The following is a 64,670-nucleotide window of genomic DNA, read 5'->3' on the forward strand; positions in this document are numbered from 1 at the left end:
CATATGTCAGAACAATGGCCGTGGACTGGGCAAAGCTTAGACATATGGGAATTGCTTCAATACAATTGGACACATGTCAACGAAAGGAAAAGCCAGGGGTGGAGACTGACAAACAGCCCTGAGGGCCAGTTCTGTATTGAAGGCAAGGGGACCGTGAAGGTAGGGATTAGCCCCTGTCAGAATATATTGGATGCAACCACGCGAGTATGGTGGCCTGAGAATATTGCTTGGTACATTGCACACCGAGGTCATCAAAATTGCATTCGGTTACGTTCTGATTCGTCCTCTTACGAGCTAAGTGCTGACCCTTCCGCTGGCATGAAAAGAGTGTGGAGCGGTGGTTGTCAGGGGAATCAATGCTGGAATAATCTGTCCAGACTCTGCCACGGGGCCACCAATCCGAATACTGGAATTGCAGTGGTCCTGGTCCTTATGAGGGCGTCCCTGGGGTAAAGGAGTTGTGGGATGACGTTGTGAGGCAGGGAGGGCCTGCTCCAGATGGCCTATTTTGGATATGCGGTAATCAGGCATATTCCAAACTGCCCATGGGATGGGCTGGGGTATGCTTCCTGGGTCTAATACGACCTGCGTTCTTCCTATTACCCCGGGAGGAAGGCGATGATTTGGGAGTTAAACTCTTTGACTCCCTGCGTAGGTCGCCAAGGGATATCCAAGTCGGTGATTGGGGGGATGAGTGGCCACCGGCCCGTATTATTGAATACTACGGGCCTGCTACATGGGCACAGGACGGATCATGGGGATACCGTACTCCTATCTATATGTTAAATTGAATTATCAGGATCCAAGCAGTCGTAGAGGTCATTACTAATCAGACCGCCCTGGCCCTAGAGTTGCTGGCTAAGCAGCAGAATCAGATGAGGGCTGCTATATACCAAAACTGGCTTGCCTTGGATTATCTGTTGGCCTCGGAAGGGGGCGTGTGCGGGAAGTTTAACCTGACTAACTGCTGTCTGAAAATTGACGATAATGGTAAAGCGGTTTTGAAGATTTCCGATAAAATTCGGAAACTGACCCATGTGCCGGTTCAATCCTGGCGTCCTCTTGGTAGCATCGGATGGCGGGATGGTCTCTTAGGTGGTAGTTGGTGGCGCACGGTGTTACTGGTGGCTGGGGGGGGCGTAATGCTTTTACTCATCTTACCCTGCCTGACCCCCTGTGTTCAATCTTTACTCCAGAAAAATATTTCCCAACTCCAGGCAGTGGCGATACCCCAACATGGAACGCAGGAACTTAAGGTGCTGTTGCTGCGAAAGACCAAGGATTTCCCGGGCCCTTGATGGGAAGAGGCTTATCTTTGTCATGCACATAAAAAAAAAAGGGTGGAATTGTGAGAGACGATTTCGGTACAAACAATTGAGATGTGCATGACCCCAGAGTCTAAGGGGAATAGAGCCATAGGGGTAGGGTATTTTATTACATGCTTCTCTGTAATAAAAGACGAGACATCTGCTGCTACGGGTTGATAAGACCACTCACATTGACAGAGTAGAAAAACAAGTCCTTGATTGATAAGACCACTCACACAGAATAGAAAAACAAGTCCTTGATTTATAGGACCACTAACTCTGACAGAGAAGAATAAGTCCTTGACTGATAAGACTACAGGGTAAAAAAAAAACAACTCGGGAGACATCTGCTATAGACTTTAAGATAAGGATATAGAATGGAAAATTACTGAACGGTTTAGAATGTGAACCTCGTGACTCTTTAGAGCCACAGAGGGCAGGGACTTGTCCTGTATTTAATCAGAAACATTGTTAGCCTCGGGGCGCCTTTTTCTCAGAAGGGTGCCCAACTCTGCAGACTTGCTAATAAACTTTGTTTTCCTGAATTTGTCTAGAGCGATTATTGAGAAGCGATTTTCGTTTCTAACACTGGTCAAAGAGTCATGGGTTACCTCATATTACAACAGGATCTGGACCAATGGGCTGAGAAGTGGCACATGGAGTTTAATTCAGATAAGTGCGAGGTGCTGCATTTTGGGAAAGCAAATCCTAGCAGGACTTATACACTTAATGGTAAGGTCCTAGGGAGTGTTGCTGAACAAAGAGACCTTGGAGTGCAGGTTCATAACTCCTTGAAAGTGAAGTCGCAGATAGATAGGATAGTGAAGAAGGTGTTTGGTATGCTTTCCTTTATTGGTCAGAGCATTGAGTACAGGAGTTGGGAGGTCATGTGGCTGTACAGGACATTGGTTTGGCCACTTTTGAAATATTGCAGGCAATTCTAATCTCCTTCCTTTTGGAAAGATGTGAAACTTGAAAGGGTTCAGAAAAGATTTACAAGGATGTTGCCAGGGTTGGAGGATTTGAGCTATAGGGAGAGGCTGAACAGGCTGGGGCTGTTTTCCCTGGAGTGTCGGAGGCTGAGGGGTGACCTTATAGAGGTTTACAAAATTATGAAGGGCATGGATAGGATAAATAGACAAAGTCTTTTCCCTGGGGTGGGGGAGTCCAGAACTAGAGGGCACAGGTTTAGGGTGAGAGGGGAAAGATATAAAAGAGACCTAAGGGGCAACTTTTTCACACAGGAGGTGGTACATGTATGGAATGAGTTGCCAGAGGAAGTGGCGGAGGCTGGTACATTGCAACATTTAAGAAGCATTTGGATGGGTATATGAATAGGAAGGGTTTGGAGGGATATGGGCTGGGTGCTGGCAGGTGGGACTAGATTGGGTTGGGATATCTGGTCAACATGGACGAGTTGGACAGAAGGGTCTGTTTCCATGCTGTACATCTCTATGACTCTATGACCCTATGACTCTAGATGTACAGCACAGAAACAGACCTTTTGGTCCAACTCATCCATGCCAATCAGATATCCAAAATTAACCTCATCCCACTTGATGGTACTTGGCCCATATCCCTCTAAATCTTTTCTATTCATCTACCCATCCAGATGCTTTTAAATGCTGTAATTGTACCAGCCTCCACCACTTCCTCAGGCAGCTCATTCCCTACATGCACCACCCGACACATGCAAAGTTGTCCCTTAGGTCCTTTTTGTATCTTTCCTCTCTCACCCAAAACCTATGCCCTCTAGTTCTGGACTCCTCCATCAAAGGGAAAGGACCCTGTCTACTTACCCTATCCATGCCCCTCATGATTTTATAAATCTCTTTAAGGTCACCCCTCAAATCCAAATTGACAAATGTGTTACTTACTTATTTAAGATCATTCTTAGTTGTCAAAGTGCAAAGGTTGTCCTATTTTGTTTCTCTGTAGAATGGATCAAATCCATGGGTTTGTTTAATAACATAGGGATAATATTATGAGTTGATGGTGCCTACAGGGACCTTTGCCAGTTGGTAGTGCACATGGGAAAATTGGACACATGTTATCCGTAAATTTACCATTTGATTGTGTTTCCATCCAGAAGTCTCGCTTCATCTAACTAGTGCACTTCTGAAATTTTAAATTAGAGAAGAGTTAAATGCATTGGGAGTTGACTGTCCAAGTTACTCCTGTGTGGAAAATTTCAAGACCCATGAGTGAATCAGTGTCTCTGTCTCTGCAATACAATCAGTGAGGTGGGCCTCATGCTGCAGCCAGAGGTTTCAGTGATCAAGAACCACTGTCAATGTAAGTTATTGCATATTATTGCAAATTTTAATGATTCATCTCATTGCATGTATTATGTAGTTTTTTAATGGAGGTAATGAGGAAAGATCAGTTATAATCATTTCACAAGGATGAGTCTCAGCTGTCATAAAACCTGTGATCTAATACCCAAGAGCAGGAATGACAGGATTATATAATTAATTTCAAAGGGGTTCCACCTGAGCAACAGCTCATTTCCATGCTTAGATAACTTGTCTTCAAAGGCCATTTAGAATGATTTTAGCTTCAAGTAACAAAAGTGAATGTTAATTCATGTGTAAGAGATTCAAATAATAATCGTTAAATTACAACTCCTACCTTTGAGCCTCTCTCAATAGGAGTACAGCTGGGGGAAACTGGGTATAAAGGCAATTATCAATGGTGAGATAATTGTGCTGATTTTCACAGCTGACTATTCAACCTTTGTTGCTGTTGAGTACAAGTTCATTTGTAGAAACAAATCTGGCAATTTCAGATCCTCTTAATTTTAAGATAGCATATAATGCAAGATATCGCAATGATTTTTTTTTGTAGGAACCACCTAGTAGAATTTATGGTTTCGAAATCAAGTGGTCTCAATAATAGTCAATCAGTAAAGCTGAAAATGTCCTATGTAAACAGACTGCCACAAGCAAAAACATCTTCAAGAACAGAATAGATTTTATAGCTCAAAACTTGGTCAATATGCAGCATGAGCTCATCTCTTGCCTCATGAATTAACTGAATGAATTATGTTATTCAGTTTTCAATTGTACAAATGCCTGGATTGGACACTGGTCCATTTAAGGGTGTTTCCACTTCCTTTCATTTAAGAACAGTACAATTCACAGACCGATAGGTAACACAGATACCTGCTGTTGTCACTGTATTAGAGGTAGTCTAATCCATTGGGACATCTCTTTGTTTTCTATCTTTCTTTTTCAAATCTCCACAGATATATGCAAAGTTGTTCCTGTGAAACTTCATACAGTTGTTTACTTGGCTATTGCGTGCTTTAAAAAGTAAACATTGAGAAATAATGTATTAAAGTTAATGAATTGGAAGTAATCAAGCTGCCCCTTTAATCATCAGTATTTCCCAGATGTTACATGTCTTCTAACATGTCAGGTTGTTCGTGATTTAATGATGATTATTATCTTCAGAAGTTATCTTTTCAATATTTTTTTAAATGATTTATGTTTTTGAATGTATTTTTTAAGCCCTGCTCCACACTATAGATGAAGCAAACCAGATTGTGAAACCTATGAAAAGGTTTCTTTTATCACTTTCCTCAGTTAAAGTTAACTGTACTGCCACATCCACCCACCCACCCACCACCTCATACGTTTTGTGACTTTAGATAAGTAATAAAAAATAATTTATCAGCCAAAGTGTGATATTGTGCAGAGCTGGAGACAGCAGAGCTGATACTGTGTAGTAGATGTTTCCCTTGATGAGCCAAAGATTTATTTCATTGGTGCTTACGGAAAGACAATTGAGGTGCCTTTTCATGTTTAATATCGAAGATGTGACCAATTCATATAAAATTATGAAGCTGAATATTACTAAACATTAGCCCAAGTGTTATTTTTGTGGGTGTCTTGAAAGTTCTCCCTGTGAGCTCTATTGCTTTCTTATACTATCTTCCTAAACTATTCTCATGACCTACATACACTGACCCTTTGATGTCCTGCTCATTGATTTTTCTCTCTCTCACTCCAGGTAGAAGTACTTGTCACTGCCAGGACCTCCCAGATTCCTGATGCTAGTGCTATCTTTAAAGCACAGCTATGCATCTGTTCAAGTACTTATATTCCATCGCTGCCCTGCACGGTTCATTTTAATTGCTCCACACATTTCAGATGGATGGTAATTGACACCCTGCTCTGTCGACAGGGCCTGTTGGTTGAGGGGAGTGTTGTGCAGTCACTGTCTGTAGAACATGCTCTGTGATGCTGATGATTAATGGAGGTCTGGAGGTGCAGCTACAAGATGGAATTGCCAGGTAACCGCTCTGACCTTCATGTCGGGAATTGTCACCATTTAGTTTCTCTTCAGTGAGTGGGAAAATGGGAAATTGCGTATCAGTGAGGTGAGATGATATATTAATGAGGATATTAATGCATGATAGTATATGCCACTGTTTGCAAATAGGGCTATGGCTAAAGGGGCTAAAGAGGAACTGAGGCCATTGAAGGTGTAGGGTAAGGAAAGGCCACAGGCAGAGAATTGCGAGGTGTGGCTGTTGGATGGGACAGGGAGAGGCCATGGGTGTAAGGGGGAGGCAAGGCCAGAGATGGGAAGTGGAAAAAACTGAGACCACAGGGAAGGGTCAAGCACAGGCTGGCAGGGGTCCACAATACTTTCTACTATTTCTGAGCAAAATAAAAATAGACTGTGGGATCCTGTATGACCCAGAGAAGGATTGTTATGGCAACATTAATGACAGGTAAGTTATTTTCAGGCTCTCAGCCTTGTTTCTATTGGATAAGGGGCTTTATGATTCTGATTCATATGTTTTATAATTCAGTAACTATTCATCTACACATACTGAACAGATCTTTCTCTAGTTTCATGAATTTTTACCTACAGCTTATGTTTGAAACATGCTATTGTTACCCACACATATTATTTAAGTATCATAATTAATAGCCTTGTATTAATCAGTATGAGAAGACATAGAGAGCAGAATTTTAAGTAGTCAAGAGGGCTCTTATTCTCCAGCTGCTGTCAGTAACATGATATCCAAGGTTCAGGAGTCAGGCCAGAGGTGAGCGATGGAATTGACAGGAAGGACACAAGGGTGGCTCTCAGTAACCATCCTCCTCCCCAAATCCACATCCCTTGATCAGGAACTGGGTACCTGACAAAGAGGGACACAGTCCTGTGGCCCCAGGAACTGGGAAGCAATCCCACCAACCCTGTGAACCTCTGTCAGCTAGATAAATATCAGTGACTGCAGGATGAGGCCCCTTGTAAGACTTTGCAAAGGCTTGGAACAGTGTTGGGGTGGCTGGGCTATCTAAGAGTCTGTCTTTCCTGGGCTTAATCATGACATGCAGATGCCAGTGTTGGACTGGAGTAGTTAAATTTTTGACAAAAGTCACATAACATGAGGTTATAGTCCAACAGATTTGTTTGAAATCATAAGCTTTTGGAGCGCTGCTCCTTCATCAGGTTAGCCTGACAAAGGAGTGGCACTCCAAATGTTTGCGACTTCGAATAGACCTGTTGGACTGTAACCTGCTGTCACGGGTTTAATCCTGACCAAGGCAGAAGGTGACAGGATTCCTCCAGTAACTTTCCGCTCAATTAAGTCTGTCCAGCCACCAAACCCACTTCTGCAGAGGGCACTAAATTCCAACTAGTTAGTGAATTTACAAGACAACTTATTGTAAGCTATCAAGAACAACTTGTAAAGGGTTATATTTTTTTCAGTGACAGGCTAACATTTCAAATGCCTAAAATACAACTACTAACATCGTCAATACATTTGAAACTGGAAATCAAAGACATTTTTATCAAAATGACAACCATCCTGTAACCTGACTTCCCAGGCTCATTGTTGTTTCAAATTTCTTGGAGTGTGATGTTGCAACAGTGCCTCCTGGGGTCCAAGTTGTTGTAATCTGCATACCTCTTTGAACTATCTTTGTCTTTCTGGCTTTGAAGTTCAGTGCAACTACACATTTAAGATTGCAGAAAATCTGCAAATATTCGAGTGTTATTTTTAATGGCACCCCTGAAGCTTATACTTCTCTAAAGAGGTTAGAGAAATAGGCAGCCAGCTTGCTTGACCTTGACTGACCTTTTGTAAAGGCCATTGGTTTGCACTCACTAAACTGCACACACCTTTCCCCAGCCACTGGGGGGGGGGGGGGCGGGGGTGTACATTGCCAGATTGAAGGAAAGCTTTGCGCTTCAGCTTCAAGAGAAAACCCACATCTATGATGAACTTTACATTTCAGTGGGTAGAACCTTTGGAATTTTGCAAGTGTCTCATGGCTGAAAAAGCAACAGGGTGCCCACGCTGATCCTGAGAAGGGAGGCCCATTGTTTCTTCTGACCATCAGGCATTTAACAGGACAATGCGGAGGGTGGTGGAGGGGGTTCCTTCATCCAGAATCAGGAAGCTGACAGGAGCTGCTTGCCAAACAGAGGCCAGCAAATCCGATGATCGGCTATGCCACAGGAAAGACCATGGCTGCCTATGGGGTTGCAATCCTGGAGGATCCAGGCCAAAGGTAGGTGAATTATGAAGGGGAAGGTGTGTAGTGAGTTTTAAGAGTAAGGCCAGTGCTGGCTCTCAGGAACCAACCTCTGCCAATGACATGGCCTTGGTTAGATACTGAGTGCCTTTGATTGAGCTCCCGCCTTCAAGAAGCATCCCCTTCAATACAAGCAAATGAGCAACGCACACACTTTATTCATTCGGAAAGGATGCTGGTTAGCAGGCTCTACCCATCTCCTCTGGAGTGCTTCAATTCTGGGGATTGAAACCATCCTGCAATGTAAACATGTATATTCCGTTACACTTAGACTCTTAGTACTTTCAGAACTGGTTGTGCCATAGTAATGTGGGTCGGTGTTAATAACACAGTACTACAACATTGTGAGACAAACAGTGCTGCTGTGGCTGATGGCTGGATTTCTTAAAACCCTGTGTCATATTGTGTGTTCCTTCTGACAGTTCAAACAAAATATCTAAACACTTCCATTCATTCAAAATGTTTTTGTGAACTTGTGTTTTGGCCACAGGGGTGAAAGATTAAACAGTCTGTGCTCAGTCAACCTACTTTGTAAATATTTATTATTCTTCTACACACGAGCCTGAGCAAAATTCACATTGATTTGACAGTGACAGATACATACATCAGCACCATATGTATTTAACAATTACATACATGTGTACATATGTCACTTATTTTTCATAAATCGACCAAACTTGCCCTGGTTAGTAAAGGACAAAAACAATTAACAGTCCAATAAATATTGCTGTTTTTCAGATGGTTTGTGTTTTCCTCTTGTGTTGACTCTTCCCCAACATGATGCACCATTATCCGATGATTGAGTCTGGAAGACAAACTGTTGAGGAAGACACAGATGTGGAGGTGATTTGCTTCTCCCTCCCACAGGTAAATACTATGCCTTATCATTACTTTGCCCTGGGGCAGTGCTGAGCTGAGGAATTTTATACTTGTGGAATTCACACATAAACTTACATCCATGCAATTTGCAAGAAAGCAAATTGTGCTTCATCACTGTGCATTGTCACTGTTTAATCCATACAAACAAAAGAGTTAGTACAAGGTTTTTTTTATAATATCAATCCAGTCAAACTCTGAGACCTTTGTTTGTTTCTATGAACTATAATCGTATGGGCGGCACAGTGGCTAGCACTGTTGTCTCACAGTACCAGGAACCCGGGTTCAATTCCAGCCTCGGGCGACTGTCTGTGTGGAGTTTGCACGTTCTTCCTGTGTCTGCATGGATTTCCTCCGGGTGCTCCGGTTTCCTCCCACAATCCAAAGATGTGCAGATTAGGTGAATTGGCAATGCTAAATTGCTCATAGTGTTAAGGGATGTGTAGGTTAGGTGCGTTAGTCAGGGGTAAATATAGGGTAATAAGGTAGGGGAATGGGTGTGGGCGGATTACTCTTCGGAGGGTCAGTGTGGACTTGTTGGGCCGAAGGGCCTGTTTTCACACTGTAGGGATTCAGATTCTAATTCTAATAATCATTGACTGTTCCAATTCAATGTTACAATAGGAATTCATTGTTAATTTCTGACATTTCTATCATTACTAGATTAGCTCTTAACTTAGTGTGGGATTTGAACAGTGGATTATTGGAATGGAATCTCAGACTGAAATCACCATAGCATATTGTCAGATCCATAATAGGTCAGACATGCCATAGCTTTGAGTATTTATAATCCATATAACCTATACATGGTGATCTGTGATGACATTTTTTCTTATCAACAGTTCACTTTTTAAACATTTTAAGATATTTCCATTGAACCGAAGCAATACCAATTGAACAGATTGTTTGAATGTTGAGCCTAGCTGACCATATATCTTTAAGTAGCACTTATTATTATATTAGAATTAATTGAATGAGTAATATTCATACAATATTCTTTTATTCACTGACTCCTGAATTCACTGAATTACACGGCAGAAGGAAGCCATTCTACCCATCATGTCTGCATCCAATCTTCATTGTACATTATGATGTAGTGCCATTTGCCTGCCTTTTCCTCAGACTCTCTACATCATTTGAATCAGACCAATCATTCAATACCCTCTTGAATCTCAACTGAACCTACCTCTGCCATTCTTCCAGGCAGCACAATCCAGATGCACACCACTCACTGCAGTAAAGAACTCCTCATACGTCACACTTGCTAAATTTGCACATCACTTTAAATCTGTGCCCTCTTGTTCTTGATCCTTTTGCAATCAGGTATCCACTCTATCTAGACCTCTCATGATTTTTGCAGACTTAAATAAGATCTCCTGTCAGCCTACTTCTCTCCAAGTAAAAGTTTGAACCTATCCAAGCTATCCTCATCCATGATGTTTTCATGGAACCATATTTGTAAAATGCCTTCAAACAGTCTCCAATGCAGTCACATTCTTCCAAAAGTATGGATTCTGAACTGGACACAATACACAATACTGAGGTATAAAGCATCTTATATAAGTTCAGCATAATCTCCTGGTCTGGAACTTTGTCAACCTATTAATCAAACCTAATAATGCCTGCTTTATTAACTACTCTCTCCACTTGCCCTTTCAGTGATCTGCACATGTGTACATTCAGGTCCCACAGCTCCTACCCTTAAGTATTGTACATCCTATTTATTTAATATTGTCTGTCCATGCTTTTTATTAACCAAAATTCTCCTCATATCTCTGCATTGAACTTAATTTGCCACTGACCTGCCCACTCCACCAACTTGTCATTGAGGTTCCACATTGTTTTCAATTCTTCCAAGTTTTCTATCATCATCAAATTCTGAAATGGTCCCCTGCACTCCAGCGTCTAAATGATTAATATATAAATTAAGTATAGCCACCATCGTAGTCCCAGAAAACCATGGGGCTGCTCAGAGAGGGATAACTGGTGGTGTTTTAATCCGAAGGTGGGACTTTCATGGTGTCCTCAGCTAGTATAGAAATTGAACCCAAGCTGTTTAGCATTACTCTGCATTGGCAATTTAGCTAACTGATCCCAGGAAAAACAAGGGTCCCAATACCAAGCTCTAGTGAACTCCACTACAAAAGTTTCTCTGTCAGCCTTTTCTGTTATGTCTTCAAAAACTCTAGCAAGTTAGTCAAACCCTATTTTGTTTTTAGAAACTCATGCTGGCTCTTCCAATTAATCCACGTTCTTCACATGTGAGTTTTTTTAAAATTCATTCATGGAATGAGGCCTCCACTGGCTAGCTAGGCTAGTCTTTATTGCTCCAACCCTTAATTATCTAGAGGGCAGTCAAGAGTCAATCACATTGCTGTTTGTCTGGAATCACATGTCAGCTGGAACAGGTAAGGATGACAGTTTCCTTCCCTAAAGGGAATGGGTGAACCAGATGGGCTGTTCCCAACAATTGGCAATGGATTTGTAGTCATCATTAGCCTCTTAATTCCATATTTTCATTGAATTCAAATACAACCAACTGCCATGGCAGGATTAAAACCAGGATCCTTAGAACAATACCTGAGTTTCTGTATTAACAGTCCAGCAACAATACTACCAGACCATCACCTTTCCAACCCCATTAGTGACTATTAATGCTATCTTAAATAATTGCTTCTAGAAGCTTCTCGTTCACTGAAGTTAAGCTGATTGGACGGTCATTACTGGGCTTATCCTTAAAACCTATTTGAACAAGGACATAATGATTGGCAAATCGCAACCATCTGGCACCTTCACTGACCCTACAGGAGATTGAAAGATTAAGGCCAGTGACCCTACAATTTCCACTTTCACTTTCTTCATTACCCTTGGCTGCATCTCATCTGGTCTCAGTGTTGTCATCTTTAAGTGTCAATAGCCTATCCAATACTTCTTCCTCATAATTTTGAAATCCTCTAGTGACAGAGGACAAATCCTCCACTATTACTATCCCTTGGATAAAGTTAAAAATTCCAAGACACCAGGTTACAGTCCAACAGGTTTATTTGGTTCTGTTGGACCATAACCCATTGTTGTATAATTTTTAACTTTGTTCGCCCAAGTCCAACACCAGCACCTCCACATCATGACAATCCCTTGGGGAGCAACTACCTCCTTGATAAAGAAAGATGGAAAATATTCATTTAACTCCTAAATCGTACCTCTTGCCTCCATGTGTAAATCCCCTTTCTGGTCCCTAATTGTCTTTTATCACCCTTTTACTTTTGATGTCTTTGACTTTGTGATTTCCCTTTATGTTGAATGCCAGTATTTTCTTTCTTTTTTTTGGTTACCTGAACTTCCTGTATTCCTTTTTGTTCCTCAATTTAATTTTCTACACCAGTCGGTAAGCAGACCTTTTTTAAAAATGTTAATTTCTATCTTCTTTTTCATCCCAAGAGCTCTGGATTAGTTTTCCCTCCCTTTCCCTTTTAAGGGATTGTACCCAAAATATATCTGCTTAAGAAGGTGGCCCATTGTTTGGCTATAATTTCTTCCATCAAACTTTTGTTCGAGTTGATCTAGCCAGCTCCATTCATATTTCACTGAGGATGCTCTCCCTCCAGTGGTTTATTCTTACTCTGGATTGCCTAATATCTTTTCCTATCATCATCCTATGACAAAATGAACACAGCCTCCTAAATGTTCCCCCACTGATTCTTAATCTACTTGGCTCACTTCTTTTCCAAGAACCTGTCCAACAGCACATCTTTTTAAGTTGAACTGAACATAAGAAATTGAGGTTTGAAGAAAAAGAAGAAAGCATATGTCAGGCGTGGACAGCAGGGATCAAGTGAATCTCTAGAATAGTATAAAGGCGGTTGGACTATACTTAAGAGGGAAATCAGGAGGGCAAAACTTTGGCAAATGGCTTAAGGAGAATCCAAAGGGACTCTACAAATACATTGAGGACAAAAGGGTAACCAGGGAGAGAATAGGGCCCCTCAAAGTTCAGCAAGGCCACCTATGTGTGGAACCGTAGAACATGGGGGAGATACTAAATGAGTATTTTGCAACAGTATTTACTGTGGAGAAGAAAATGGAAGATAGAGAACTTGGGGAAATAAATAGTGATATCTTAAAAATGTTCATATTTTAGAGGTGGTGGTGCTGGATGTTTTAAAATGCATAAAGGTGGATAAATCCCTAGGACCTGATCAGGTTACCTGAGAACTCTATGGGAAGCTAGGGAAGTGATTTCTGGGTCCCTTGCAGAGTTATTTGTATCATCGATAGCCCCAAGTGTAGAGGTTGGCTAACATGGTCCCACTAATTAAGGTAAGGAAAAGCCAGGGAACTACAGACAAGAGAGCCCAACATGAGTAGTGGGCAAATTGTTGGAGGGAATCCAGAGGGACAGGATTTATGTGTATTTGGAAAGGCAAGGACTGTTTAAGAATAGTAAACATGGCTTTGTGCATGGGAAATATTGTCTCACTAATGTTATTGAGTTTTTTGAAGAAGTAACGAAGAGGATTGATGAAGGCACAGCGGTGATCTATAAGAACTTCATTAAAGCACTCAACAAGATTCCACATGGTGGACTGATTAACAAGGTGAGAGGGGAAGGAACTAAGAGGGACCTAAAGGGCACCTTTTTGACACTGTGTGTTGTGTGTATGGACAGAGCTGCCAGGGGAAGTGGTGGAGGTTGGTACAATTACAACTTTAAAAGGCATCTGGATGGGTATATGAACAAGAATTGATTTGGCGATGCCGGTGTTGGACTGGGGTATACAAAGTTAAAAAGCACACAACACCAGGTTATAGTCCAACAGGTTTATTTGGAAGTACGAGCTTTGGGAGCGATGCTCCTTCATCAGGGGGTTGTGACAATTACCTGATGAAGGAGCGGCGCCCTGAAAGCTAGTGCTTCCAATTAAACCTGTTGGACTATAACCTGGTGTTGTGTGATTTTTAACTATGAATAAAAAGGGTTTAGAGGGATATGAGCTAAATGCTGACAATTGGACTAGATTAATTTTAGATTTTGGTTGCATGGACAAGTTGGACAGAAGGGTATGTTTACATGATGTACATCTCTATGACTCTATATAACTGCTGTGGGACGATTTTCGAAATGCTGTCTATGAACTTCTGCCACTCCCTGCCCTTAATGTTACCACTGTCCTAGTCTACATTCTGATAGTCAAAATCCCCAATTATAACAATTCTACAGTGTTAGCATCACTCTGAAATTTCCCAATAGATTCCTCCTTCTGTATCCTTGTTGATAGTTGGTGGTCTATAGAATTTTTGTTCCTTAGCTCGAGTCAAATTGATTCTGTCTTTGAACCCTCTGGGAATCCTCTTTCTTTAGCTAGCATTGCAATTCTCTGCTTAACCAAAACTCCCATACTACCACTACCCTCCAACAAGCCCAAACCCCCAACCCACCCCAACTTTTCCATGTTGTTCTACATTTACTAAACACTTGTATCCAGAAATATTTAACACCAAGTTCTGACCTTCCTTGAGCCAAATGTGTGTTCTCACTGCATCAACATATTTCACAAGTCAGTCCCCAAACTTATTTACTAGATTCTGTGCATTCTCATACATGCACATAGCTCTGATTTTAATTTCATTACGTTCTCCCTTACGCTAACTTCACCTATTCACCTTTCTATTCTCTATACTATTGTTATGTCTCTTCCATTATTTAGGGTACCTTGTCAAATTTCTCCCTTGATTCTCACACCCTGCCAGGTTAATTTAAAGTCTTCCCAACAGCAGTAATAAAATGTCCTGCAAGTAACTCTGTCCAAGATCTGATCAGAAGCAAACACATCTGGTTTATAAGGTGCCATCTTCCCATTCATCGTTTGTTTCCATACTCGTGCTTGTAGTACTAGGAGTAATATTAAAATTACTATATTTGAGTTCTTGCTCGCTAAATTTCTACCTAGCTCCCTAAATTTTGATTACAGATCCACATCTCCCTTCCTACTAAAATCATTGGTACCTATGTGGACTACTACTAGATTTAGATTTATTGCTTCATGTATGTAAAATATACAGTAAAAAATGTTTTCTCTCATGTTATACGCAAAGTATCGCCACATACTGGCTCTTCATCCATCCTCCGAAGAATGCACTATCACTACTCTTGACATTGTTGATACTGGTTCCACACAGGGGACATATTATGTTGGAGTCAAGTCTGTGGCCACAGAAGTGCCTAACAAATGAATCACCTACCTTTATTGCCTCCTTTCTTCTTCCTGTCCCCCTGCACAGCCAAACCATTTGTGGAACCACAAACTTGGCCCTGTCTGCACTCCCCTGAGGAATCAGTGCTCTCACAACAGAAAGCAGGTTTGGAAGCAGAACCCTAGGGTACTCCAACATCACCTAACGCCTCCTCTTGGAATGTCTGGCAATCATCAATCGCTTTGCTGCCTCCAGGGCATTAAGCTGTTGTGTAACCACCTCTCTGAAAGTGCTATTACATAACACTCAGACTCATAGATGTGTTATATTAATTCCAGCTGCTATTCAAGCTCCGAAACCCAGAGCTCATGTTTCTGCACTAGTATAGTCCATGACTTCCCACAAATTGCTGGCTATATATTCCACTTGACCAAGCTGAGTGGCCATGTCTTAAAATTATTTCCTTTCCACTAAATTAATTCTATTTTGAATTACTTAATTGATAACATTGGATTCCTCATTCCTGGTGTTTCTTTCTTAAATCCAAATAGAGCTACTTATTTAGAAATAATAAGCTTTCCTTTTAAACGACAATTTAAAGACAGTCCGTAACAGCAGTTTCTCATCAACCAATTATTTTACAGATTTTCTGTGATGTTGCAATTATTTTACTTTCCACTCTCCTTACAAACACAGCGTTGGCCAAATCCAAATAGCAGAATCGTTTGCCTCCCAACTTCCAGGTAACCGATGCCAGCCTGTAGACTTGCCCACAATTTCTAGCCTTCTACTCTGAGCTCCTTCCTCGCGTGTCCAATGCATTCTCTCTGTAACTGTTTTCTCTCAAATGGTACTGACTGGTACAAAATTACTGGCAGCTCCTCATTCAGAACAGGTTCTGATCTTGAGTCAATTTTCAAATTGATTTGTACACATGTTGGAACACAATGCAGGACAACATAAAGGAGTAGTTCGTAAATACAGGAAGTGTTTGTAAATAGAGTCATAGAGATGTACAGCATGGAAACACCCTTCGGTCCAACCTGTCCATGCCGACCAGATATCCCAACCCAATCTAGTCCCACCTGCCAGCACCCGGCCCATACCCTTCCAAACCCTTCCTATTCGTATACCCATCCAAATGCCTCTTAAATGTTGCAATTGTACCAGCCTCCACCATACCCTCTGGCAGCTCATTCCATACATGTGTGAAAACGTTGCCCCTTAGGTCTCTTTTATATCTTTCCCCTCTCACCCTAAACCTATGCCCTCTAGTTCTGGACTCCCCGACTCCAGGGAAAAGACTCTGTATATTTATCCTGTCCATGCCCCTCATAATTTTGTAAACCTCTATAAGGTCACCCCTCAGCTTCTGACGCTCCAGGGAAAACAGCCCCAGCCTGTTCAGCCTCTCCCTAAAGCTCAAATCCTCCAACCCTGGCAAGCCCCTTGTAAATTTTTTCAGAACCCTTTCAAGTTTCACAACATCTTTCCAATAGGAAGGAGACCAGAATTGCACACAATATTCCAACAGTGGCCTAACCAATGTCCTGTACAGCCGCAACATGGCCTCCCACTCCTATACTCAATGCTCTGACCAATAAAGGAAAGCATACCAAATGCCACCTTCACTATCCTATCTACCTGCGACTCCATTTTCAAGGAGCTATGAACCTGCACTCCAAGGTCTCTTTGTTCAGTAACACTCCCTAGGACCTTACCATTAAGTGTATAAGTCCTGCTCAGATTTGCTTTCTGTAAATCCAGCACCTCGCATTTATCTAAATTAAACTCCATCTGCCACTTCTCAGCCCATTGGCCCATCTGATCCAGGCCCTGTTGTAATCTGAGGTAACCCTCTTCGCTGTCCACTACACCTCCAATTTTGGTGTCATCTGCAAACTTACTAACTATACCTCTTATGCTCGCATCCAAATCATTTATATAAATGAGGACCCATCACCGATCCTTGTGGCACTCCATTGGTCTTTAAAATTACACCCATGTATGAAATAGTTTATGTAAGTATGAGCATTTGTAAATTGGATGTTTATAAATTGGGGACCCATGTAAAACAGGAAAGGTAGCGAACAAGAGAAATTAGGATTGTATTAGATTCATCGAGGGAGAATAGAAGTTTGGACAAAAAAACCCACCAGATCTGAAGATTGGGAGCAGTTCAGATTTCAGGAAATAAAGCCAAAGGGGTTGATGAATTGATTAGATTAGATTACTTACAGATTACTTAGTGTGGAAACAGGCCCTTCGGCCTAACAAGTCCACACCGACCCGCCGAAGCGCAACCCATCCAGACCCATTCCCCTACATTTTACCTCTTCACCTAACACTATGGGCAATTTAGCATGGCCAATTCACCTAACCTGCACATTTTGCCAATTCACCTAACCTGCACATTTTTGGATTGTGGGAGGAAACCGGAGCACCCGGAGGAAACTCCCGCAGACACTGAGAGAATGTGCAAACTCCACACAGTCAGTCGCCAGAGGCGGGAATTGAACCTGGGTCTCTGGCGCTGTGAGGCAGCAGTGCTAACCACTGTGCCACCGTGCCGCCCACTAATTGCTGGTCATCTCTCACAATTCGACACACACTGGAGCAGTTCCTGTGGACTGGAGAGTTGGTAATGTAACCCTACTATTTAAAAACAAGAGCTAGAGAGAAAACAGGAATTATACAGTGGTTAGCCTGACATCAGTAGTGTGGAAAATATTGGAGTTGATTATAAAGACTTGGAAAATAGCGAGAAGATGGGACAGAGTCAACATGGATTTACAAAAGAAATCATGCATGACAAATCTACTGGAATTTAATCAATAATAGGGAGTTAATGGGTATGGCTTACTTGGACTTTTGCAAAGCTTTTGATAAGGTCCCATATAAGAGATTAGCATGTAAAATTAAAGCAGATGGAATTAGGAGTAATGTACTACTGGACAGAAAACTGGATGACAGAAAGGAAACAAAGAGTAGGAATAAACAGGCAGTGATTAGTGAGGTATTGCAGGGATGTGTGCTTGGACCCCAGTTTTTCACCATATATATTAATTATTTAGATGAGGGAACTAAGTATGATATCTGCAAGTTTGCAAACACCAGAAAGCTTGGTGAGGAGAATGCATAGATGCTTCTGTATGATTTGGACAACTTGAGTGAGTAGGCAAATGCATGGCAGATGATGCACAATGTGAATAAATGTGAGGTTATCAATTTTGGTAGCAATAACAGAAAGGCGGATTTTTATCTGAATGACAATTGATTTGGAAAAGGGGAGATACAACAATACCTTCTCATCTGAGCAAGGATGTTCTAGCTATGAGGGGAGTACAATAACTGTTTGCCAGACTGTTTCCTGTGGCAGATCTGACATATGAAGAGAAATTGGATTGGTTAGTACTATATTCACTGGAGTTTAGAAGGGATGAGGGGGGAAGCACGGGACAGAATATCTTAGAAACTTAGAAAGCTCTAACAGGATAAAACAGACTAAATGCAGGAAGGATGTTCCACATAACTAAGGTGACCAGAATTAGGGGTCATAATTGAAGGATATGTGGTAGGTTATTTAGGACTGAAATGAGGAGAACCCCAGAGAGTGGCCTACTGCTGCTCCTATTTTCTATGTGTCTCCTTTTGACTGCTCATCAAGTAGCAATTGAATGAAGCTCTGCTTAAGACCAATACAGCAACCACTTTACATAAACAGCACCTAAATCAGACTCTTAATTGTTCTAAATAAATTATCAATTTCTGGATTACCTGTTGTTTCTATCAAATAAATATTTTGCCCCAGAGATCTAAACAAATATATATTATCATTCAAAAATTATGAAAGTAATCATTTGGTAAATACCTCGAACTGAACAATCAGAACTTAAAAACTACCTGATACTTCACATTTATTTCAAACTAACAGTAATCATGTAAATGAAAGTAAGACAGTGAAGATAAGTGTGATGTTCTAGAGCTGGCCTGTTACTATTTACAGTAATCATTATGTTGGTTGACACAGTATGTCTAAATGGAGTACTTTGATGAATAAAATCAGGATCAGGACTTTTGTGGTGCATCCCTACCTTTGTGCTGGAAGATCTAGACTCAGTCCCACTTAGCCAAGAGATGTGTCATAACATATTTGAGTTTGATAATTAAAAATGAGAACAAAATCAGGACTTCCTCTCGTTTGCACCCTGTAAACTGAATTCTTTGCTTCAAAATTCATGACTCTGCAAATCTGACATCAGAGAAAATGTCGCAAATCTTTGCATTTTTGTTCCAGGGAAGAAAATGCAAGCAGGAAGTAAGTGTGCAAACCCCAGCAAGGGTTTGGTAAAAGTGTAAAGACTGCTACTCAAGCTGCTGGGTGCTGAGGGGGCTGGTTAAGAGACTCAGTACTTTGGGAATTCATCGTTGTTATAATGAAAACAATATGATTAAACTAAACCCACTACTCTTTACCCCTCACACCTCATCTCTACAAGTTCCATCCCTCATCCATCCCAACTTAAACCACTTCATGCTCCTCTATTCATTCACCATGGTCCCTCATTACAACTATGTCCTCCATTCATTTATGATGACTCTTCGCTCCTCACTAATCCATACCCCCAGTTCATGGCCTTTATAGTTCCTGTGCCAACATAGTGTCAACACAGGTGAACCTCTGATCTCTCATCCCTTTACCTTTATGCCCTGCACACCAACTCATGCAGCCATTGAGAGATGAAATCAGTTCTAAATGTCAAGTGCAGATTTTATTATATTTTTAAAAAGCTTATTTAGATATCGAATCCCTACAGTGTAGAAACAGGCCCTTCGACCCAACAAGTCCACACCGACCCTCCAAAGAGTAACAGGCCCAGACCCATTCCCCTTCCCAGTTATTCTATATCTACCCCGACTAATGTTCCTAACCTACACACCTCTGAACACTACGGGCAATTTAACATGGCCAATTCAACTAAACAGCACATCTTTGGATTGTGGGATGAAACTGAAGCACATGGGGGAAACCCACGCAGACACTGGGAGAATGTCTATCTGGGTGGAGTTTGCACAGTCGCCTGAGGCTAGAATCAAACCTGGGTCCCTGGTGCTGTGAGGCAGCAGTGCTAACCACTGAGTCACTGTACCACCTCATGTTATCATGTTATTGATAACATTCAAATTCATTCAAGCATTTGTCACGAATAAAAACAAATATCTCTGTAAAATACCTATTCACGCATAATAACCATTTTTTTCAAAAATCATTAACGAGCCAGGGAACCTAAATGCATATTTATATTTATTCTTGGCCACTACAAATACTTACCTGACTTCTCCGAGAGGTACCATACCTCAACCCAAAGGGATATCATACTACTTCAAGTAAGTCTGGCATCTTAAGACATTCGAGGAGAAAGTGAGGTCTGCAGATGCTGGAGATCAGAGTTGAAAATGTGTTGCTGGAAAAGCGCAGCAGGCTGTAAGACATTCCCTCAATTATCTAAAGCCTACGCATCATGTTTTAGAACAGTAACAACATTTGCTTGTGTTTGAAGGCAGAAGTACTTTGTGTGTCCGTGATTCACCAAAGTACATTCTGTCCCAATCCCCAAGAAGAAGGTGGATGCCAAATCTGCAGCAGAACAGTATCACCATCCATATCTACAAACTCTACCATCTTCAACAATAATGACAGACAGATGCCACATGTTCCCTTTAAGTGGTACACTATCCTGACTTGGAACATTTCATCTAATCTTGGCATTAGAATATTCTGTGTTGAAAAATGTGGTGCTGGAAAAACACAGCAGGCCAGGCAGCATCTGAGGAACAGGAGAATCGACGTTTCGGGCATAAGCCCTTCTTCAGGAATCTGAGATAAGGTGGGGGGAGGGGAAATGAGGAAGCTGGAGAAATCTACATTCATCCCTTGTGGTTAGAGGGCTCCTAGGCGGAAGATGAGGCACTCTTCCTCCAGGCATCATGTGGTCAGGGTCTGGCGATGAAGGAGGCCAAGGACCTGCATGTCCTTGGCAGAGTGGGAGGGGGAGTTAAAGTGTTAGAGTATTCTGAACAAGGCCTGCATTTGTTGTCCATCCTAATTGGTCTTGAAGAGATGGAGGGCAGCCACTGTTTTGAACCACTTCAGTCCATTTAATATTTAGTGTTTGTGTTTTAGGAATAGAATTACAGGCGTTTGATCTAGCCAAAGTAAAGTGAAGGAATGAGAATATACTTCCAAGAGTGTTGACTTGGAGGGGAACATGCTGGTGGTGCTGTTCCACATGTTTGATGACCTGCCCTTCTAAATAACAAAGGGAGGAATTTGGGAGAACTGCTTTGTTCTGAATGGTGTTGAGCTTCTTGAGAGCTAATGCAACTGCACTAATCTAGTCAAGTGGAGAATTTTCTGTCTCGTGTCTTTGTGTTTTTCAAATGGTGCACAGGCTTTACTGAGTCAAGGATGAGTTACTTATTGCAGAGACCTGCTGTTGCAGCCACAGTATTTATATGGCTAGTTTATGCCAGTAGCAGTGGAAGACTCTCCCTCTTTATGGGCATTAGATAGGCATATGGAGGATAGTGGGCTAGTGTAGGTTAGGTGGGCTTGGATCAGCGCAACATCGAGGGCCAAAGGGCCTGTACTGCGCTGTATTTTTCTATGTTTAGTTAAGTTTCTGATTAATGGTAACCACCATGATATTGATGGGGGAATTCTGTGATAGTAATGCCTTTGAATGTAAGGGAAAGGTCTTATCATAGGACAACTGTGGGCGGCACGGTGGCACAGTGGTTAGCACTGCTGCCTCACAGCGCCAGAGACCCGGGTTCAATTCCCGCCTCAGGCGACTGACTGTGTGGAGTTTGCACGTTCTCCCCGTGTCTGTGTGGGTTTCCTCCGGGTGCTCCGGTTTCCTCCCACAGTCCAAAGATGTGCAGGTTAGGTGAATTGGCCATGCTAAATTGCCCGTAGTGTTAGGTAAGGGGTAAATGTGGGGGTATGGGTGGGTTGCGCTTCGGCGGGGCGGTGTGGACTTGTTGGGCCGAAGGGCCTGTTTCCAAACTGTATGTAATCTAATATAATCTAATATAACTCTTTCATTGCAGGAAGGAACTATTTAACCTTTGCCTCTCTAAACTTCTACAGTGCCTACATCTCATTATCTAATAATGTGCACCTCTCCAATTTCCAATATTATACAGCTATCAAATCTCCAACAATATGCACCTCTCCAGTTGTCTGTATTGCTCTGCATGTTCAATGTCTGTAATTTTCTCTCATTTTGGGAGTGTGGAGATGTCTCCAATCTCACATACAGTCAGTTCTTCTTTATTGCAATGGTTGCATTCGTGTGCAATCCTACGTTTTAGAAAAATCATGCATTAGAAACAGCACTTAAAGTATTGTTGTTACAGTCAAAAGATGTTTAAAAGTTTGCACTTTAGAAACAACGTCCCCAATTCGTCAATCGTGTTACAGTGAAATGCATGTTGTAGCAGAACGATCTGTAATGTCCATCTCCTCGATCTCCTGCAACATGTGGCTCTATTATCCCACAGTATTCAATTACCTAAAAAAGCAGCTCCAATCTCCCACAAATGTATATCCTTCACATGTTCACCTATGTATCTCTTCAATCTCTCGCAAAGTATAGCTCTAATCTTCACATCATTTCCAATAAAACCCAGATTGCTTGAATTTCCCTGAGACACAGTCATCTGAATTTCTTCCCTAACCTCAGGCATTACATAAAGGGTTTGGAGCTTCAACACCTAAAAGCAGGGATTTTTTTGCGGCCAGTTAATGCACAGTTGTGAGAAGATAAAATCACTTCATCCTGAAAGATAATTATCTGAATTAAAAGAAATCTAGATAGCTCTTTTATGTCCCAAGTCCTTCTGCTCCACTGTTGTTTGCAATTCCAATATCTTTCTTCATGTTGTGCTTTACAGAAGCGTTATCTGTGACTGCTACTTAGCTTTATATTTAATGGTCTTGTTATAAAGCTAAGTTCAAAAATGACCATGAATATTATTCATTATCCAGGTGTAAAACCCTGGATTATCAAATGGTGTAACAATCACAAGTACAGGTTCACTTTCATTTCAACCTCAGCCCCAGTCAAACACTCCTCTCTCCTCTGTCTGTTTCTGCAGGCCATGTAGTATTGGTGGCTGGCTTCACATAAAAGCATTTTCCACTTTTATTAAGATGCCAGATTAGTGCATTCATGAAACTTTGTTTAACAGATTATTTTTCAAACAAATGAATCCTGGAAAATGTATAATTCAATTGCAAAAATGTTTAAACTATACACAAATATTTTGATTATAATACAGCAAAGGATTAGTGCACCTATAATAAGACTCTGTAAATTTTAAAGGTCTATATTCCACATGCATGCATGGTTTGATTGGGTACAGTCAGTACATTGCTTGTTATCAACAGTTCAAACGATATGCTGTTTGATACCATTTGCCAGTTTTTGGGATACTTAGCCTACTTTAGCATCACTGTGGCACTGAAACCAGTCAGTGTTTGCAAAACTAACAGTGTCCAATATTAAATGTAATTGGGAAACAGTTTCTTAATAACCCTGAGAGTGCAAAGAATTATGCTGACAATTAATTTAGGATTATCAGTCTGGTTTGCAATGTGGTGCACCTGCATGTACTGAAAGCTACATATATTAATACACGGGGCTCTGTTCTTAACAGATAGAAAAAATACCTGCAGACACTACACCTGTTACAACACATAAAAAAGTTGACAGACATATTAAGGTTCATTCCTCTGGGCAATGCCTTAACTAATCAATCAGAGTCAACCTGCCTTCGTTTAAAATTTAAAGAAACCATGGCAGTTAATTGTCAGGTCATCATTAACTGGTGCATTCTACAAAACAATTCCTCTGTCAATCAGAGTCCAAATGACAACCAATCAGTACTCTCCTATCTCAGTTAAAATGCCATTTTGTTTTACATTGGTATTTATCATGAGTTGTCCTGATGTGTGTAAGATGAAAACCTTTGACAAAATCTCTTTTCTCAGCAATATCAAGTTCTGTACGAGCAAACGTCAACATATTAACGTGTGCCTTTACTTCCCTTTGTGCTTTTCAGTTCGTAAACATCTCACTTTTGAAAAAGGTAATGAGCCGTAGAATATATTACACACCAAGTAAAACAACTATCACTGTTTATAACAACTTTCTACTGCAGAACAGACCTTCCAGCCAAAGCACAATTGCCAAATTACACAGTTCACAAGCCAGAGTTAATATAAGACACAAAACTTCCTACAACCTGTCAGTGCGAGTGTAACTCTTACATACTTTTAGATTTTGCTTTCATGAAGATATGCAATCTAAAAACTCATGACATAAGCACTGACAGAAACCATAGACCATAAGCATAACAAGACTGGAGGGAACAAGACTGACAAATATGATCCCTAGTGTAACCTTTTGAATCACAAGCAGATATACACCAAGGGGTAAAGAGCTGAAGTACAGCAGTCCCAATAGCCAGACTAGAATCCTGCCTATTGCACGACAAAGAAGGGGAGTGCAATTCCAAATTGCCCACTGCTGAGACATTGAGGCTATTGAACCAAAATTGGAGTCGTAGAATTCCGTCACTGATGCTGAGCTCTGAGATTGTGGGGATTCCCTTTGAACCTCCATGATGGTTATAACCAGACAGTTTGAGGATCGGGAAGGGCTTCCAAAGGAAGATAACCTTTTTGGAGTCAGCAGAAGCTCAGATGGGCTATCCATGGCAAACTTTCTATTCTTCTCCTTGCATACAAGGACAGCAAGAATATTATTATCATCTGGGAGTCCACCAACTTCATCGACTAATACACTGGTCTCATACCTGCAGAAGGGACAGCTAATTATACTTTGTGAGGAGTCTCCAAGGTCTACAATTTTGTGCAGGCATCTGGCACACACCCTGTGAAAGCATTCCAACAACTTGGGTCTCCTGTTCTTCAAATTGTAAGGGTTGTAACAGATTTTGCATTCCAACTCCTCAGAAGAAAACCACTGTTTCTCAATAGAATTCTCTATAGTCTGGCAATTCATAATGAACTGTTCAACCACAACAGCAACAGTTTATTTTAGAAGGTCATTTGTGATATCCAGTTTAACATCAGTAAATCCAGACCGGAAGCAGCATTGCACATGGATAACCCTTCGCCTGTCCTTGTGATTGTGGTCCCAGGCACGTAAACTATCAGACAATCTGCAGAGAGAGAAAGAAGGCACACATTGTTCATTGTGTTGAAGCTTTAAACTCTGCTCAGAAGAACAAAGATTTTAATTGTTATTATGTTGTAAGTGAATGGTTCTCAATAGGACTGTGATGTTAACCAATGAGTAGCGAGCCATTTATATGCTTTATAGGGTTTGTTCAGCAAATCTGCTGGTAAAGACCTTCAACACAAACACCAGTTGATGAATCAGTACTCAAGGACCAGGATTGCAAAATGAACTTTATTCTTTGACCAATGCAATTCAAACTGACTAGTCGATCTATATTTGTGAATGTATTCATTGTTTAAATAAGATAGAAGTTCATGTAAATGCCTTGAAGTTTAGTTAAGAAGGCAATTTACATTGTCAGAAAAACAGAAACTAAAGGGCAAATTTTTAAAACGTGAATAATAAATTTAAAACCGCTATCAGCAAGAACTGTTCCTGAAATACTGATCTATACTTAGAACAATTTGCACCCTGGTAGAGGTAGAAATATTTGAGACATTTAGAATGCAAGTAGATATATTAATATAGGGATGACCAAACTTTGTGAATCCGAATCTCAGAAATATGGAAGCCATTACTATAGTTTAACTCTGTTTCCATTGATAATAGTTAATACTGATGCCTCACAGCACGAGGGATTTGGGTTCAATCCCGGATTTGGGTTCAATCCCAGATTCGGGTTCAATCCCAGATTCGGGTTCAATCCCAGATTCGGGTGACTGTCTGTGTGGAATTTGTACATTCTCTTTGTGTCTGGGTGGGTTTCCTCTGGGTGCTCCAGTTTGCTTCCACAGTCCAATGATGTACACTTTATGTAGATTGGCCATACTAAATTGCCCATAGTGTCCAGGGATGTGCAACCTCGGTGTATTAGCCATGGGTAATTCAGGGTTACAGAGATAAGTGTGGGGGTTTGGGGGTTGGGAGGGGGGCAGGCAGGGTGACTGAGTCTGGGTGGGATCTCTTTGGCGGGTTGGTGTGAACTCCATAGGCTGAATGACCTGCTTCCATACTGAAGGGATTCTGTGATTCACTTGAATAATTCTAGTTGCCTCAATACATCTGCAGGGGGCGGTACAGGGTCACATCTCGGCTTAATTGCTGATCCTACCAAATATTGAGACTTCGGTTGTATTGACTGGCAATGGATTGTTTCCATATCATTCAGCAGTCCCCCATTAAAAGATGTAGGCAGGTTTTAAGAAGTTGTCTAGCTGAAGAATTCTCCCAAACCAAACAGTGGAACATTTGGAAAGGCGAGTCAAAGATTGATCAAAAAGGTGAGTTTTAAACCAGTCTAATAGTGAGGAAGCTGAAGAGGCAGAAACCTTACCGGGAGGTGGGGGGGCAGGAGGAGTTGCACAGTGTCAGGCCAAGTCCAAAACTAATATGGCACAGTCACATGGTGAGTTAAAAAAAGGTTTTGCCACAAGCAGTACACCATGACGAGTGTCCCCTTCTCTCTGAGGCACTGTCAGAAGACGGAGAATATTGGCAATGTTACAGAGTCTGTGCTAAATAACAATGTTTTCATTTTTCAAAACTATGTTTTCATCTACTTTTTCTACATGTGTTGTTATTTGGACATTCTATTGTATATTGAGGGTGACCAACCTAAGGCCCACAGACCACATTCAGCCCATTTCATACGTCCCCACATCTGCTTTAATTTATAGCTCAGTCACAGATTTTGCAAAGAGCTGTTCCTGTTGCAGACTCCGCAGTGAGCCAGTCAGCAAAAAATGTGGTGGGGGGGGGGGGGTCAATCTAAAATTGGAGAGATAGCAGTAAGCAGTCTGAGGCCTGCAGCCATAGTGGTATGTCTGCGGCCTGCTTCTGCTTTCGGTACAGGTCTCCAGCATCAGCAATATTTCACAGGAGGAAAAGAGCAGAATCTGGAGCTAGGGAGGTACCCTTTCACCGCAATCAGCCTCATTCCTAGGGACCTTCTCGCAGCAGTCATTAAGGCAGAAGTAATACTGAATGCATTTTCTGTCGGGCAACCTTGCTCCTATTGTATAAAGGAAAGTTCTCAGTCACATACTGGTAGAGCTGGCCTTTTTGTTAGAGGCACCCTGGATGGCTGTGACAATCAGAGCCAAGCAGGAGTGTAGAATCCAGGCCAGCTTGATCAGGTCATCTTGGCTAGTAATAGATAGCCAACCGAGGTCACCACCTCCAAAAGCCAAAGAAAGAGACAGGCAACAACTGTTCCTGGCTCCCATGGGGAAGTGGCTGGAAGGAGCCTGAGCTCTGGCTGTGCAGCTAAGACACCAAGAAGCCACAAGCTCCAACCTTGTTGAACGACTGGTTGGGATTGGCAGCTCGCAGGTTACTCCCCCAGTAGGTAACCTGCATGGTGGGACATGTTGAAATTCCTGCAGTGGACTACCACCTCCAAGCGCTGCAGCACTGCCTTGAGTTGCCATGCATTTTCAGATTTCTGAAGCCGTTTTGCTGTTCATGGTCATTTATTCTGAGTATCTTTGTGATCAGTGAAGTTTAGAGCGCAAAGCCCCTTGGATAATATTCTTGCAATTAAAGCAGGTAGAATAAAACACATTAAAATTGAAAAGAAAGAGGGAGTGACGGAGAAAGAAAAGAAGAAATAAAAGATGTGGGTGAGGAAGACAGAGAAAGCCCAGGCTGAAAGTCAGCAAATTTTAAACTCCAGCTTTCATGAATATTCTGCTGAGACCATAGAAATTAGGAAAAGGAGGAGGCCATTCAGCCCCTCAAGTTGCTCTGCCATTCAGTATGATAATGATTGACTTTCTATCACAATGTCACATTCCTGCTCTCTCCCGAAAGCCCTTGCCCAGTTTAGAGTGTGCCTTGCCAGAGGTGATGCGAGGTCAGTGTTAGCTAAATTTCTTAGGTCAGCTTCAGCTGCCACCCCCTTCCCCGATAATTGTGAATTGGGGCTGATTCTTTTTTTCTTTCAACCTTTGCCTGACCAAACGTGTGAAAAATGACTATTATTAAGCTTTGAGGCTTGGCACTTTTTAATTGTCATTTATATTCATTAATCATTTCAAGTAGCAATTTATTGTTTTTGGATATTTTTGATGAATTTCATGTTTACTGTTGTGGCTCTCTGAGAACGATAAAAACTGAAATATGATCTGTCCATATGGATAGACTGGTCACCACTGCCCTAGCTAAAAATGGCCTCTTCACTGTGACCCATAATAAGGCATTATATCAGGTTTCGGAGATGGCACTTTAATTTATAGTATACAGTTTAAGATAAATGGTGTAAAACTTACCTCCCAATGCAGAGCCTCCCTCGATAGGTCAGACAATTGAAAACAAGAGTCAACACGCCTGGTTTTTTTTTTGCACGTCACATTAAATAAAGCATGAGCCAGGAATGAAGACTCATAATTTATAATTCACAATTTGTATGGAAAATATTTAACATAATTTTGCATAGAGAAGAACTGGTAAATTAACAGATTGAATGACAAATCTATTATTAGAATTTCCACCTCATAAAAAGCTGTCTGGGAAGAAGAGGTTAAAAAGAAATCTATTCAACAATATATCACATCTCTCAGAACACCTCAAGACACTTTACGTCCAATTAATGGTTTCCTCCCACAGTCCAAAGATGTGCAGGTCAGGTGAATTGGCCATGCTAAATTGCCCGTAGTGTTAGGTGCATTAGTCAGGGGGAAATGGGTCTGGGTGGGTTTCTCTTTTTGGGCAGCACAGTGGCACAGTGGTTAGCACTGCTGCCTCACAGCGCCAGAGACCCGGGTTCAATTCCCGCCTCAGGCGACTGACTGTGTGGAATTTGTACATTCTCCCCGTGTCTGCGTGGGTTTCCTCCCACAGTTCAAAAAAAACGTGCAGGTTAGGTAAATTGGCCATGCTAAATTGCCCGTAGTGTTAGGTGAAGGGGTAAATGTAGGGATTGGATCTGGGTGGGTTGAGCTTCGGCGGGTCGGTGTGGGCCGAAGGGCCTGTTTCCACACTGTAAGTAATCTAATCTAATTACTTTGAAGTTCAATCAATGCTGTTTTGTAGATGAATGCACCAGCAATTTATTCATCATGAGATCTCATAAATATTAATGAGCTGATTGAGTTGTTCATCTGATTGTTTGCATTGGTCTAATGAAATTATTCATTTGTCTGAGAGTCTGAGTTGTTTCAAATGTAGCATGATAATGTTGATGGAGGACAGGTGCTCGCTAGGAAAGAATTAAAGAAAAAAATTGATGTGCTCGTGATTGTGTTAGACCACATATTGGAGCCCGCAGAGAGTTGGGTTCCTATTGAGTCAGAAGTTGAGAAGTTTATTGACAATTAATTATATATACCAATATGAAATCCAAGACTTACATCAGTTCTGATATATGTGATAGTTCAGTTCTCATGCAATCTTGTGTCCTAAGAAAAATGGTGCAATAGCTGTACCTTTTAAACTAATGGGGCTGGAACCCAAACTAAAGCCAATAAGGAAAGTTCGCATTCTACAAGAAACAGTGTAAATTATTCAATCCCATTAATGCCAATTTGCGATGAAGAAACATGCATTATAGTGGAACCAATAGGTCCCATCTGAGTTATGTATTTACTTATATTAGTATTACATTACTTACATAGTTAATACTTATGCTAGCAGATTAACAGATAAATTGGCTGGCTGCTTGCTAACAGATCAACTGACTGAACAGAGATGGGGATCACTTATATGACAGCATCACATGTTATGATATCATCTAGTTGTCTTAAAAATATAGTGCACTTTTGAAATAAAAACATAAAATGCTGGAGATCTCTTGCATCTGCAGTACATTGATTTTATTTTAATGCTTCTGTGACACCTGTGCAACAATACAGTATCCCCTATTTTACTCTTTAACAAATGCAGAACCTGTTCTGATAAATATAGATAAGGATGAACATCAGCGTATTATCTTTATACATTAAGACGTCAGTTTGATAGACATATAAAACAACTAGATCTAGTCCATAGACTATCATGGTTATAGTATGCATAGCCGTATTCTGTGGTGTGCAATTCATTGGTGTGGACAGATGTGCTTAACACATTACGAATGTATGTTTGTTGCCAGAGAGATACCTTCTGTGTCAGAATCATCATCTTGTTTGTTTGTTTGTTTGTTTATCATGTACAAGTCAGATGTCTTGTCTGTTTCATTGTAGGATTAGAGCATTATTTGTGCTCGTGTCATACAACTGAGCTGGATACAACAGCTCAGATTTTCCAATGAAGCATAGATGAGAGTTATGCATGGGGACCCTGCAGAATCCCCAGTGTAGCAGACAGTTGGGAAATGCCTGGGAAATTCTCTACACTTGAACCCTCTGAAAGTATCCAGTGAAAAATTCAGAGGCCTCTGCTGCAGTTAAGTAAATGGTTACCCAGGGAAAGTTAGATGATTAAAAATCTAAGTAACTATAAAACTGCCTCTCAATTTACCCTGCCAACGATTGGGAGGATGTGATTGCATTGGATAGGGTGTACAGGAGATTCACTGGGATCTTGTCTGGGATGGAAAGTTTCAATTACGAGGAGAGGCTGGACAGGCTGGGGCTGTTTTCCATGGAGCATTGGAGGCTGAGGGGTGACCTTATAGAGGTTTATAAAATCATGAGGGGCATAGATAGGATGAATAGCCAAGGTCTTTTCCCTGGGGTACTGGAGTCCAAAACAAAAGGGCATAGGTTTAAGGTGAGGGGGGGGAAAAGATTTCAAAAGGTACCCAAAGGGCAACTTTTTCACGCAGAGGGTGGTATGTGTATAGAATGAGCTGCCAGAGGAAGTGGTGGAGGCTGGTACAATTGCAATATTTAAAAGGCATCTGGATGGATACATGAAAAGGAAGGGTTTAGAGGGATATGGGCCAAATGCTGGCAAATGGGACTAGATTAACTTAGGATATCTGGTTGGCATGAATGATTGGACCACAAGAGTATGTTTCCATGCTGTCCAGCTCTATGACTCTATAAGTGGGAAAGGACAACCATACAATATTAACACTGAGAACAATCTCTGAAGGTTACGACAGACTGGTTAGTTCCTCCCAGGACCAATTGTTCCTATCTTGATGGGTGGTGCTTATTGTGTTATATCAGTTAACCCTTTCAGGTACTGTCTAATGCAACGTCCTATTTCTCCAAACTTTTTTATTCTTTCTCTTTCACATGTGCTGCCAGACATGTTGAGTATGTCCAGCAACAACAGTATTTTGCTTTTGTAAAACATATGCCAGGTTTAAATTTAAAGTTATTATCAACAATATTCATTGCTTGTGCTGTAATGCATTTAATGAATCCATCTGAAGGAATGATTGATACAATTATTCAAATAAAACCTGTTAATAGAGTTTAAGATTGGTTTTGCTGGCAATGAATTAGAAGAATTATGTATAAAACATTGTAAAACCACAGTTTAAATGCTGTGAGGAAGACAAGTTGGCAAAACTGTTTGTAACAAGAACCTTTAGTATAAGACATGGGATGTTTTACCTTCAACTAAAGAAATGGGTCTGCCCCTGGTCTGAAAGACGACATCACCATCAATACAATACTCCATCAGTATGACATTGAAAACCAGTTTGAATGACATGCTCATGTCTTGTAGTGCAGCTAACTCTTTGACTCAGATGAGAATTGAACCGACCTAGTATTGGCTCGTTTGAATTGAATTATTTTAAAAAGTCTGTTCACAAGTGGCTGAGATTTTTACATGCAATTTGCATTTCACAACTCTATCAATTTTCCCACAATTATGGAAAACCAGGAACACTGATAAAAAATTAAAGAGGCTAATGAAGGGCGGCACAGTAGTTAGCACTGCTTCCTCACAGTGCCAGGGACACAGGTTCACTTCCAGTCTCAGGTGACTGTCATGTGGACATTTCATGTTTAGATTAGATTAGATTAGATTAGATTACAGTGTGGAAACAGGCCCTTCGGCCCAACAAGTCCACACCGACCCGCCGAAGCGAAACCCACCCATACCCCTACATTTACCCCTTACCTAACACTACAGGCAATTTAGTATGGCCAATTCACCTGACCCTGCACATCTTTGGATGGTGGGAGGAAACCGGAGCACCCGGAGGAAACCCACGCAGACACGGGGAGAACGTGCAAACTCCACACAGTCAGTCGCCTGAGGCGGGAATTGAACCCGGGTCTCTGGCGCTGTAAGGCAGCAGTGCTAACCACTGTGCCACCGTGCCGCCACCGTGCCTTCCCATTGGCTGCATGGACTTCCACCAGGTGCTGTGGTTTTTCTCCCACAGTCCAGATGTGCAGGTTAAGTGGATTAGCTAGGCTAAATTGTCTGTAGTGTCTAGATATGTGTAGGCTAGGTGGGTTAGCCATGGGAAATGTGGAGTTATGGGAACAGGGTGGATGTCTGGGTTTGGGTGGGATGTTCTGTAGAGGGTTGATGCAGATCGATGGGTCAAATGACCTCTATCTGTGTTGTAGGAATCCTATAAAGGAACATGAAACAATCACTTCAATTATTAACTCTTTAAGAGCAATTGAAATTGATACATACTGACTGGATAACCAGCTATCTTGTGTTTTCTGGGATCGTCCACTAATTCTACGTTTGCCCCACATCCCAATTCTTAGCTCCCAGGATAGCATTTGTCTGCTATTTCTCAAACAATGACTGGAAGTATGCTGGAAAGTCTCATCTTGCCAATGTCCATGTTAGACTAAGCTAATACTTATCATTGTCATGAATGCACTGTGGGACTTACTCAGCCATGAGGGGGAGAGCAACATGGACTGGCTTGTGCAAGAGAGCAAAATTTAAGAAACAGTTTGAAACACGAAACGGAGAAAACTTTCAGCTCGTAATAATAATGGAACTTATTTTTTCTGTCAGTTCTTGACTACTTGTTCCTCAGTCCTGACATTGCTTAGTCTTCCAACCTTCACTACTGTCTGCTCCACCACCATAAACCACACCATTACCCAAACCCAGGCCTGAGGAGCTTGAGTGGAAGAGGTGCATTGGGAGTTGTGGTTGAAAATGATGGGGAGTCCATGCACTGACAGCTCAATTATGGCTGAGCAGGCCCAAGCCCCAAATACAGTCCCCAAATTCACTCACTCCAAACCCCAGATCATGCCTTCCATCCCCACTCTGACACTTCTTCTGCTCAGTGTCTCCTGACAACATATCTCCATCCTATTCCAAGCCTTAGCCCCCAATCTGAGCCATAGTCTCCTTTACCTTACTCAGGAGTGACAGGTGTCTGACTACTTCTCTTGTGACTTGCTATCCTCTAGGATATGGGCAAAGAAGCTCAGACACGCTTGGATTTGCCTTCACACTCCCAGATTATCACAGCACCTTTGTCATGTCACCACCAGCTCCTTAAAGATATAAGCTCACTCCTTGCAATCAGTCTTGGTGTTATTGCATGGCATGATTATTTCCTATAATCACAATGCTCATGGTATTAAAACAATCACTGATCACAGACATATTCGGAAACCTTCCTAAAAAATCATGACCCTCTTTTTTTTTCCTCAGTTGCAACAGCCATCTCTCATAAAAGAACGAAGGAGGTCAACCTTAGTTGTTTACCATACCACACTGTTCAAAGATGGCTGTGTGTCCAGACTGCTAGATGGATGTCTGGATGTCCATTTGGATCTGCTGAGGTTGTTACAAGTCCAGTTTTGATTCCTGTGCAAAAGGTAGGATTGGATTTCCAATATGTGTCAACCTTCTCAGTTGATAATACCGATGCCTATTTTGGGATTGATCACTCTGCATATACTTTCTGGAAAGAACCCTAAGCTTTTCAGAGTTTGATTTGGAGGTGCTGGTGTTGGACTGGGGTGTAAAAAGTTAAAAAAAATCACACAACATCAGGTTATAGTCCAATGTAGACAACCACCTGATGAAGGAGCAGCGCTCCGAAAGCTAGTGCTTCTAATTAAACTTGTTGGACTATAACCTGGTTTTTTAACTTTCAAAGCTGGTTGTTTAACTCACATTGTCAATAATCAATTCAAAGCAGGTCTATGTCAGTTAGATAGAGATACATAAGCTAGGGTAATGATAATGGTCACTCTCCTTCATTGGCAGTAGAACATTACACCTTCAAATAGTTTATAGTTTGTTGGTCTGGAATGGCTTGAGCAATGAAGTAGATTGTTACACGTTGGTTATCATTGAGAAAAGCTGTAAATTGGTTTTTGAAAGAATGGCCTCCTTGTTCTCATGGTTTGAATAGCATGGATTGTTTATGCATTTTCAGAAGTTCATTATTATAAACAAAAGAGCACCACAAGGGTGCCATGTCAATCCACCTAATGTTCTGTACCAACTTCTTCCCAGTGTTTGAAGAAGTCAACCTAAAGATTCAATCCACACAAGCATCCCCACCTGAGCTATATGATCTAATTCAGTGCTTACATAGTCTATTCTGCAAAAGATGAATAAATAATTTCTTTTGGATACCAAACACTGGTTCAGCTTCCTAATCAGCAAAGAGAAGAAATAACAAGCAACTTCATTTGCATCTCAGCAACAACTTTGTATTTTGAGCAGTGGCTTGGCCTGACAAGTAACGATCTGCTGTTTTCTCTGGAATGTCTAAATTTGAAGATGTTCAAGTGTGACTCCATAGCTAAGTCACAGAAAGATTCCAGCTTCCAAGCACACTGCCAGTTGATGTTCTAATATGATGAATATTGTATTCTCAAATTACTGATAAAAGACATTGATCAGGAGAAATTATTTCGAAAAAGGCAAAGTCTTCCCAGGCTCTGAACAACATGGGCCATGGCAAAAAAAAAATTGGGGAAATCAAGCAAAGCTTTTCTCAAAAGAAAGAGCAACATCTCATTTTCTAACTAAAGTCTGGACATCAAAACACGATTCTCGCTGGTGAACAATGAGAATCTGAACAATTGATTTGGAGGCCTAGGGGTAATTTTGACACCGAGCCATCATTCAATAAAAATGAAAATCCAGAGATTTGTATTACTGGTAGCTGAATAAATACTGTCAATTTTATATTAACAACAAAAGTCAATAACAGACCCACAAGTGTAACATTAACAACATTGGCAAAACACTGAACTAACACTAAATTGTAGTTGTAACTTCAGTTAAACACAGACTTCAGTCTTGCCAGTAATACAAAGTAAGGACATATCTGTTGTACAGGTGAAGTATGAGATAAAGAAAGGTCTTGTACTTTATCCCACCTTTTATGACCTCAGGACATTCTAAAGTGCCACATTTAAATATGTTACCACCATAGTGCCAAAAATGTGCCTACTAATTTATCCACATACTTCCACACCCAGCAATGAAATAAATGATCATATCTCCAGAAGAACTCCTCTACTAATTTTCACATAGTATAATGGTATATTTTAAATCCATCTGGGAAGATCTTTTGTTTATTATTTCATCTCAAATCCAATGCTAACAAATCAATGCTCTTTCAGCACAATTTCAGAATGAAGGGCCAATCATGACTGAGAGGGGGCGAAATTTCTTCACACAAAGGATTGTGAATCTTGGGAATTCTTTACTCCAAAAATCATTCATCATCGTTGAACATAGTTAAGGCTGAGACAGGCAGATTTTTGGTTTTTCCAGGCATCAAGAGTTTTGAGGTAAGGCAGGACAATGGAGTTGAAGCCTGAGATCAGCCATGATCATTGGACCGTATGGTTTTCTCCCTTTCCCTATACATTTTATGTCTTGACTACTGCACTGAACTCTAAGACCAGGTCTTGTGTTCAATTCTCTGACATGGGGCTTGGATCCACAACCTTCTATTTTCTTGGCAAGAGCATAAGCAACGGTTGTCATCAACTGATTGCTTTTGACCCTCAGTTAATATGATTAATATGGATTTCATATATCTACTGTATCCAAGGAGTAAATACGCAGCAAAACCAATGAAATGCATTAAATTCAAAAGTCCTCAGGGTGTGCTTGATTGTCGGTTCATTTAGGTGACAGTATCTTTTTGATGAGTGATTGCATCAATACAAAAAGCAAAAGACTGCAGAAACTGGTATTCTAAAATTTAATAAAATGTAAATTGTTAGTTTCCCAAGGTACAAAAACAGACACATGACATGACTCTTATTACCCTCTTCCTTTAGAACATGCAAAAAAAAAAGCATAAAAGGGTTACTTAAAGCTCAAAACAACATACAATGCCATTCATTAGAAAATACTGAAAATATTCCAACAGCATGTGAATGGTGAGAAACAAAGACAAAAGGATGACCTTTCACTTGAAATATCTTTCTGATGGATTCCCTACTCTTTTGGGCAGACGTGTCTCCAGCACTTGGGGTCATCTCGACACTCTGTGCCTTCAACAGTCCTTAACAGATTACCTTATTGTGACATACACAGGCTACAAGAATTTCAGACATCATTGATGGGCTATACTAAAGTATTCGAGGAGAAAGTGAAGTCTGCAGATGCTGGAGATCAAAGTTGAAACTTTATTGCTGGAACAGCACAGCAGGTCAGGCAGCATCCAGGGAACAGGAGATTCGACGTTTCGGGCACAGGCCCTTCTTCAGTTTATACTAAAGTATTACCTCAAACATTATTGCTGAAGTGGTCTGGCTGTGGCATTCTGCAAAGCTCAGTGACCTTTCTTTAGAGAAATGCTATGTTGGTGTACTGGCTTCATTTGATAGTTCTAGGTACGGATGCCTGACCTTGTGTACTAAGCTGATGTTGGAAAGATAAAAACCTGCATAACATGCCTTGTGTGATCCTCTTCCTTTAGAGCATGCAACAAGATATACACAAAGGGATACCACAGCTGCTCCCATAGTAGCATCCAGTGCAGTTCACCATGAAAACAGGCACCTTTGAGGCAAACAATGAGGCAAACTTCAAGGAAAAACTGCCAGAACAGATCCAAAAACTGGCAAAAAAAATGAAGAAAAACGTTTTAAGTTCTAAAGTGCATTTCCAATGAGTGTGATGCAGGCAGGTTCATTTGCAGTGTTCAAAAAAAATGAAAAATTAACTGAAGAGAAGAACATTGCTGAGTAGTGGGCTTTTCTGACTGGCTGTTACAACGAGCTCAGCATGGACGCACTGGGTTCTGGGCTGGAACCTTCCTATGATTCTATTCTACATAAATATCATCACAGCAATAGCATATCAAAGGAACAAATATTTTTAAAGTTACACAAGTCTAAACAATACATATTTAACAGTAATAGTGAAAATGAAAGAAAGAGACATCTATATAATGAATTGTTTTAAAGAGATGCTGATTTTCTGAAATGTTTAGACATTTTGAGCATATGGGGGGGGGACCTTTAATAGTAGAACAAAGAACTAAGAAAATTTACAGACCAGGAACAGGCCCTTCGGCCCTCCAAGTCTGAGCCGATCCAAATCTACTGTCTAAACCTGCCGCCGAATTCTTAAGCATCTGTATCCCTCAGCTCCCCACCTACTCATGCATCTGTCCAGATGCATCTTAAGTGAATATATCGTGCCTGCCTCTACTACCTCTGCTGGCAACGCGTTCCAGGCACCCGCCACCCTCTGTGTAAAGTACTTGCCGCGTGTATCCCCCTTAAACTTTTCACCTCTCACCTTGAAAGCGTGACCTCTCGTTATTGAATCCTTCACCCTGGGAAAAAGCTTGTCTCTATCCACCCTGTCTATACCCTTCATGATTTTGTAAACCTCAATCAAGTCCCCCCCCCATCTCCTTTTTTCTAATGAAAACAAACCTAACCCACTCAACCTCTCTTCATAGCTAGCACTTTCCATACCAGGCAACATCCTCGTAAACCTTCTCTGCACCCTCTCCAAAGCGTCCACATCCTTTTAGTAATGTGACAACCAGAACTGTACACAGTATTCTAAATGTGGCCGAACCAATGTCTTGTACAATTTTAACATAACCTGCCAGCTCTGATACTTAATACCCCGTCATATGAAGGAAAGCCTTCTTGACCACTCTATCCACCCGTGCAGCCACCTTCAGGGTACAATGGACCTGTACTCCCAGATCTCTCTGCTCATCAACTTTTCCCAAGGCTCTTCTGTTCACTGTATAAGTCGCTCTAGAATTAGACTTCCCAAAATGCATCAACTCACATCTGCCTGGATTGAACTCCATCTGCCACTTCTCCGCAACTCTCCAGTCTATCTGTATTCTCCTGTATTCTTTGATAGTCCCTTATCCTTTCTGCTACTCTGCCAATGTATGACTGGGCATTCATGATTTTGTACAAAACAAACTGGGGGAGGCTAGATTAGTAATTCATAGATTCAAGTAATTTTCTGGAGACACTGGTTCAAATTGAATTTGAATTCAATAATAAAAATCTGGAATTCAGGGTCTAATGATGGTCATTGTCAATTGTCACAAAAAAATCCATCTGGTTCATTAACGTCCTTTCGGAAAAGAAACTGCTGTCCTTATCTGGTCTGCCAGACCAACAGCAATGTGATTGACTCTTAACTACTCTCTGAAATGGCCTATTCAGTTTTACCAACAGTGAGAAAGTCTAAAAAAAAAAATGAAATTGAACAGATGACCTGGCATTAACTAAGGTGCCAGAATTGACAATAGCAAATACAGCGCTGTTGACCCAGGTGAATTTCTGTGGTGCATCTTGTAGATAGTACACACTGCTGCTACTGAGTGTTGGCGGGAGAGGGACTGAATGTTTGTGGATGTAGTGCCAATTAAGCAGGCTGCTTTGTCCTGGATGGTAGGAGAAAGTGAGGACTGCAGATGCTGGAGATCAGAGCTGAAAAATGTGTTGCTGGAAAAGCGCAGCAGGTCAGGCAGCATCCAGGGAACAGGAGAACCGACGTTTCGGACATAAGCCCTTCTATGCCCGAAATATCGATTCTGCTGCTCCTTGTCCTGGATGGTTCAAACCACCTTGAGTACTGTTGGAGCTGCATTCATTCAAACGCTACAGAAATTCACCAAAGCTCTGTAGACAACGCTTTCCAAACCCACACCACCAAAGTCTAGAAAGACAAGGACAGCAGATACATGGGAATACTATCACCTGAAGGTTCCCCTCCAAGCCAATCACCATCCAGACAAGGAAATATATTGCTGTTCCTCCAGAGTTGCTGGGTCAAAATCCTGGAACTCCCTCTTCAATGATATTGTGAATGTAGTTATAACAAATGAACTGCAGTCGTTCAAGATCACTGCCTTTTCAAGGCCAACTAGGAATGGACAATAGTATTCACCCTATGAATTAATTTAATTTTGAAATTCTAAGCGTAACAGGTATTTCTTTGTTCAGATCTAAACATGCTTTCTTTTTTACAATGCTATTCCAACAGGCATTCGCACATGATTGTTGTACAGTAGGGATCTCCTCTAACAAAATTCTTTGGGAAGAGACGTTTCCAACAGCATTGCCTGAATCAAAGTTAGATTATTTCTCTATCTTCGCAGATGGGTGATTATGAACACGTGAGGTGGTGGAGCATCCCTTGGGCAGCTTGATCACCTGGCATTTCTCCATAGATTGTTCTCTTCCATTCCAGCCAATAAAACCATTAGGTGTCAAGAGTCATGATGGGGAAAAAAAGTAGTAATGAAGAGCAGCTAGTACAAGGAATGGTGAAATCCTGAGTCTCAGCAAAAGGAATACCAATAGAGACACAGAAAGAGCCAAGAAAGACTTTAACATGCTGAATATAAAAGGAAAATGCAGTGTAGATGCTAGATATCTGCAATAAAAGCTGAAAGTGCTAGATTAACTCAACAAGTTTGAGACCATTTACAAAAGAGAAAAAACTGAGTTAATGTTTCGAGTAGACTGCTGGAGAACAGTTGTATTCAATTTGAAGAGTTGGGTAGAATTTCTTACATCCAAAAGAGGTGAAGTTGAAAGTGCAAAGACCATTTAATTAGGCAGGGAGGAGGCATACGCAATTTCCAGTGTCTTCCCAGCTCCATTGGGTTGGAGTTAAGTATTATTGGGAAGGTCTATGGTCATGTAAGGGCCTCAGCCAACCACTACTGGGGTTAACACATCTGCAGGTGGGCCTGCAAACGAGCCACTTTCCCTTGCAGAGAAAATAGAGGGCAGGCAGCCTGGTGAATGACTGAAGGTCACTCACTGTCAACCCCTGCTCTTACTTCCAAACCACCTGCTCGTCTCCTGTGCAACCCCCGTTGTCTTCTAAATGGTGCTGCTGGCTTCGGATTTGCTCACAGCTCTGTTGGGAAGGATGTCTGCCCCATTTCCCCACTCAGGGACCTTATTTGCTGGATTAAAGCCCTCCTTTTAACCTTTTACCTGCCTGATGGCAAAAAGGTAGAATGGGCCTTCTTCCTCAGTCAGTGCCAGTGCCTTGTCACCCTTTCAGGCAGTTAATGAGACCACTGGCCAAAAATGGAGATTCCACCTATTAATTCTGCTTCTCTCTATAGATGCTCCAGACCTACAAAGTTTTTGTTTAATGTTTCACGGCCAACGGCTAAATGTTGCATCCCTATTAACGCTGAATGCTATTCCGGGTTGCAGGTAAGAAGTCCATTTCACTGGAAAGTTATGAGTCATGAACTTTCCTGATCCAGACCCAACTGGAAGTTTGAGTGGGACTAAAAGTAAGTAAGTTAACAGACCAGATTTCTATCAAATTTAGCACCCTTTTACAACCTCGACCTGCTCCATTTTCATCCAAAAACAGAAACAAAACCACCCCAATTAAATGTCTTGGGGAAAACTACATAACATAATTCCATAAATTCTGACTATTTGTATTTGTGAACTTTGTTCTTCTTCCACAGATTTGAATAACAGCAGTGCCAACTCCTCTGGCAAAGGACAGGAAGCTAATTTCCAGGAGCTTGATTATATTTGATGGGCACAACTTACTGCGAAAGGTATTAACTTTAGACCATAAATTGTAAATCCAATGTTCATACTGTGAATTTACTATTTAAAATCCATTAGGTCAATCAAGCTGCAGAAATATCCAAAACAAAAACAAAAGTTGCTGGGAAAACTCAGCAGGTCTGGCAGCATCTCTGGAGAGAAATCAGAGTTAGCGACCCTTTCTCAGAACTCCGATTTTGTTTTTGATTAAAGAGCATCTACAGTTCTTTTAGTTTTTACTCAGAAATATCAGGTCTGTCAAGGTGGATAGGTGCTTTGAAAGGGTTAATACCAGGATGTGCCATAAGCCCCATCTACTATGATGATGTCATATAAACCTGTGGGCTGAACAATTTAGGATCACAAAGGAAAACTAATGTCGGGTCCTCCTGCTTAGGGCAAAGGTTTATAAGGGTCTGAGCGACGTGGGCTTTGGGAAGATGTCTGACCAAATTGGGTGACAAATGTGGTGAAGCCCATCTTGATGTCATGAGCAACTCGTTTCATCTTTTGTGCTATTCACAAGCAACAAGACAAGGTTCTCACAAGGCAGCAGTGAGTTGCCATTTGATGGGAATTACTCTGGTAAACTCCTCGGCTTGTCTGATTATTATTCAGCCACCCATCTTACCAAACCAGTTAAATAGTCATAATTTCGGGAAAACTTGACAAAAGAACCAGAGTGACCAACTGGTAGATCCAGCTCACTGCTTACTGCAAATGACCTCCATGCTGGAAATCAGACCACACCATCTCAGTGCACATTCCTTGGGTGCCAACATGTTTCCGGATATTGGTATTTGATACGTGGCAGCTTCCAAAAACCCCCAATGCTCTTCTCCAGTTCAAAACAGACAGTTCTGGACTTCATTGCTGTACTGCAGGCTGTACTGAAAACTATTATTGTCATACTGCAGCAAGGAAACTGTGCGCTCAGGGACACTTCTAACAGCATGCACACACTCTGAGCCAACCAAATGCTCACCACATCCCCGCCTTGCATTGTCTTGCCTTATCTTTTTGTGCATTGCCCCCTCAGCCAGACAACTGGGCTCACATTGCTGTTGTCTTGCTGTATCACTGAGCACAGACACAAAGCCAGGAAGCTGGTCATGCTTGTCATCAGGTCTCAGTCAATTCAAAGGGGTTCAAACATTCACTCGGGGTTTCCCAGTACAGAATGTCAAAGGCAACCTCCAATACCAGTCCAGGCCCTGCTCAGGACAGTCAGAATCAGGATCCACATCACATTAAGGGGTAAGAAGCCAGAAGACAGGCAGCACATCACCTGTCTTGACTCTTTCTGCTCTATCATGGACTTTTTTCCTCCAGGAATGGGGGACAGGTAGGTGTTATAATGGATGAAAGTGAGTAGCACAACTATGTCTGTTGGTGCCAATGGAGAGGTGTCCTGAGTGAGTTAGCGATACATAGAGCATGCAGGATTAATGCTGTCAGAGATTGTGGTGAGTGAGGGAAGATGTTGCAGGTGTCAGTGAGATTGGTAGAGCATGAGCATTGGTGAGAGGTGGGTCCAATAGTAGTGATACTGAGTGTGAGGTTTTGGGGAGAAGATGGTGACATTTACCCTAGCAGAGTAGAGAATGGTATTGGCCTTCTCCCTACACTGCTGGGTATTCCTCCAGAAGGCTGAGACTGCTTTAATCTTGGACCAGGCTCGCCATCTTTTGGTATCGTGGTCTCCACTGCTGGTCATGGAGGAGAAATACCTGCATCAGTACCATTCCTTCCAGCACAACCTCCATGACCTTGCTCTTAAAGCAGTGGACCAATTTCCCACTATCTGCCATATTCAGGGCAAATGTTAACTAACATGCATGGCAGTTCCAGATAGTGCTTGTATAGAAGCAGAGAGATCACTTAAAAATTGTGCAACTGCAAGGGATGTCAATCAATTTCAGGATACACGCTGAGTGGTGAGCTGCTCTGAAAATGGCGTGAGTAAAGATGGATTGAAAATCCATGAGAGACACTATAGGGACATGATAAGTAATTAATGAGATGAGTTTGGAGAGATACAGCGAGACAGTCGTTAGGCCTCACAGTGACAGACCCTGCAAAGACTTGACCAAGATGATGCAAATTTCAGCCTATCATCTCAACAACAATGTCTATCATATCAATGTAACCTGTAGTTTTAAATTTTTTAATTCACTTGTGGGATGTGAGCATCGCTGGGTGGCCAGGATTTATTGGCAAGTGAGGGGTATTCCATCACACTCCCGACTTGTGCCTTATAGGCTCTGGGGAGTTAGGAGGGGAGTTATTTGCTGCAGTATTCCTAGCTTCTGCTCAGCTAGCCACTATGGTGAGTCCAACTGAGTTTCTGGTCAATTGTAACCTCCACGACAGTGGTGGGTTCAGTTAAGGCAGCATTCAATAGTTAGATTGTTTCTTACTTGAGGTGGGATTGCCTGGTATTTGTGGTGCAAATGTTCCTTGCCAGTTGGAAGGCCAAACCTGGATATTGTCCAGATCTTGTTGCAATTGAACATAGAATGCTTCAGCATCTGAGGAATCGCACATTGTGAACCTTTCAGCGAATATTCCAACTTCTGACCTTATGATGGAGGCAAAGTCATTGAGGAAGCAGCTGAAGATGGTTGGACCTATGACCCTGAGGAACTCTGCAGAGATGTCCTGGAGCTGAAATGATTGACTTCCAACAACCAGAACCATTTTCCTATATGCTAGGTATGACTCCAAACAGCTTGCCTGGAGAAAGTGAGGAATGCAAATGCTGAAGAGTCAGAGTCAAAAAGGGTGGTGCTGGAAAAGCACAGCAGATCAGGCGCATCCAAGGAACAGGAGAGTCAATGTTTCAATTCCTGATGAAGGGTTTATGCCCAAAACATCGACTCTCCTGCTTCTTGGATGCTGCGTGACCTGCTGTACTTTTCCAATGCCATCTTTTTCGACTCCAAACAGCTTTCTCTCTAATACCCATTGATTTTAGTTTTGCCAGGGCTCCTCGATGCCACACTTGGTCTTGACGTCAAGGGCTGTCACTCTAACCTCTGGAAGTCAGCTCTTTTGTCCATGTTTGAACAAAGGCTGCAATGAGGTCAGGAGCAGAGTGGTCCTGGCAAAACCCAAACTGGGTCTCAGTTAGCATTAGTTACTAATATGCAATAAAGTATAGCTTGTCTTCTAGTTACCTGTACCATGCAAGACCATCCAGACCTTGTAATTTCCTACACTTAAGAGTGGATGGTAGCAGCAGCTATCAGCAGCAGCAGCATAGTATGCCAACATACCCATAAAAACAGCATGGCACCACTTCAGAATTACAATGGCAAAGATGCTCAATGAATTCTATGAAGTAACAGCATAGAAGAAATCTATCTGGACAATTGAAACTGCACCAAATCCTCAGAGCAGTTCAAAAACCAATGGCATTGCCCTGTCTCCTCCCCATCGTCCTTTTTATTCTGTTGCTTCTATAAATCTCCTCTTGTCTCTTGAAATATGCAATAATCTAAGCCTCAAGTACATCTTGAGCCAAATGCGTAGCCTGTTTAAGTTTTCTGTGTAAATACATTTCTCCTAAACCATTTGTAATAACTCAGGAAGCCTGACTGGAAAGGAGCATTGTTTATTGCTGCACAGCAAAATAGAGCCATATCTCATGGCGTACATATAGAAAGTACATATACTAGTCCCAGCTTGAATAGAGGGTCTGCTTTCTTCTCTTTATACCTATAAATGTTATCACACAAAACTGAATAGCATCTTTTCCATCACCAAATCACCGTGACATTTTCTTTTTTATATAAACTGCTAACCGTCAGCAGTAAATCACCTGTGTAGCCAATTAAGTATTTATAAGCAAAGTCCATTATGGGCAATGCGAACCATCAAAAGTGAAGGGATGGGGGTAAGGAGAATGAGAAAGGACTAAACTAAATTGGAGTTGGAGAGGGAAATGAAGCCCATACCCCTTCACACTGGATATCCAAAGATCAGGAGCTTGGGGATGAAGTCATAGAGATGTACAGCAGGGAAACAGACCCTTCAGTCCAACTTGTCCAGAAGATTTTTCAGTTAACTAAAAAGGGGGTGCAATTGCCCACAACCAAAATATACATGGTTCACAGACTCCACAGTGCCACAAAATATACTGTTCCCCCACAATGCCCAACTTTCTCCAAAGGCATCGAAATCAGTGATGGACAATGTGTGCTCCCACTCCAATGACAATCGGGCATGAATGTAGCCATAGAAGAGGGAAGACAGTCGGCAGAGATGACCACCTCCACAGTCTGTTTCCAGGCTGAGGAGCAGACCCATGAGGAGGTGGTCAGGTCTCCCTTCATCCCTTCACACCAGGTGCCCAAAGACCAGAAGCACTGAGCAGAAGTGCAACCAAGAACACAAAAGAAGGTTTTTCAAACAACTAAAAAGGGAATGCAAACACTCACAACCAATATATACATGGTCCACAGACACCACAGCATTGCAAAATAAACAGCTGGGCTGGGAGCCTGGGTGTCTTTAATCAAGGGCTCAGGTAATGAGTTGCAGCTGGGCAGCCCATTGCCTGTTATTCAGTGAGCTCCTCAAAGAGATTAATTGATGATTCTCCATGAGCATTATCACACTCTCTCATTCTCAGTTTTAAACTGATGATCTTCATCAATGTTAACTAAAGGAAAAATGTACTACTATTGACCCCATTAAAACTTGCACCGTGTTAAAAAAACTTGACATCTCCTCTTAGCCTTCCCTGCTGCAGTGCTAGAACAGATTCATAGTAGCTCAATTCTCTCCTCAAGCCTCTGATTTCTCATTCTCAGCATTATTCGTTTTCTAAAGCTGTTAAAGTGGAAAAAAAATTATAAACAACTCAAAAATAAATATATAAATCAAAATCTAAGATCCTAGTTTATGCCACTTTGGTGTAATTAGTAGATGGTTGTAATAGTAGAGACAGAGTTATACAAATGTCATCTGCGCACAAAGAAGTTGCCCTGAGCTGACACTTACTCTCTTATAAATCAAAATAACTAAACCACAATTTGCCCATAGGAACTTGCTTATTTAAAGATGAAACCTGAAACACAAATACCATCCATCAATCTATCATGAGCAATTTAATTTGACTGGGTGAAATGTAAAGTATTATAATTTGGGTATGGGTGGAATTACTCAGCAAAGATGATCAGAGTTCAGTTTGACTGCAGCGGCTGGATTTTGCAGATTGCTACATATCATATGCTTACTGACAGAGTGAAAAACTGCTGTTATGTTATTTCATTTTTGAATGATGGGCAATTTCTGTTTTAGAATGTACCAATCCCTGTTGCTAAGAACTGGAAAGGTCAAATTTCTGTTTCCTACTTGCTTTCACAACAATTTTGCCAAGGACAAATATATCTGCGCAGTTAGAAATCGGTCATGACCCATTTTCAGGTGTAGAATTAGCAGTGCACAGGTTGCACATACCGCTCCACGAAGCAAGTGGCTCACCTGAAATTAATGCCATGGGACTCACATTATCTGTCATTCATGTCAGCTGCTGGATCCTGCTGTGTTTTGAAAGACAGCCCACTCACTTCAGACAGATCAGTGTCTGACTAATTGCTTTTTCTGGCTGCACTGCTTAGGTCTGCTATAGAATCCACATCGTGCTTCCAAAGAACTGTTTGACTTCTTCAATGGTAAATAGTTCCTAGGTCATATCCACACCTGGAAAATCTAAGCAGAGCAGACATGTCTGGTGTCTCCTCTACTTCGACTGTTCAACCTTCCAGAGTTCTAAGCTATTCATTAATGAGGAACCTTACACCTAGTTTTGAATAACAGCCGTGATCAAACATCACTTATCTGAACACATTGCAAGACATTGAGAGCAAACAATCACGCAGCTAATTTCATTACCATCCTTATTATATTTGTATAACATGGTCATAAATACTTAGCAATATCTGTCCTAAATCATCAACCTGAAAAAACTGTTATGATCAAAAATAAAGTTAAAATTCACACAACACCAGGTTATAGTCCAACAGGTTTATTTGAAAGCATTAGCTTTTCAGAGCATTGCTCCTTCATCAGGTAACTGTGGAGCAGGATCATAAGACACAGACTTTACTGCAAAAGATTACAGTGTTATGCAACTGGAATGATACATTGAACAAACTAGATTGTTGTTAAGTCTTTCATCTTTCAGAATAGGTTGCAGTGTTCAGTTCAGAACTTTTTTGAGTCACATTCTCGAGACAACTTAAGGTTTTTTTTAAAAAAAGTGACATCTCAGCTCAGACAATGTATTAAAGGTGTGAGGTTAGAGTGTCTGTATTCCAATCTTGAGTCAGACTGGTTCTATTTCCAAAGTAAGAATTTATAAAATGTTACATGGATTGACTGCCTGTATTGACTGCTTGCAGATTGTGCATTTTTTGAGCAAAATAGAATGTATCTGCAAATATAATTCTGCAAACACAAATTCACCCCAAAGACTTATATGTGTGTGCATGTGCATGAGAGAGAGTGTGTGTGCAAGTATGTGTGTGCGTGTGAATGTGAATGCACGTGAGAGAGAGTGTTTGCATGCGTGCAAGCTTGGTAAAGTGTGTGTGTGAGAGTGTGATGGGGTATAAGCCTGTGAGAGAGTGTGTGCGTGGGTGTGATTTTAAGGGATGAATATGTGTGTATATGAGAGAGAGTATGTGTATGACAGGGGTTCTGCTTGAGTGTGTGAGTATGTGAGAGTGTATAGTGTAGTGGACATGAACCCAAGGTCCCAGTTCAGGCCATCCTCATGGGTACTGAACTTGGCTATCAGTCTCTGCTCGGCCACTCTGCTTCGTTGCCTGCCCCGAAGTCCACCTTGGAGGATTGTCACCCGAAGGTTCGAGGCCGAATGTCCCTGACTGCTGAAGTGTTCCCCGACTGGAAGGGAACACCCCTGTCTGATGATTGTTGTGTGGTGTCCATTGCGTGGTAATCCTTTGCTATAAATTCTGTGTCTTATGATCCTGCTCCACAACTACCTGATGAAGGAGCAGCACTCTGAAAGCTAGTGCCTCCAAATAACCCTGTTGGACTATAACCTGGTGTTGAGTGATTTTTAACTTTGTCCATCCCAGTTCAACACCAGCACCTCCACTTCACAATCACGATCAAAAATGACATCTGTGTTCTATCTTTCTCTACACTGTTTGCATCTTACAGGAACAGAAATGCCATTGTACCTGCAGGTCATTTGCTTTGAACAGTTTTGTTTTGTTTTAGATCACATTGGACATTGGTACTTTCATGTTTGTTTCTCATTTTAATGTGTTTTATTGTGTTCAACAGGCAATCAAATTCTACAAAACATTTTTACTATTTTCTATTAATTGAAGATTTTTAATGTTTATCATCTTGCTGACCCAATATGATGGCTAATTCCAGTTTGTAAAGATTTGAAAACATATACCTTTTTCTGTATTCAGTTGACAATTTCAGAATTAATATAATTTTTTTGATTGACAGTTGCTGAACACTTTTGCCAGTCTTGTTCATACAAATATTAAGGTGCAGACTATTAGTTTTGGAATGAATGTAATTTGCATAGTAGTGACCAGCAAGATGCACAATAAATGCCAAGTGTCCCTTGGACAGAACTATTTATGGAAATTATTGAGAGAGTGTTAGAGGTTGGGAAGAATTCCTTACTATGAATATGATCAAAGCATTTGTAGTGATTTGGAAACTGACTTCCTTTTGCTATATCACACCTTTATAATTCTTCATCCAGTCCAAGCAGACTGCATTTTTTAAATGAGGAATATTATGCCTACAGTTTCAGAAAGAGAGATTATCAAGTCATTACTTTAGTCTTCACACCATCAGGCAAGTAAAAGAGATATAGGTGCTTTTGATAGTCTTTCTTCTTCATTATCTTTTATGTTTTACCAGGATTATCTTCTTTTCATGCTCCCCATGCATGATTGATCAGCTCTCGTCAAGATGATTCTACTGGCCTAAACTCCAACTGAAAACTGAAGACCCATCTCAAATGACACCATGCATTTAAGTTTTGTTTTTGCACAACTTGACAGACTAACAAGAATTGTATTACAAACAAAACCTACCCGTAGGCCTGTTTAGTTATTAACTCTTGAATTTTCCATTGTCTTTTTACTTTTTATGGAAAACAGCACTTTCTGTTCCCTCATAAAATCAACATTCTGTGAATGTCACATTATAAAACACTCAGAAGCATGGAACTGTTTGTCTGTTTTTCTTCATACTCGAAAGAGACAACCATGCTGGACCCTTCCTACAGCTTTGATCTTACTTGTGAAATAGTAAATGAACATGCCAACTATTTTTGCAATTCTACTTATCTATTTACCTTCTGCCCCAATCTCTACACAGTCTGTGGATGTCTAACATTTATAGCTAAGTGCCACATTTAATTCAATTTGAATCTATGAATTGACCTTGGGGTTGTAACTTAAACAGCTCTTAAGGTGTGATCAACAATGCACAAGCACCAAGTGCTGATACCCAGCACGCAGTGACCAGACAGAAAAATGTGTTTGTTCATTTCAGTAAAATTGATTTTATTTTGTGAGATCCACACTGAATATCTTACAACATATCCTATTGTTCATTTCCTAATATGCTGTAAATATTTCACATGTTAGACAAACATCATTTCATGGTATTTGATTAAATAATGATACCAAAACACCCACCGTCCATCAAACCTCATTTCCAAAAGGATGCACTGGCATTTGTAGAACTCATATCTGATCTGTATGAAACAAACTGACATCAGACTTGTTACAGAGTATCTTCCAGGGAACAATTTGACTTGTATTATCGAACCATGTTTAAAGATAAGACCAGATTGCTTAAGTTCAGTTTTATCTTTTTTAGGGAAGCAAGTTTGTTCTGAAGGTGATTTATATCTTTAATGCTCGCATAAAGTCTAAAACGAAAAAAGAATTACCTGTTAAATCCCAGATTTATGGAATGGTGCACTCCTTCATCATCAGAACTGTGTAACATGCCTTTGTTGCTTCAGTGAGGGACTGATCATCTCTGTCACCTTGGTAACAGTGTGAATCAAAGAAAAAAATGAATAAAGCACATAACATTCAGAGCCTGCCCATGACTTGCTGATTTGCTCTCTGGGAAGCAAATGGCTCAAGGCAAAATGCAGCACGATAATGACCAAAGAGTAACTGGTGGTGGAAGTAGGTTTAAACGAGACTCGGTCAGACTGCAGCTCATTCACGCTCAGCCTGTCTGGTAATATAATGGCAATTTACATTACAGTCCATACAATGTAGAGTGGAATCTATGACTAATCCCAAATAAGAAACCAGCTACCATTGCAGAGTAATATGACTCTATGTGGAATTCAGGTGGACGAGTATACATCACCTCACAGGTGCGGTACCTACAGAGACTGCGGCAGCAGCTTCTGACTGAACCAGGCTATTTATAACTCTGATCCCAGCTTCTCAACTACATACTGTAGCAGGACGTGGATGGAACAAGCTCATTCCATTGACTGTTTCATTTATATTAATACAAGCTTTAAGTAGATGAAAGCCTTTTGCTTTATAGGTATCTCTAACCCTACCTAATCAAACCTATTATGCACCTAAACTTCTGTGCTCACAAGATTAGTAAAGTTTATTAGTATGTAAAAATACTGTTTGCTTAGTTGTTACTTTCATGGTATTTACTTGACAATCACAAACCAGAGTTAACCTTATTATATTATATAGGTAGATAATAGAGCAAACCTAAATCAGGCCAGTTTCTGTGGCCTAAATTCAGCACCTAATTAACATAACCTGAATCTGGTCATTAGTTGCCAAGGAAAACTAAATCTTCCCAGACTCAAATGACACATGTATCACTAAATACAGCAGCGTAGGCAAATAAGATTGGGGGGAAAAGAGCAAACAAACACCAGAATTCATATCGAATTGAAAAGCAAAGTTATTTACAGTTTATGCAGAACCTGGTCTGAACTACACTTGTAATACTGAGAACAGTTCTAGTCTCCTTGGTATAATAAAGAAACAGAGAAGGTGCAAAAATACAGTACTAGTTTGTAGTCAGAACTGAGTGGTTATACCTATCAAAGAAATTGAACAAGCTAGGACTCTTTCTCAAGAAATTGAAGGTTGAGAGGAGGCCTGATTCTTTAAGATTATGAAAAGGTTTGGGGAGATGAAAAAAAATTTATACCTAAAAGGGAGGCCAAACTTGGAACCATAAATATAAGATAGTCATTATATTCCACAGGGAATTCAGGATTGAGAAACCTCTTTACCCAGAAGATGGTTAGAATGTGAAACTATGTACCTGAGGGGAAACGAGAGAAGTGTATGCAGGAAAAAGCCATAGGATAAAATGATTGGGTTAAATATAAACAGATGAGAGGTGGATCCTGTACAGCGTAAACACTGGCATGTACTTATTGACCTGAATGGCCTATGAATGGTACACTGGATGAGGAACTAAACTGTGAAGTGTTTTGATTATATTTTAGATGCTGCACAGCCATTTAACACTTAAAGACAGCTCTAAGGTGAGTGTGCACATATCTGATGGTCTGGACAGTAAACACCATCTTGATAAAGAAGCATGTAAGTGCATATCCAATGACCATCAGCAGCAGTCAAGAAATAGAGATAATGATACACTGATTTGGTGGTAGTTTGGTCATTTTCAAACTCTATGTCCTATATTTAGTGGGTGGCACGGTGGAACAGTGGTTAGCAATGCTGCCTCACAGCGCCTGAGACCCGGGTTCAATTCCCGCCTCAGGCGACTGACTGTGTGGCGTTTGCACATCCTCCCCGTGTCTGCGTGGGTTTCCTACGGGTGCTCCGGTTTCCTCCCACAATCCAAAGATATGCAGGTCAGGTGAATTGACCATGTTAAATTGTCCGCAGTGTTAGGTAATGGGTAAATGTAGGGGTATGGGTGGGTTGCGCTTCGGCGGGGCGGTGTGGACTTGTTGGGCCGAAGGGCCTGTTTCCACACTGTAATGTAATCTAATCTAAATCTAATCTTTACCACAAATCCAGAACAGATGACACATAGTACAATCAAATTTATGGTGGCAGAAATACACAGTGATGAAAATTGGTGATTGGATATTCAATTGCCAGATTGTGCACAAAACTGGCAAAAGAGATGAGTTATTAGCTCATCTGTCAGAATCAGCCCTGTGTCAGAATCATTTTTTTTTAATATTCCAATGAAACTCTGACCTACCCACTACAAGTGTCCAGAACTGAACACTGCTCACAACAGGGAGAGCCTGGTCTTATTGGTCCATTCACTTTTTCCATACTGTTATGGTACTTGATCTGGTACAGGTAGATGTTCATAAGACGGGTTCCAGAGCCATAATGTCATGCTGCAACTATACAAAACGCTAGTTACAAGGATGTGGAAACATTGGAAAAGGTGCAGAGAAGATTTACCAAGATGTTGCTGGTCTGGAGGGAAGGTCTTATGAGGAAAGGCTGAGAGACTGGAGTTTGTTCTCATTGGAAAGAAGAAGGCTACAAAGGGATTTGATAGAGACCTACAAGATGATCAGAGGAAGCTTTTGCAGATACTACTGTGAAAATCTCTTACATGGCAGCAAATTTAGAAAAAACGAACTTGCATTTAAATACTGCCTTATCACAACTTTGAAAACATCTTAAATCACTTCACATACAAATGAATTACTTCTTAAAGTGTGTATGTGCATTTTATGTGAGCATAAGAGGTATAGTTAGTAAGTTTGCTGATGACACCAAAATTGGAGTTGTAGTGGACAGCGAAGACGTTTACCTCAGATTACAACAGGATCTGGACCAGATGGGCCAAAGAGCTGAGAAGTGGCTGATGGAGTTTAATTCAGATAAATGTGAGGTGCTGCATTTTGGGAAAGCAAATCTTAGCAGGACTTATACACTTAATGGTAAGGTCCTAGGGAGTGTTGCTGAACAAAGAGACCTTCGAGTGCACGTTCATAGCTCCTTGATAGTGGAGTCGCAGGTAGATAGGATAGTGAAGAAGCGGAGGCTGAGCAGTAACCGTATAGAGGCTTATAAAATCATGAGGGGCATGGATAGGATAAATAGAAAAAGTCTTTTCCCTGGGGTGGGTGAGTCCAGAACTAGACAGCATAGTTTTAGGGTGAGAGGGGAAAGATATAAAAGAGACCTATGGGGCAACGTTTTCACACAGAGGGTGGTACATGTATGGAATGAGCTGCCAGAGGAAGTGGTGAAGACTGGTACAATTGCAACATTTAAAAGGCATCTGGATGGGTAAATGAATAGGAAGGGTTTAGAGGGATTTGGGCCAGGTGCTGGCAGGTGGGACTAGATTGGGTTGGGATATCTGGTCAGCATGGACGAGTTGGACCGAAGGGTCTTGTTCCATGCTGTACATCTCTATGACTCTATGACGTGTTTTTTCTGGTGTATTTTCAGCAGGTGAGGGAACATGAAATGGATTGGGTAGCTCACCACCTTAACTCCCCAACTCCCAAGCTGTCCTACAGAGTGTACCAGAATCGGTAGGCTGCCTCCCACATGTAAATAGATAAATAACAATCAATCAGAGTTGTCAGCAAGTCTATTGACCTGGAAAATATGCATTCCATGCCATCATACACCAGGCTAGGGCAGGAGGTTAGGCCATCATTTTTGGCTTAGTTGTAAAAGGGTAGGAAGGAAGACATGGCTATTTTTTAAAAATTCACTCATGGGATGTGGGCATCGATGGCTGGCCAGTTGCTCACCCCCAGTTGCCATTGTGAAGATGGTGATGAGCTGCTTTCTTGAATTGCTGCAATCTACATGCTGTAGGTTGACCCACAAGACCCTGAGGGAGAGAATTCCAAGAGTTTGAATCAGTGACAGCCAAGAAATGGTGATATACTTATGAAGTTGAAAATCACACAACACCAGGTTATAGTCCAACAGGTTTATTTGGAAGCAGGATCTAGAGGCGTTTTATGTCCACAGTACCTGATGAAGGAGCAGCGCTCCAAAAGCTAGTTCTTGCAAATAAATCTGTTGGACTATAACTTGGTGTTGTATGATTTTAAATTTTGTCACTCCAGTCCAACACCAGCTCTTCCACATTGTAATATGTTTCTAAGTCAGGATAGCGAGTGGCTTGGAGGTGGTGGTCTTCCCATATATCTGTGACCCTTGTACTTCTACCTGAAAACGATCGTAGGTTTGGAAGGTGCTGTCTAAGGATCTTGGATGAATTTCTGCAGTGCATCTTGTGGACAGTAGACACTGCTGCTGAGTGTCGGTGCTGGAGGGAATGGATGCTTGTGGATGTAGTGCCAATCGAGCGGGCTGCTTTGTCCTGGATGGTGACAAGTATCGTTGGAGCTGCACTCATCCAGGCGAGTGGACAATATTCTGTCAACCTCCTGACTTGTATCTAATAATTGGTGGACAGGCTTTGGGGGTGAGGAGATGAGTTACTTGATGCAGTATTCCTAGCTTTGACCTGCTCTTGTAGCCACTGTGGTTTTGTGATGAATCCAGTTGAGTCTGTGGTCATCGGTAATACCAAGGATGTTGACAATGGATAATTCAGTGATGGTAGTGCCATTGAATGTCAAGGGGTGGTGATTAGATTGTCTCGTATTGAAGATTGTTATTGTGTGGCATTCATATGATGCCAATGAGGAGAAACTGAGTAGACTGGGATTATATTCATTGGAATTTAGAAGAATGAGGAGAGGCATAGACTATTTTCTAAATGAGGAGAAAATTCAGAAATCTGAAGTGCAAAGGGACTTGGGAGTCCTAGTCCAGCACATTCTTAAGGTAAACTTACAGGTTGAATTGGTAGTTAGGAAGGCAAATACAATGTTGGCATTTATTTTGAAAGGATCAAAATGTAAAAGCAGGGATGTACTTCTGAGGCTTGAGAAGGCTCTGGTCAGATCATATTTGGAGTATTGTCAACAATTTAAAGTTTGTGAGAAGATTTGTAGCTCGGGTGCTCGTTGTGGTTCTGTTCGCTGAGCTGGGAATTTGTGTTGCAGACGTTTCGTCCCCTGTCTAGGTGACATCCTCAGTGCTTGGGAGCCTCCTGTGAAGCGCTTCTGTGATCTTTCCTCCGGCATTTGTAGTGGTTTGAATCTGCCGCTTCCAGTTGTCAGTAGACTTTGGGAAGATGTTTCCATTAGCAGGAGAGACTAGAATCCAAGGGCACAGCTTCAGAATAAAGGGTAGATGCTTTAGAAAAGGGCTGAGGTGAAACGTCTTCAGCTAGAGAGTGGTGAATCTGTGGAATTCATTGCCACAGAAAGCTGTGGAGACCAAGTCATTGAGTATATCTAAGTCAGAGATAGATAGGTTCTTGATTGTAAAGGGGATCAAAGGTTATGGGGAGAATGGGTTGAGAAATATATCCTGATGAAGGGTTTATGCCCGAAGTGTCGATTCTCCTAGGTTGCTACCTGACCTGCTGTGCTTTTCCAGCACTACATTCTCAAGTGCAGGTTCATAGCTCCTTGAAAGTGGAGTGGCAAGTAGATAGGATAGTGAAGGCGGCGTTTGGTATGCTTTCCTTTATTGGTCAGAGTATTGAGTACAGAAATTGGGAGATCATGTTGCGGCTGTACAGGACATTGGTTAGACCACTTTTGAAATATTGCATGCAATCCTGGTCTCCTTCCTATCGGAAAGATGTTGTGAAACTTGAAAGGGTTCAGAAAAGATTTACAAGGATGTTGCCAGGGTTGGAGGATTTGAGCTATAGGGAGAGGCTGAACAGGCTGGGGCTGTTTTCCCTGGAGTGTCGGAAGCTGAGGGGTGACCTTACAGAGGTTTATAAAATCATGAAGGGCATGGATAGGGTAAATAGACAAAGTCTCTTCCATGGGGTGGGGGAGTCCAGAACTAGAGGGCATGGATTTAGGGTGAGAGGGGAAAAATATAAAAGAGATCTAAGGGGCTACGTTTTCATACAGAGGGTGGTACATGTATGCAATGAGCTGCTAGAGGAAGTGATGGAGGCTAGCACAATTGCAACATTTAAAAGGAATTTGGATGGGTATATGAATAGGAAGGGTTTGGAGGGATATGGGCTGGGTGCTAGCAGGTGGGACTAGATTGGGTTGGAATATCTGGTTGACATGGACAAGTTGGACCGAAGGGTCTGTTTCCATCCTCTACATCTCTATGGCTCTATGACTAAACATATAAAATTATGACAGGAATAGATAAGATAGACGTAGAAATCATGTTTCCATTGGCTGTTGAAACTAGAACAAGAGGGCTTAGCCTCAAAACTTAGGGTGAGTAGAGTTAGGACTGAATTGAGAAAGAACTTCTTCACCCAGAGTATTGTGAATCTACGGAATTCCCTGCCCAGTAAAAGTAGTTGATGCTACTTCATTAAATGTTTTTAAGGCTAAGATAGATTTATTTTGAACAATGAAGAAATTAAGGGTTACAGAAAGCGGGTGGGTAAGTGGAGCTGAGGCCATGAAAAGATCAGCTATGATCTTACTGAATGGCGGAGCAGGTCAAAGGGCCAGGTGGCAACTCCTAGATCCTACGTTCTAAATGTTACTTGCTACATTGTCCAAATCTTGTTGCATTTGAACATGGATTGCTTCAGTATTTGAGGAATTGGGAATGATGCTGAATATTGCACAATCGTTAGCAAACAACCCCACTTCTGACCATATGATTGACAGGAGGTCATTGATGAAGCAGCTGAAGATGTTTGGGCAGAGGACAATACTCTAAAGAACTCCTGCAGAAATGTCCTGGAACTGAGATGACTGACCTCCAACAACCAAAACCTTAGAGGGTGGCACAATAGCTCAGCAGTTAGAACCGCTGCCTCACAGCGCCAGGGTCCCAGGTTTGATTCCACCATCAGGCAGATTATTGTGGAGTTTGCACAATCTCCCTGTGCAGGTTTTCTCCGAGTCCTCTGGTTTCCTCCCATAGTCCAAAGATGTGCACACTAGGTGGACTAGCCATGGGAAATGTAGGATTAGAGGGGATTGGGGGTGGGGGGGAGGGGGTGCGAGACTGGATGAAGATGCTCTTTGGAGGTCAGTGTGGACTCCATGGGGCAAATGGCCTGTTTCCACACTGTAGGAATTCTACGATCTTCCTGTGCGTCAGGTACAACTCCAACCAGTGGATTTTTGTGCCCTCATTTCCCTTGATTCCAGCTCTGTAGGGCTCCTCGATGTCACGTTCAGTCCAATGACTGAGTCAGAGGGCTTCACATCAAGAGGAATGCTCCCCTTCTCCAAAAGATGGCAACACAACTGCACCAGCAGGCCTCTACCTCTCTGAGGATCCCTCACCACCTTAATACCTCAGGTGTATCTCTCTGGGTATCTAGCTCCTACACGTTCCTTCCTCATCCCTAGCAGCACCTACTGTCAAAACCTGATTGACCAGCTGTTCCCAAGAGTAGCTCTTTCTCCCACTTAGGGGCATAAGGCCCACTCTCAGCCACCTTAGCCTACTCCAAATTGTGATGTGTGGCAGGTGGGTTTCTTCCAGCTGTACCAATCCCAGCTGCCTTCAAAGGACCGATCAATCCACACCCCCTAAAAACCAGTCTGCAACCACTGCTACAACATAAATAAAGGCAGCACCAAATTTGATTGCACTGTAAGTAATAACATGAATGAGTAGTTAACCTGTGTTTAACAGTTTTAACTGAGGGAGAAAGATTAGCCAGGGCAGCACAGGTCTGACTGCCTAATTCATTGGACCATACTCCAGATTTTTGGGCCTTAAGGCTACAATAGGGCAGACTGCCAACATTAAAACCTCACTTCATGGGAACGTACGACAGTTTGCCTTTATTGACAATTTGGGTTTTATTACCCTGATAAAATACACTGTTCTTTTAAGTGAAAAAAAAATTAGGATCAAAGAACAATTAGTTTAACAGTGGTTCACTGCTGTACTTCTTAAACTATCTCAAGGGATTGGGTGTCACAAGAAAACCACCATTTATTGTTCATCTCTAATTTGCTAGAAAAAGTAAGAAGCCGTTCCCATGTATTGCCGCTGTTGTCCTTCTGGATGGTAGAGTTGTTAGATTTGGAAGGTGCTTTTGAAGAAGTCTTTTTGGCTAACATGCAGGTGAAATATTAGCCTTTATTGCAAGAGGATTTGAGTACAGGAGTAGTGAAGTCTTTCTTCAGTGGTATGGTAGCTTGATTAGACCACACCTGGATTATTGTGTGCAGTCTTGGGCTCTTTATCTCAAGGTATTATCATCATAAGGCGAGTCCAACAAAGACTCAGGTGGCTTGTTCCTAGGAAGGCAGGACTTTCAGTTGGAGAGAGAGTGAGAAAACTGGGCCTGTGTTCTCTAAGCATTTCATAACTTTTGATGAGATCACCTCATTCTGCCAAACTCCAAAGGGATAGGGTAGATATAGGCAAGATATTTCCTATAGGTAAGGAATCTAGGGGCATAAATTTACTACTTATGTCAGAAATAAGGAGATATTTTGATGACTTGGAGGATTGTGAAATCTTCAAATTGTCTCTGAGGGCTGTGGAAGCTCTGTTTAAGATAGAGTTTAATAGACCCCTGATAACCAGCAGTGTACAGACTTATGGGGATGGTACAGGTAATAAGCGTTGAAGTATTCAATCAGCTATGGTTGCACTGAATGGCAGGGTAGGCTCAACAGCGGAATGGTCTACATGTGTTCCTGTTCTAATTACAGCCACAGTGTGCCAGAAGAATTGCAATATTTTGATTGTATTTGTTTTGCATATCCTTGGATCAGTTAATAGCTTTTTTAAAAAGCCTGAATCAAATTGTGAATGAGTTTCAAATCAGGAACTACAGCGCTGCACAGAAGCCTCTTTTCCAATAATGCCTCAGTTACGTGTTGCCATTTTATCAAAGAAGTGTAATTTTAAAATTAACACTTCACTTAATACATTTATTAAAAAAACTACATTTCTGACTGACAAATGTAATACTGCAAATTAGATAACAGATTACACATAAGATTGGATTAGAAAAGTAATCAGAAATTGCAGCAAAAACAAACTCTCTTTCTGAAATGAAAACACTGGAAATACTCTGCAGATCCAACATTATATGTGACAGAGGAAACAGAATTAACACCTCAGGTTGTAGAACTTGCATCATTAAAGAAAACCAAAGCATTGAGAGGTGGCCCTCCAAATCTGGCTTTCTGTACAACATCTTTTCCTCGTGTACCTTACCCTTGGGGTAACAGCCTTCCACTGAGGGATCTGGCATCTGGAATTCCCTCCAAATATCTCTGACCTTTCCTCTGTCTCTGTCTCCCAAAACTTCAAACCCATGTTTTTGAATGAGGTTTTGATCGCTTCTATTAACTAACAATTGCTTTGTATCCTCTCTTATTATTTACTGTTCTCTATTCTACACTGTTGCTGCTGTATAAAGTAAGTTAAGATATATTTGCATTGAAGGCACGAGTAAAATTGTTGTAAGGGTGGGAGTCAGGAATTAAGAGATATGACAATAAGGATTGTAATACCAAATTATGTAAAAACAAAGAGACAAGAGGTACTCAAGGTTAGAAATAGAAGGTAATTATAATCAGAGTAAAGTTACCCTACTCAAAGCCTCAAGGACAAAACTGCAGGCTGCAAGGCACTTCACAATCAACAATCACAATATCATTAAACAAAACCAGGAACATTTTCTGCAAAAGCAAGTAATCGTGAGTTGGATTTAAGCAGGTGATTAAAGAAAGCAGCATCCTGTAGGTTGCAGGGAAACGTAAACCTGGATATAGGAACAACACATTGCATTGTCAAAAATCATGCTTTTCATTTATGCAGCAGTTCGGATGGCTCCTCATTCCAGCAATATATGAATTCGAAGTCAGCCTCAATTTTTCACCAGAAATGCATGCTTTCCTCATTGCATATGGTTCGTTAGCACATACAGTCAAGACGTTAATAAACATTATTTGTGTCGATGATGTATGGGAGTGTAAGGTATATTTACAGAGGGCAGACTGTACATGGGAACTGAAACAGAAATGGGTCCTTCAGCAAAGAGAAGGAAATATTTCAAGTTAAAACTCATATAGTTTTGCTGTAGCAGAGAATTCAATGTTAATAAGAATTTGGTGCAAGAATGGAAGGAAAAGGAATCTGCCCTTACGATGCCCAGGATCAAGTGCACCATTAACACAGAACTGATCATTGACTGCAGCCTGAAAAGCATGCAGAATGGGCTGCTAACATTTGTGAGAATGGTTACAATTTCACCAGAAATAAAAAGCAAATATAGAAACTTAGAAGGGTCAAATGAAACCTTGAGTGCAGGAAAGAGTTCAGAATAGCTAGTTAATGTCATTGCTTTATGAAGAAGAAGTCTATTGTTGTATCAGAATATTAAGACCCCTCCGAGGCTACCAAAAGACCTTGATGCTGATATTACCAGTTTCCAGTGACTGGGCAGTGACAAAAAAACATGGATAACAATTTAATCAAATCAGCAACATGGATGAAACACATGGATTTTTAAAAAATATATAAAAATAGAAAATCTCCTTGGTAAGAATTGGCATATAAGGATGGCGTAAGGTTATGGGTCAATAATATCTTGAATCCTCCCAGCCGCTGTAAAGAATGCAGCTCATTAGTGTGAGTCATGCTCAGGTCCCATATATCTGATAAGGCCAAGAGACACGCACATTGCATTTATACCTAGAATCTAACATCTATGGATAAATCTTTGGATCCAAATCTTAACAAACCATTCAAACATCATGGTCACAGTGAATGGAACAGGTAGATGCTTGACAGAGGAAAAAGCCGTCACAAGAATGTATGATTCCCAAACTGATGTCTTATGGCTTCATTATCAAATCCTAGACTGTTATTAGAGCACTAAGTGTCATTAGATAATTCAAGGAATATAGAATATCCAATTCAAAGCTTGGAGAGCAAGACACTTTGTCATAGAGGGATAATCCGAAAGTTGAAATTCGTAGATCTGATCCAGAGTGGGATTCTTATCAGGATGCCAGAGCCAAGGTGAACCTGAATGAAGTATTGGATTCGGAAGACAGTGGGCTGAATTTTGCCAGCTCCTGAACAACACAGACAATGACGAGACAGTTGGGAACGTACAGCAAGACTGGAAAAGTGAGATTCTTGATGTTGAGAAAGAAAAGTCTGATTTCCTGCTGAAGGTTTCCATGGCTAGGTGAGAATTTCACTTGTGAGCAGCAAGGGGCCTATTTGCATGCATTAACATCTTATTATAATCTAATATCACCCCATTTATATGTAAATTGCTGTTTTCTCAAGTGGAGAGAAACAGGATGTCGACAATTCCTGACATGAATGTCACTGCATTTACCTGGTGCCTGCAGCTCAGCAGCATCTTCTCTAGGCCTCCAACTTGGCCAGCATTCTCCAAAATCTCAGATCATGCTCCACGGGCAGTGACCACTTGGACCTTCTGTTTATGGAGCACCAGCCTCACCACGTCATCATGACGTATTTCTGACCCAGTTATAATGCAGTTCACAACTTCAATACTGCACTTTATAGCTCACTGACACATTTCCATTACAATGCTGCTTTGCACAGAGAGACAGGCACTCACCTCATATAAGACAAGGGTGCATTTCAGGACTCTCAAGTTTGTTTTCTTAGTGCTCACTTACAGTTAGTCGAACAGTCACAGCATCTCCACCTTGTGGTTTTGAGCATTGCCCCTTCACTTCAAACTTACAGGTTTACAATACTTCTGTCTTGCCTTTTTTTAAATTTAAAAAATACTTTATTCATAGAAAGAAATCTTCGGCACATGTACATTTGGTAAAGCCATTCAGATGTGTACTGTTTTCTACTTAACAGAACAAGTTGAGTCATTGATGTTCACAATTCTCTATGTTTATCATCAACCTCTTGGCATTTAGCTGAGGCGTCAGCGAGGCCCAATTACTGAATGGGCCCCCCCGTTATTGTTCAGTAAAAGGACTTTACATAGTGGTCCTTCCTCACCGGACCTTGGCAGCAGTTGCCCCAACCTTCAGGGCATCCCTCAGCACGTAGTCCTGGACCTTGGAATGTGCCAATCTGCAACACTTCTATCTTGCCTTTTAGCTCAGGCACAGAATTAGACAAGATCCTGTTTGTCAGGAATGATCAGTTAAGACAGCAGACATGTGGGTGGACAGCACTAACTTCAATGTCAAGAGTGTGGACTGGAAAAGCACTGCAGGTCAGACAGCATCCGAGGAACAGGAGAATTGGCGTGTCAGGCATAAGCCCTTCATCAGGAATGAGGCTTGTGGGCCAAGGGGGCTGAGAGATAAATGGGAGAGGGTGTGGGGCTGGAGGGAAGGTAGCTGGGAATGTGATAGAGAGATGGAGGTGGGGGAGACTGTGATAGTTCGCAGAAGAGGGTGGAGCGGAAAGATGGGGAAGGTGATGGACAGGTCAAGAGGGTGGTGCCCAGTTGGAAAGTTGGGACTTGGATAATGTGAGGGGAGAGGAAATGAAGAAACTGGTGAAATCCACATTGATCCCGTGTGGTTGCAGGATCCTAAGGCGGAAGATGAGGAGTTCTTCCTCCAGGCATTGGGTGGTTAGGGTTTGGCGATGGAGGAGGCCTAGGACCTGCATGTCCTCAGCAGAGTGGGAAGGGGGGTTGAAGTGTTCAGTCACAGGGCAGTAGGGTTGGTTAGTGCAGGTGTCCCAAAGGTAGAACATAGAACATAGAACAATACAGCGCAGAACAGGCCCTTTGGCCCTCGATGTTGCACCGACCTGTGAACTATTCTCAGCTCCTCCCCCTGCACTAACCCATCATCATCCATGTGCTTATCCAAGGATTGTTTAAATCTCCCTAATGTGGCTGAGTTGACTACATTGGCAGGTAGGTCACTCCACGCCCTTACCACTCTCTGAGTAAAGAACCTGCCTCTGACATCTGTCTTAAATCTATCACCCCTCAATTTGTAGTTATGTCCCCTCGTACAAGCTGACGTCATCATTCTAGGAAAAAGACATTCACTGTCTACCCTGTCTAACCCTCTGATTATCTTGTGTGTCTCTATCAAATCCCCTCTTCTTCTTTGCAATGAGAACAGACCCAAGTCTTGCAGCCTTTCCTCATAAGACCTTCCCTCCAGACTAGGCAACATCCTGGTAAATCTCCTCTGCATCTTTTCCAATTCTTCCATATCCTTCCCGAAATAGCGCGACCAGAACTGTACACAATATTCCAACTGTGGCCGCACTAGTGTTTTGTACAGTTGCAGCATAATATTGTGGCTCCGGAACTCAATCCCTCTACCAATGAAACCTAACACACCGTATGCCTTCTTAACAGTACTATCAACCTTTCAGGGATCTATGTACATGGACTCCAAGATCTCTCTGCACATCCACACTACCAAGAATCTTTCCATTGACCCAGTACTCTGCCTTCCTGTTATTCTTTCCAAAATGCATCACCTCACATTTACCTGCATTGAACTCCATTTGCCATCTCTCAGCCCAATTCTGCAGTTTATCCAAGTCCCCCTGCAACCTGTAACATTCTTCCAAACTGTCCACTACTTGACCGACTTTAGTGTCGTCTGCAAATTTACTAATTTATCCACCTATGCCTGCGTCTAAGTCATTTATAAAAATGACAAACAGCAGAGGTCCCAAAACAGATCCTTGTGGCACACCACTACTAACCGGGCTCCAGGCTGAATATTTTCCATCAACCACCACTCGCTGCCTTCTTTCAGAAAGCCAGTTTCTAATCCAAGCTGCTAAACCACCCACAATCCCATGCCTCTGCATTTTCTCCAACAGCCTACCATGTGGAACCTTATCAAAGGCTTTACTGAAGTCCATGTATACCACGTCAACTGCCCTATCCTCATCTACATGCTTGGTCACCTTCTCAAAAAACTCAATGAGGTTTGTGAGACATGACCTGCCCTTGACGAAACCATGTTGACTATCTAAAATCAAATTGTTGCTTGCTAAATAATTATAAATCTTTCCAAAACCTTCCTACAACAGAAGTAAGGCTCACTGGTCTATAATTACCTGGGTCATCTCTACTGCCCTTCTTGAACAAGGGCACACCATTTGCAATTCTCCAGTTCTCTGGTACTAAACCTGTAGACAATGATGACTCAAATATCAAAGCCAAAGGCTCTGCTTTCTCCTCCCTAGCTTCTCAGAGCTTCCCCTAGCTTCTCGGATAAATCCCATCTGGTCCAGGGAACTTGTCTTCTTTCACTCCTTCTAGAATTGAAAACAACTGTTCATAACTAATGATGTTCTCTGAAACAATTCGCAAGTTGGCGTCCTGTCTTCCCAATGTAGAGGAGACTACATCGGATGTAACGGATACAGTAGATGACATTGGTAGAGGTACAGGTAAATTTCTGTCAGATGTGGAAGGATCCTTTGGGGCTGAAAATGTGTTGCTGGAAAAGCGCAGCAGGTCAGGCAGCATCCAGGGAACAGGAGAATCGATGTTTCGGGCATAAGCCCTTCTTCAGGAATGAGGAAAGTTTGTCCAGCAGGCTAA

At 41.5% G+C, this 64,670-nt stretch overlaps 1 protein-coding gene and 1 long non-coding RNA gene across 7 annotated transcripts; one reads left to right on the forward strand and one right to left on the reverse strand.

Moving 5' to 3' along the window:
- Positions 1-8,433: 8,433 nt before the first annotated feature.
- Positions 8,434-50,405, reverse strand: LOC122564332 (E3 ubiquitin-protein ligase RNF182-like). 6 transcript variants are annotated; one of them, XM_043719052.1, is made up of 3 exons: positions 50,062-50,125; positions 26,543-26,680; positions 23,065-25,189 (listed from the first exon to the last, which is right to left on the reverse strand). In XM_043719052.1, exon 3 carries the CDS (start codon positions 25,027-25,029, stop codon positions 24,292-24,294), a length of 738 nt encoding a protein of 245 aa, XP_043574987.1. In that variant the 5' UTR covers positions 25,030-25,189; positions 26,543-26,680; positions 50,062-50,125; the 3' UTR covers positions 23,065-24,291. The 6 variants fall into 6 exon arrangements, 4 of the variants coding, with proteins under 4 accessions (XP_043574987.1, XP_043574985.1, XP_043574988.1 ...); XM_043719050.1 differs by lacking the exon at positions 50,062-50,125 and adding an exon at positions 45,536-45,563; XR_006315874.1 differs by lacking the exons at positions 23,065-25,189; positions 26,543-26,680 and adding an exon at positions 8,434-8,684 and having other exon boundaries at positions 50,062-50,405.
- On the forward strand, positions 33,813-49,159 carry LOC122564333. The gene is made up of 3 exons (XR_006315875.1): positions 33,813-33,914; positions 41,006-41,101; positions 49,020-49,159. It is a non-coding gene; the product is annotated as an uncharacterized LOC122564333 (long non-coding RNA).
- Positions 50,406-64,670: the final 14,265 nt, after the last annotated feature.

The sequence above is a fragment of the Chiloscyllium plagiosum genome, chromosome 29, assembly GCF_004010195.1.
Source record: "Chiloscyllium plagiosum isolate BGI_BamShark_2017 chromosome 29, ASM401019v2, whole genome shotgun sequence".
Lineage (NCBI taxonomy): Eukaryota > Metazoa > Chordata > Chondrichthyes > Orectolobiformes > Hemiscylliidae > Chiloscyllium > Chiloscyllium plagiosum.

Coding starts and splice junctions, on each gene's coding strand:
- LOC122564332 (XM_043719052.1), bottom strand. CDS start 25,029: ATGAATTGCCAGACTATAGAGAATTCTATTGAGAAACAGTGGTTTTCT.